The sequence below is a fragment of the Ammodytes marinus genome (assembly GCF_949987685.1).
Source record: "Ammodytes marinus genome assembly, chromosome: 5".
Taxonomy (NCBI): Eukaryota; Metazoa; Chordata; class Actinopteri; order Uranoscopiformes; family Ammodytidae; genus Ammodytes; species Ammodytes marinus.
Window position 1 is genome coordinate 33,594,856 of NC_137234.1, and position 72,089 is coordinate 33,666,944.

Here is a 72,089-nt window from a genome sequence, read left to right on the forward strand (position 1 = left end):
CAGATGAGCTAAACATCTCAAATAAGAAACCTATAGCCTATTTCAGTTTGTAAAGCATATTTAACACACAATATGTTGTGTAATAAAAGCCCAAATAATTCCCTGCATAGTTAGCTAGTCAACTCAGAGTGGAGGGAGGAACTCAGAGTTTGTAAACCAGGCCCCCAGGAATGTGCCTTCTCCCAACATACGTATTACGTAATTCTTTGCGCGGGCTGGATGGGTCCCTCAAATCACAACGGTGTCAGAAGGAGATATCACCGCGTCTCAAATAGAGCGCGGGACAACAGAGGGAATAGAAATGTGTGTCCACAAAAAATGTCTAGATAGCAATCAAAGGCTCATAATTATCATTAGACCATGTACTAATAAAATGAAAGTTTTCTCGTTTCAAAACGCCACCTCAAGCGTTTAATAGCCGTTTTATTATCCGTTGTATTAGCCGTTTTTAGCAGTTAGGGGGGTGGGCAGCTGAAAGGAGCCGTAGTGAAACAAATGTTTCGGCCCAGCCTCCGGGCTCAGCGCTCCGTATAACATTGCTAGTAGGCTAAACATTTCTGTTAACATCTCATGTCGGAGGTTATTCTTTTTACTTAACAGGAATGATGTTGATGGTTGATTTAAGAACATTGCTCATAGCAGCACACGCCGTCAAACAGCGCTACCCCACTAGCTTAGCCTTTAGCTTACATTAACTAATCATTGTTGCCCAGATGGCAGAAAGAATCTTCGTTTGGAACTTGTTAACCCTTATATCACTTTACAAAAACGGGAGTGTAATTTGAAGATCACACATAGAGAATCATCAGGGGGTTAGTAACTTATACTTCCATGGTCTGTAAACAATGCGATGTTACAATGCTAACGAGAGAATATTTCAACATCCGTCGACGTCACAGTGACGTCATGGAACGCACACTGCGCATGCTCCATTACGACCCATGAAAGCAGTATGGACACTTCCTTGTGGCTGATCTGCGCCAATGAGCAGCTTTCAGAGGAATGAATGGGCGGCCATCTTCCAACGGTTTTCAGTCCGCTGTCCATTTCTTTTTAGGTTGTAAACCCTGCTTCCTCAAACAGGAAGAGTACAAGCTCATCATTTTGGGGGAAAAGCACCATGAAACTAAATTAATAGTAAACTAAACTTACCATTGATTTTCTTTTTTTTAATCGTTTGACAGTTTGACAGTCCTAATTATAACATAGAAGGACATATCTTTAAAAAATAAATGATAAAAGACAACTTTTCTAAGATGAGTGTCCTTCAATCCAACAAGTATATTCTTCGCTAGTAGTAGGTCCTCCCTTTTTGGACAAATGTGTGACCTTAGTCCTATCTAACCTTGTGTCTTTGTTTGATTGGGAGTGCTACTATTTAAAATCCCCCCACAGTTTCTCAACAGGATTGACTGTTGACATACTTGGCCACTGCATCTGGCCAAGTATGTCAACAGTCATAAGTCCTTAAGAATGAAGAAGGGGGCCTTGGAAGTATGTTTAGGGTCATGTTAAAAAAGAGCTTAACAACCCAGGGTGTGAGAGGGGGTTGCAGCTTTGCTCTTTCTTTCTTTTTTCTTGTCTTTGTAGTGCAAAACTCCCACACCTTCAATAACAGTTTACAGTATACAACCCCCTTATAAGAACCTAGCCACCAACATACTTCCCTGAGGGGACCATGCTCTTCTCACTGTTCACCTCCCTATTGTGACGCCATGTTGGATGCCATCTGATCCAAAAGATTTGGTCTCATCAGACCAGAGAATGGATCACCAAATTGTAAATATGGGCCTATGTAAAGGGGAGAGTAATTTTTTGAGCTTTGGTTTCAGAAGTGGCTTGCTGCGTGGACATCAACCATATGCTCCACTTTTATGCAGGCTGCGTCTTACTGTGTTAGATTTCAGGATCTCTCCAGCATAGCCTTAAGTCTCTGCCAAGTTCTTTATTAATAAAGGGTGACGGTTGCTGAAGTGACTTTTTTCCTTTCCCTGTCCTCACAGTAGGAGAGATTGTTCCCAGTGTGTCCCTGGAGGAGCCCAGCCAAGCCGCCATGTCGGTGACTGTCCATGAGAATCGTAAATCCCGCACCAGCACGGGCTCCATGAACATCTCGCTGTTCCACAAGCCTTCACACCCCGACTCTGTCCTCACTCACCTCAATACAATGAGGAAACAGTGCATGTTCACTGATGTCACTCTGTGGGCCGGGGACCGCTCCTTCCAATGCCACAGGTAAACAACACATGCTGACAGTGTGTGCATTTTAACTGGTTAACACTCCAACAGACACATCCATCATCACACTACCAAAACACAAAGTAAAAACAACTTTCTTTCCAGGAGACCCATTTTTACTAGGGATGGGCATAATTGATCGATTAATCGATCATTGCTCGTTAAGAATATTGTCGAGCACGTGAAATTGTTATCGATCATATAGCCGTTGTGTTGCGCAGTGTGAGTCCGGCAGCACAGCAATGAGTTTCACTATGTGGCAGCACCATAGACTGTATGGGCAGCAATTAAACATCCTACCAGCAGGGGGACATACTTAACAAGTAGTAGGAGACAACAGAACAGTCTCAGGCAGCAGCCTGCCAGCTGCCGTAGATGTCAAAACAAACAGGAAGAAGTCAAGGCAAAGTTTGGCATCGGACCGGACAGCTTTAGAACCGAAAATAACTAAGTTCATTAAGCATTGTGAAACCTTGTATAAGTACAGCACTTAAACAAACCAAATTATGTACCACTTGTACATTGAAGCCTACATCCGACCCTGTTTAACGTGTGACGTTAGCGCCGCTAGTATTAGCGGCTAACTTTAGTGTCCATGCTTTCCTACTTCGCCTTCATCAGGGAACTCATTTGCACATTTTGTTTATTAGATGAAGTAACGTTAGGTCCTTTACCACTCAGAGAAACGTGCCGTGCCCTTATGCAGTCTTTGGCAGCATCTTAGGAGGCGCATATGTGTTTAAACTTTAAAGGTATCGTAGCATTGGCTCCTTGTTGGCTCATAGCCTCGGGCTTTAACCAGCGCCGCATTTTATTATTATTTTATTTTAAAAAGTTGCCTTGTCTTAATAGATTGTTGTTTGCCTGGAAGATCTTGGAATAAAGATGTAATTGAGTAAAAACCTCTTGTATACAGTCTATGGTAAAACGCTGTATTTTGGATGTTCTGTTGGCATTTTTTAATATGTAAAAAAAGATAATGATTGCTCGATAATTGCTCGTTAATTTTCCCGATGATCGATCAATGAAATTTCTTAAAATGCCCATCCCTAATTTTTACATTGTCTTTGTGCTTTCTTTATCTTTTCTTATGTTGTTTCTTAACCTATCCCCCTTCATTCTTGGAATGTGTTTTGCAGGGCAGTGTTGGCAGCATGCAGTCGTTATTTTGAGGCCATGTTCAGTGGAGGGCTAAGAGAAAGTCTGGACAGTGACGTCAATTTCAGAGACAATATACACCCAGAGGTAACACTACCGTGACAGTTATACCATATTGTTTTCCTATTGAACATTAAAGCTCCTGTACCCACAGACAAAGTGCTGGGACGTGTAATGGAATCAAAGATTTCTTTGTTTAAATTCCTTCAAATAGTTGTGTTTCCGACCATCTGTCTAAAGCCAACCAGAATTTGTTCATGCGTTTGTGATACGCTACAATCTGGAAAGCTAAAATCAGCTGATAATATCAGCCTTGCTGATGCATCAGTGGGGCTCTAGTAAGTCTGAACAAATGGCACCATTTCATTGGAAAATACTTTGACTTAATGCAGCATGTATACTCACCCACCACTTTATTAGGTACACCTGTGAAATTGCTTGTAAAAATAAATAACTAATCACATGGCAGAAACTCAATGGATTTAGGCATGTAGACGTGTCAAGACAACGTGCTGAAGTTCAAACCGAGCATCAGAAATGGGAAGAAAGGGGATTTTAAGGGCGCACTCACACAGGGACGCGGGAAGTGGGGGTGCTTAGGGTGCTGCAGCACCCCCCCTGGCGGCCCCTGGCTGTAACTGCAAGTGAGAAAGTTTTCTGAACAAATCAATACTTTTTTTTATTTTTATCATACAACATGATTTTTCATTAAATTATTGACATCCACCCTTTTTATGATATTTATGATATTATCATTACATTTTATTTAGAACATTGTCTGTGTAGGCTGACGTAGGCTACGCTATGACGCACAACGCAGAACAATGCTATGCGCGCGGCGGGAAAATTCGGAAAGTCAAGCTTGTTACAAGTGCAACATGTCGCAAAAAAGAAGCATTTCCGATTTTTTTGGCCCCAAGAAGGCAAAACTTGATAATCAAATTACCAGCCGGACAGCCGATTCCCTGTCAGCAGCCCGCTGTCTCCCCAGCACCCCTGAGGAGGAGAGTTCACATCCAGGGACGCTATTGGTGCATGACTGCGCCGGCAACACTGATGCTATTGCTAGCCCCCGCCCTCCGGTCGATCCTAATTTCATGTTTGCTTTGCCTAACGTGCAACAGCCGGCACCAGTCGCAACAACTAGTTACACTGTTGGTGAAGAGCCCTGTCAGCCAAAGGAGTTTCAGTTCCCAGCCAGGCGATCGGCAAGTGAGAACTTTAGCCGGTCATTTAAGGTTGGTTGGTTTGGCCAGTGGACGTGGCTACACTACGTGAGGGAAACTGACACTGCGTTATGCTTCGTGTGTTGCTCAGCCATTGAGAAAAAGCTTGTCAGGGCAGAAGGGATAAATGCTGGCAACTTCATTAAAGAGGCTTTAGCAATTGGCGGAAGGCAGGGGAAAAGTTTCGGGAGCATGACAAATCTCGTTTCCACATAGAAGCCGCAAGCAAGCTGGCGGCATTGTAAAGAACCCTAATCAATTCCCTAATGTCAAAAGCAGTTGCAAAGGAGCACATGACAGCGCAGACTGTTTTGGAGCTGGCCGTTCGATCGGTTAAATTTTTAGCCCGCGAGGGGCTACCGCTGCGAGGACAGGAGCACCGTGACGGGGTGTTTTGGCAGCTGATGCTCGAGAGAACCCACGACAAGCCCGCTGCACATGAGTGGCTGCTCCGGAGGAACAACTGGATGTCAGACAGCATCCAGAATGAGATTTTGGAACGGCTGGCTCATGCTGTCCAAAGGAAAATAGTGGCGGAGGCTTCAAGCTCTCCGTATTATGGACTGACAGCTGATGGCACAACCGACGTCACAGCCAAGGAGCAGTTTTCTTGCCATTTGGTCTACACCGACAAAAATCTCACCCAGCAGAGTAAATTTTTGGAGTTTTATAATGCGCCAGACACTACATCTGAAACCTTGTTTTCCTGCGTGAAGGATGTGTTTTTGCGCTTGAACCTACCGCTGGAGAGGCTGCAGGGTTACTGCTTTGATGGTGCCAACAACATGTCGGGCGGTTTTCTGGGGTGCAGGCCAGACTAAAGAAAGTTTGCCCTGGCTCATTGTTTGTACATTGCTGCAACCATTCCCTCGACCTGGCGCACCAAGAGGTCGCAAGAGAGGTCCCGATTGTAGCAGACACGCTCAGCTTTGTCCAAAGCCTCGCCAATGTGGTCAGGGAATCCACAAAGCGTAAAACGATTTTTGAATCGTTTTTTGGGGAAGATGATGCCAAATGCAATATCCTTGGATTGTGTCCAACACGGTGGTGTGTCCGAGCCAGCGCGATTGCCAGGGTGAGCCGTGGTTATGGTCCTCTCCTCCAGACGCTAGATGTCCTCCAGGAAGACCGCAGTGTCCGCGGTGAAACACGCAGTAAGATCTCTGGCCTTCTAAAGCAAGCAAAGAAAACTAAAACGGTGTTTGGCCTGCTCTGCAGCGAAGCTCTTTTTGGACCTTGTGAGGCTGTTGCTAAAGTGCTCCAAGGAGAAAAGGCAACCGCGGCTGGAGCACTGGAGTGCGTCAGGATCCTGAAAGGGCGCGTGCATGCCCTCCGCGAGGAAAAGGCGGTGGATGAAATGATAAAGAAAACTAAGGCAACAGCAGCTGCACACAATCTAAAAATGCCCGACCCTAGCCGGGTAAGCAAGACACCATCCCGCTTCCGCAGCACAACAGAGGCTACAGAAGACGTCGTGCCAACGAAAGGAGAGGCGTCATGGAGAAGAGAGTTTTTTGAAGCTCTTGACCTCGTGAAGGCCGAAATAGAGCGCCGGTTTGACCAAAGCGGCATGTCAATTGCCTCACGCAGGGAAGAAACGCTGCTTGCTGCTGCAAAGGGGTCAGTTGACGACACAGAGGCAGGCCTGAGCTCTCTCCAACTGCCTGCAAATATAGATGTGCCTGGTCTTCACATGCAATTGAGGATGCTGGGGGACCTCACAAAGCAGAAGGAGGACTTTGGGACAGTTCACGAACTTGGGATGTACTTTTCCGGCTTGCAAAGCCAAACAAGAGGACTTTTCAAGGACGTGGAAAATCTCCTCCAGCTGGTTCTTTGCATGCCCATCTCCGTGGCCTCATCAGAGCGATCGTTCTCTGCGCTCCGCCGCCTGAAAACCTGGCTTCGCAACACGGTCTCGCAGAGGAGACTTACACACCTGGCCTTACTGCACATGCACCAGGACATTCTGGACACACTGGACACTCGTGCTCTCATGAGGGAGTTTATTTCCACCACCCCTAAGCGCAAGACCACCTTCGGTGTTTTACCGTCAGCATAAGGTAAAACGTGATTTTGTTTTATGTTCCCTGCCGCCGTGCAGGCTCACTTTGGTCAGTGTCATATTTGTGAGTATCTGTTATGTGTGCTTGCAAATTATATAGGCTACTGTTGAGTTATTTAGTGCGTGAAGGCTGACTCCGTGGGTTTGAGATGTTAAAGTTTAGCTGGTTAGCTTATACCTGTCAGCTCATTAGCATGATCACTCGGTCTATTGTTGACATTGTTATTGTTGTCTAATAGGCTATGTGCCGTGTTTGAGCGGCCAGTAGATAGCACATGCTGCCTTGTCATTAAGAGTGTTATAACTATTGTCTCATTGTTATTGTACTGTGAAACTCACGTATCGCTGATTGTCCCATAGTTAGTTATTTCTATAGCGAAATGGCAATCATTCTGTTTCATGTCATGCATGTTAATGTTGCTTTGGAAAATGTGTAACTGTTCGTTAAGTAGTCATAGGCTACAGTTTATTTACTCGCATGTTTGTTGCATCCTAAACACATTTAAAAAAGACAGTCTGTTTTACTTGGTGGACATCAATAAAGCCGTTTGATTAGAAATAAACCTGCATTCCGTATGTGATCTGTCCATAGCTGAATATGGTACTATGCTGATTTTACATAAGCATGTTGGTGCTAAAAAAAAACTCTGGATGAAAATTCAGTCTTTATTTTTCTGTCACTTTCCTTTGTAAACCTTTACAATTTAACCTCCTGAATCCTTGAACGCTGTGTATAATCCCGGACCGCAACATCTTGTCGGCTTGTATAGTGTGACAAATTCAGCACAGTATCAGCCGAGTTGACTCTAATTTCCACATTGTTTACTTGCTAACGTTTGTGAATAACAGTGGCTAGTTGGCAGAGTTGTTTTTTTTACACACCAGTAGTGAGTTAATCAGAGCGGAGCCCTGAATGTGACGTCACCCGTCATCTCGTCTCCATAAACAATGGATGTTGCGCAGCATTTATTATGACGTCAATATATAGACTCTCTCTCAGCACCCCCCACTCGGACTGACTTCCCGCGTCCCTGCACTCACACTAGGCCATCTGTTCCGTGCCCGAGCACATTTGCCCCCTAAAGTCTAGATCGTTTGGCTAGTGTGAGCATGCGATCCGTACTCCAGCACTGAACACTTCCTCGGCCACAGCATGCTTGGGAGAGGTGTGCCCGCATGGGAACGGTACAGATGCAAATGAGATGACACGCGCACAAGCAAGCGCACAGGTGGCGTTCCTGACGTGAATTTATTAAGGATGCCTAGTTGGTTAAGCCTCCGCTGCCTTCGTCGGCATCAGATTTGCCCATCACTTGGACTTGAACATAAAATGTGTGAGAATTAACGTGTGTGTAGACCTAGATAAAGGTGAGAGCAGCATGAAGAAAAGCAAAAAGGTTTTCTTGACCGCTGCCTTAAAGGTGAAGCAAGCGGTTTATATATGTTAATATAAGTGTTAAATCGCTCTTTATTCATAGAGTGATCACTTATATAGTGTGCGCGTTTCATAAAGCCGATTTCCCAGTCAGCTGCTCAATATAGAATCATATAGCCTACAAGTAGCCTACGCTCCAAATCCCAACCGCGTGACGTAGGGAAGGCGCTAACTGAATATTTTTTCTTTTTCGGGCCATTCTCTGTAAACCCTAGAGATGGTTGTGAGTGAAAATCCCAGTAGATCAGCAGTTTTGGAAATACTCAGACCAGCCGGTCATGCACGTTCAACATTGCCATGTTCAAAGTCACTTAAAACCCCTTTCTTCCCCATTCTGTTGCTCGGTTCTAACTTCAAGACGTTGTCCTGTCCAGGTCTACATGCCTAAATGCATTGAGTTGCTGCTATGTGATTGGCTGATAAGTTATATGTGTCAACAAGAAATGTAACCGCTGTACCTAATAAAGTGGCCGGTGAGTATAATGTCTTGTCTTTGATTTTGGATCAAAGGTTCAGTAAGCGGAATGGTCAGTTTAGCTAACTTCCTGTCAGTGACTGCAGTTAGCAGTCCCCTCCCTCGTCCCTACGTCACCACATTAATGCACTGGGGTCTTCAAGCAGCGAGTTATCTAGCATCATCTCAGATCCAAAAGTGTGATAAAATGTGATAAAAACCATGAAAACAGACATTGGGAAGGAATTTTACCTGCTCCGCCATTGCAGGCGCATATCCATTATACCCGCTCAACCATCTGTCGCTCTGCACGTGCACCGACAGTGAGACGGGTGCCGGTTCATAGTGTTCTCTCTGATTGGTTATTAGTAGTGGGGTCCCAGAAAAGTTTATTTGCCGATTACATGCAGAGCGAGTGACTGAGAGATCGGCTTTATGGAACGCGCACACTATATAAGTGATCACTGTATAAATAAAGAGCGATTTAACACTTATATTAACATAAATAAATCGCTTACTTCACCTTTTAAGACATGGTCAGATAACTCCTCATGAACAGTTGTTCACACACACCTTGGTTAACTCCTTTTCTCCACTCTTCCAGGTATTGGAGCTTCTGCTAGACTTTGCCTATTCTTCTCGAGTCATCATAAACGAGGAGAATGCCGAGTCGTTGTTAGAGGCGGCCGACATGTTGCAGTTCCATGACATCCGGGACGCAGCCGCAGAGTTCTTAGAGAAAAACCTTCACTCCTCCAACTGCCTGGGGATGATGCTACTGTCAGACGCTCACCAGTGCAAACGGCTCTACGAGCTGTCGTGGAGGATGTGTCTGTTACACTATGAAACGGTAAAGAGGATTTCTGAAAATGATGTCAAAGCATAACTGATGTCAGAATTGGAATCCCTGTGGTTGGCTTTCCTAAAAGAGAGTATTCACTCACGAGTCTAGGTGCTCAAATGACGCTGGCCACCGTCTTGGATTTTGCCGTCTAGCAACTTTTTCTGGGGAGTCAAATCAATCATTAAAACATGTTAAACAGAAAAGCACTCATCATATAGCTGCCTGTGATGCTGTTTACAGTGCTGATAAATGTGTGGTGTGATGTGTCCTGCAAACTCGTCGCTTTTCGGCGAAAATCGCCGTTTAGAATCAAAATATATGACCCACGTGAATCGTATAGATCCGAAGAGTTTTTGTTTTTGGGAGGGGGGGGGGGGGGGGGTAGCGGCAGCTGCCAGAGAAGTCAGCCTGCGCTTCCCAGACTGGACTGTGTGGGCGAGTTACCGTAGTGTGAGACAAGGGAATATCGTTATCTTGGCAATAAAACATCTTTGGTAGACGTCATGAGTATTGTCCAATCAGCGTTAAGATCGGGCACAGTAAAGCATCACTGCTGCCGCTGTGTGTTCAGACTTTAGAATTGGCTAAAAGTCTCGATCAAAGCCCTTTTGATAATAAAAAAATAGAGGCTTTGATTAAACACTGGCAATGCTTCAGAGGTTAATGTAACAGCCTACTGAAACAGAAACTATACGGAGGGACGCAGCTCACTGTATTTAGTCGCGCTGCCAGTTTGCCGACATGGCTCTCTGTTAGACTCGAGACATAGAAAAAGATCGCGGAAGCCGTTCCCGTAGACAAAGTTAACGGGCAGGATATCCCCGACTGATTTCATCCATCAAACCACAGAGTTTTTTCTGAGCGGCGTCTCACTCGCTCACTGGGTCTCCCGGGTCCCGGTGATTTTCACCGTCACAGCGATCGACTCGCTGCTTTGCTGGGGCGAAGACTTTGTGTGAAGGTGATTTAACATCACGGTCGTAGACGAATGTTAGAACTTTATGCTGCATAGTTTGCACTGCACTGTTGACCCACACAGGACTCTTAAGTGAAGCTGACAGTTTAATGAGCGCACATTGCAGAAATGAAGTGTCTGCAGTGCGCTCACAATCAGAGCCGACCGACAGGCCCTCCCCCCCAATTTATTTTTATTTTTTAGTTTGTGTGTTTGATATTAACATCATATTATTATATCATACAAAAAAATGAATACAATGTTTTGATCTAGATAGCCTAGTTAATAGCCCAATAATTTAATCAGTTCATCTGGGAGGTAATCCAAGTTTAACTGATCACGTCACGTTCACGTCCAGTGTGTATTGAGTTTATTTAAAAACATTTGGAAATGGGGCTCAGATGCCCATGCACTGTATAATCTATTTCAGCCTCGTCTGTGGAAAAAAAGATAGCTGGACAACAGAGTTCTTCTGCTTCATTCCTCTCACTGCGTTTAAATGTATTCATTATATTACAGAGAAATATGTCCCATAAAAGAAAAAGAGCACCAAGCCCAACCCAGAGGACCCTGCATAATATTTTATTTTAAATGAACATTTTAATGGAAAATCCAAGAAGCTTCTAATTCATCCGACCCAGTGTCTCCAAATTATTTGTTCACACAAAATTCCTCAGATTTAGCCTCTTAATTTCCCTCTCAAAGTGCTCCAGATTCATGCATTTCACTTTAAAAAGTTTAAAAAAAATCTCCCGGGGGGGCGTACCCCCGGACCCCCCTAGGAGGGTCAGGATCTCAGCTGGCTATTATTTTCACCCAGCTGGACATTGGAGGCAATAGTGGATAACTCTGGTTGTGTGAATGATATTTAACAATAGCCAATCGTTTGGACAGCGAAAAACACCCGACCCCCCTAGAAGGGACGGGTGTTTGTCACCTTTTTCACTTCCTATGAGTTTGCAGGTCTGGGTCAGGGCTGGCCCAAGCCTTCATGGGGCCCTAAGCAGAATTTGATTAGGGGGCCCTCTCCAATGTAAGCGCTTCCCAAATGATTGACTATTGTTAAATGTCATTCACACAGCCAGTGTTTTCCGCTAGTGCCTCCTATGTCCAGCTGTGGTGAAAATAGTAGCCATCTGAGATCCCGACCCTCCTAGGGGGATCCGGGAGTATGCCCCCCCAGGAGATTTTTTATTTTTTTTTCATTTTTAAAGTGAAATGCATGAATCTGGTGCACTTTGAGATGGAAATTAAGAGGCTAAATCTGAGGAATTTTGTGTGAACAAATAATTTGGAGATACTGGTTCGGATTAATTAGAAGCTATTGGAGAAAGACACATGGATTTTCCATAAAAATATTAATATAAAATATAATATTATGCAGGGTCCTCTGGGTTGGGCTTGGTGTAATATAATGAATGCATTTAAATGCATTGAGAGGAACGAAGCAGAAGAACTCTGTTGTCCAGCTATCTTTTTTTTCCACAGATGAGGCTGAAATAGGCTATAGACTATACACAGTGCATGGGCAACTGAGCGCAAACTACAGTAAGCTGAACGATTAGATGAAAGACAGCTTTATTTTTTTAGCTAGTTAACTGCTGAGCTTCTCTGGACCGACAGAACAAATAAAAATATCACGTGTTCACGTTTAACAGGTTGAAAAGGTGTAGCCTACTAATTTGACAATGTTGGGTTTATTACTTATGTTTTATTTCACTTACTTGCATTACAACCAGCGTACTTCACGTCAACTCTGGTCTTAACGTTATTAGCTTATTTCACCGAAACGCTCGTCCGCCTTGAGTGATGCACCGTGAATGCATGCTTGTGTTTGTGTATTTGTGCACCGCTGACAGAAACACAAACTGTGCATGGATGTGAATGTGACGTGATCAGTTAAAGCAGCTACGAGTAACTTTTAAATAACGGCCTCATTTTTCCTCTGATAATCATTAAAGAGGACCTATTATACTACTTTTCTGGTCTTAATTTCTTGTTTTACACTGCTATAGAGCAACCTGACACGAATCACATCACAAAAAACTATGTAGATTTTCGGGAAGCTCTTTCTCTTATTTTGGCGATCCAGCACGTCCTGTCAACACTTGAGTGTGTGTGCTTCGGCAATCTCCGCTCCCTCCGCCTGTGCATCGGCCATCTCCGCTCCCCTCCCCCCTCCTGCAAACCCCACTCCGTTGTGATTGGTTACCTTCCTTCCGGAACACTTTCAGTGGCGGGAAGCGCGAGCATGGACCTATAAGGGCGCGAGGCAGACGCGAACAGGGAAGTGACAGCATTACCATACATGGAAACATCCGCGTGGTGACTTCACAAAGTTACATGCGACGTCACAAAGTTACGGAAGGGTAGACCGCTTTGAACACGTGACTTCTCGACTGGCTAGAATAGTGTTTAGTGCTCTGCACAGACACCCCAGACGGTCAGCAGGGAATACGTCGAAATGCATGTAAATCATTATTTGATAATTTAGTATGGTTAAGCATGACTATGAATCATCATAACAACGTTTATAGGTCATAAAAGTCAAAAAGCATCATAGGTCCGCTTTAATGACCTTTAACAGCAAACAAGACCATCAGTGCAAAGAAAGCCGTTTTTATATAGTTTTTATTATTGCATTTGGTCTGGTCGCATACCCAGTCCGATTTTCGGCTTGCGCATTCAGGCTCTATGGTCACATATTCGTATTGGTCGTAGATTTCAGTGTAGCGCAGCAACGCAATTTGAGTAGCCTATCCCTCCAGGTGAGGGAAGGGGAGCGGGAGCCTTGTTTTAAACAGTTATTTGTCGTCATAATGACTGGGCTGAACCATCAAAGAAAAAAAGAAAATGCATTAGCTGATGCAGTGTCACTAACCACTCTCACAGAGCCGAAAAGTGCCCTCACACTTTCAACACACGGACATGCACTATATTGCGTCCTAATCCTTTGACACTTGCACGGCCGGCACGCGCTAGAAAACAGCTTTACGACAGCTGGCGTCGTAAAAATACTACCGCTTTTGTCCAAAGGGGCCGCCAACCGCCAAAGTTACTCGTAGGCACTTTATTACCTCCCAGATGAAGATGAATTATTAAGCTTATTACCTATCCAGACCAAAACATTGTATTCCTTTTTTTGATTACTTGCATTTGCATAATATGATGTTAATATCAAATACACAAACTAAAAAAAATAAATAATAATTTTTTTTTTTTACTTTTTTTTTTGGTTTTACAAGTTTTTTTCACATACGGACAAAAAACAAAATAAGTAAACACATACAATACTTACAACACCCCCAACCCTTCCCCCCTCCCTCACATAAACAGACAAGAAAGACAAAAAATAAAAATTGAAATAAATAAATAAGACAGAATGATTAAGAAAATAAGCTATAAATACAAAAAATAAAAAAACAAAACTGGGGCAAATTTAACATGTTCATTGTGATAGTCTCTTCACTGCGGGACCCAGGAGGGGCACCCGACAGGGCAAGTGGCACCAAGGGGGTAGACATTTTAAACCCTGATGTGCTGCAGCACTGGGCTCCATATGGCGAGGAATTTTTGAGAGTTGCCGGTAGGGCTGCAACTAACGATTATTTTAATAATTGATTAATCGGTCGATAATTTTTTTTGATTAATCGATGAATCGGATAAAAAAAAAAACATTTGTAAATGCCGCATCTTTATTCAAAAACTGAACATTACTTCAAATTCACAGTGCAGACTGAAGTGTCAAAACACCAGGTTATTGCTCCAACGTCCCGGAACTATTAAAAGTAATATTAAATGATAAATTAAAAATAAACTTAACTGGGATAACACAAAAAAAACATACAATGTATGATAAACATTTATACAGTATATAAGGGATGTCCATGGTAAACCAGTCAACCGATAAGATTTTTAACCGGTAAATACTAACGGTTTAAAAAATTAAATCATCTTAATTTCTCTCAGACGACAGGAGATCGTTAATATTTTGTATTGATATTGATACCATTTTCGAGACTCCTTAACGATCCAGGTCTTTATTGATATCACTATTGATACTTTTCTATTATTTTGTTGAAACAGAACTTGTATTATTGCTTTAATTGCTGATATGATCATAGCTCAAGATAGGACATTAAACAGGTCATAATTCCATCTTTACTATCTATTTTATATTGCTGGGAAAACAAGTTTTCGCCAAAATCTCAAATTTATTTTATTTATCAATCATATTACTGAGCCGGCCTGAACACATCACATTTGACATGTTTGCTACTTTTTTTTAAGCTAGCTAGCTCTATATCATTCCGATTTTAACATGGATTTAAAAACTGGATTACTATTTTTAGCTGACGGGACTTTCTACACTGTTCGGTTGTGTGATTACTGCCGCTGCTTTGAATGACTGTTGATGCGCCGATGCCGACTCTCCGAGCCTGTCTGCACACCGTCTGCAGCAGCAGCTGACAGTTTTTTTTGGACTAGACGGATACTGAGTTGAAGGAGTTTGAGTTTGAGTTTTAACCCAAAGACAGCAAAGGTACAACACTTTTATATAGGCCTATAGTCCAGTGTTAGATATGACCAAAATACAAGCTGTGGCCGCTCACACTATAGCTTTCTCGCACCGCTTCACGTGTGGAAGGCTCGCTGTGGGCGTGCATGAACCTGTCGGCGACTGGATGTAAACAGTGCCGCGCCTACGAGTGACGTATTAATCGCGCGACTCAACGAATCGATGACCAAATTTGTTGCCAACGCTTTTAGTAATCGATATTTATCGATTTTAATCGATTCGTTGTTGCAGCCCTAGTTGCCGGACAGTTCATATCTCAGCCTCTCTACATGTAAGATGCCCATTAGTTCCCTCAGCCAAGTGTCAAACTGAGGGGCTAAGTCAGATTTCCACAGTTTCAAAATACATCTTTTAGCAATTACCATGCCATAGACCATGATTGTGCGAGCATTATGGTCCAGCTTTTCCAAGGCTGCGGAATGTCCAAACAGAGCGGTTTCATGATCCGGAGTTAAATAAACATTTAAAACATTAGAATACCATTGAAATACAAGACACCAAAAGTTGTAAAGATTTGGACATTCCCAAAAGTGGTGAGCAAGTGTACCCTCGGCGATCTTACACCTGTTACATAGAGGTGAAAGATTTGGGAAAATGTTATGTAGTTTAACCTTAGAGTAGTGCAATCTAAGTGTGACCTTAAATTTAATTAACTGAAGCCTCGAGTTTATAGAGCAGGATTTTATGCTTTTTAGCGCTCCCTCCCAGACATCGTCAGCTATTCCAATGTTTAAGTCTTTTTCCCATGCTTGCTTTATTTTTAAAGTAGATTTGTCCTGCCGGTCTAAAAATATTCCCACAAAAGAGGAAATCAGGTTTTTAGCTTCTGGTGAGCCCAGTAACATTTTGGACAATGAATCATCTGCGGGCAGGGATTCAAAGGATGGTATATTCTGTCTGACATAATTCCTCAACTGTAGATACCTGAAGAATTGAGCTTTCGACAGTGAAAACTTTGATACTAGCTGATCAAATGAAGCAAAGTGACCATTTATATAAAGGTCCTCAACTGTTACTATTCCCTTCCGATTCCAATCTCTGAATGCTGAATCTGTGAACAATGGGGGGGAAGGCATGATTATGCCAGATTGGGGCATGTATGGTCATGCTCGGTAGTTCACAGGCCTTCCTAATTTGGTTCCAAATTCTCTGACCGTTGGACAGGCTAAAGTGGTCTCCTCTAAAGGAGGCAGGCGGTCTGGGAGAAGAGAAAAGGAGGGCAGTAAGAGAAGTTTTTGGGGCCAAGCTTTTTTCAATTGCCAACCAGGGGGGCAGATCAGGTCTAATGCCTTTTTCATATGTAAATTGCCAATACACCATCACTCTAGCATTGGCAGCCCAGTAATAATGTAAAAACATGGTAACCCCAGTCCACCATGCTCCCTGAGTTTCTGAAGATGGGCTTTTGAGATCCTATGTGCTTTATATCCCCAAATGAAAGGCATTATAATAGAATCAATTGACTTAAAGTAAGATTTAGGAATATAATTTGGCACATTCTGTCAGGTTTCCAGGAAAGACAGACAAGAACCCAATTGCACGACACAGGAAACAGTTCAGATTCAAAAACAGATTTAATGAAAAGTGGATGACAAACCAGGTAGTAACACAGCGTGGCAAACAAGTCCAGTTGGGGCAGGCAAAAAGGAAAGTCCAAGGTCAAAAACGGGAACAGGCAGGCAGGATCAGAATGATATGGAATAAACTCAGAACGCTGGAAAGCTGGGTGAAGGCACTAAGCACAATCTGGCACTGACTGATGGAACTGAACTGAAATATTATATATACTGGGGCTGATTAACTGATGAGGAGCAGGTGAGTGTGGGGCAGGCCAGGTGAATGTAATTAACCGGGAGTGCAGAGCAGGAGGGAGTGGCCGGATCTGAAGTGACATGAGTAGAAAGTAAACAGGAAAACAGACATGAAAACAAACTAAATACTGGCTGAACACATTCTGAAATAGATACAGAAATCTCGGCAGGGAGACCATCTTTACTGCGTTCACACGGCCAATGAGGGAGATCGGTAATGTTCTCCATTTCTCTATGTTCTCCTTTAGTTTGTTCAATCTTTCCGTAAAATTTAACTTAAAAAGTGTCTTTGGGTTTTTAGATAATTTAATGCTCAGGTACTTTATACTGACTAGATTTGTTTTAAACTGCGTATTGGCTAGGAATGTTGGGTCCAGATCTGCTGTTAAAGACAAGAGTTCACTTTTTTGCCAGTTTATGGTGTAACCCGAGACGTCGCCAAAATAATTAATTAGCTGGAGTAGGTGGGGAATGGAATTCTCGGGGTTGGCTACAAAGAGGGCGATGTCATCTGCGTACAGAGAAATCTTATGGTCCATCCCACCTAGTGATATTGGCTTTAAAAGTGTGTGCCCTCTTATGCTAATAGCCAGGGGCTCGATGGCCAACGCAAAGAGGAGCGGCGAGAGGGGGCAACCCTGGCGCGTGTCCCTCTGAAGGGCAAAGGTTGTGGATCTTTCCTGGTTTGTTAGAAAGGAGGCGGTAGGATGGGCATACTGTATATTAAACACACCCAGGAAATAAAAGGGGCCCCAAGACCGAACTCCTCCAGCACCTTGCGCAAGTACCCCCACTCAACCTGGGGCCGGTTTCCCAAAGCCTTCGTAGAGCCTTCTTAACGCTACGTCATTCGTAACCCCTACGTAGAGTTCCTACTTAACATTTCGCCTGTTTCCCGAAACGTTCTTTGCTACGAATCTCTTTCGTACGTCCTACGTTGGTAAGGTTGGTCTGGAGCGCCTGCAGAGCCTTCTTAGCTCTACCGTAGGGATGTTTCAGCTCTCATTTGTGTCATTTAACTAATACATCTGACTGTATTTCATATCAAACGGACACAGCGATGACTGTATTAAATAACAAACTGTTAAAAACGATAACTGTATATAGCGTACATATCACATTTAAAGTAAGCTATATATTTTAGCAGAATACCATTCACTCTGATTCACAAAGTGTTCAAACTATAAGTAGCCTACATAGTCATCTAACTGACTTGACAATCAGCATTAACTGATTGGATGCGATGTCCGTCAATATGAAAATAGGCTACTTTATACGTGATACACTACAGCCTACAGTCGGATCGTTTTTATCAGTTTGATATTTAATACAGTCATCGCTGTGTCCCTTTGATATGAAATACAGTCAGATGTATAAGTTTAATGACAAGTGAAGTCCCTGCGATCGCTGTGGCATCGCCAGAGATAGGCTTGGCTACTACAGACCCCCACATTTCCTTCCGTAAGCACCATGCGTAAAACGGACACGAGTGACATCCCTGTTGCGCATGGAACTGCCACAAGTCATTCATGAAGAAAATAATTGATGGAAACAATCTTAATCTCCTCCGCTGTTTCTATATTTTTCTATAGCCTAGGCTACCTTTTTTAAATCAGTAGGCCTATAGGCTATGGTAATACGTTCGACCAAGGTTAACACTAGAACCATCGCACTGCGGAGCTGTCAGCTGAGCCGGCTCAGCTGACAGCTCCGCAGTGTGCGTCGGATTCTCCGCCTCAAAACATGTAAACGTGTGAAAAAATTAATGAATAATCAATTAAAGCTTACCTTAAAATAAGTGTGCCATGTTACTGTTTATTGTATTTAGGATTTTAGCTCATTTGGACGCTGTTTGGGCCGTCTGTTTTTATTGATATAGGGCCTAGGCCATTGGCGATATTATATCTACTTTCAGTTTCCTTACTGACCCACCACGAAACGTGATTATTGTTCTTAAAGATACTTAGATTATAAAGCAAGAGGTGTTAAATAAATGTTTCGGCTTAGAAGGATTTCTAGTAATCTTTTATTCGCAAAGACTTGTCATGCAGCTTCGCATGAAATAAGCAGGAAATGGAAAATCGAACTCTGAGCAATCGATTTCAGCAGTGTACGTACGACGTATGGAGTGTTTCTCCTAAGAGACCGTTCGGGAACCACGACTACAGAGGTAAACAACTTTGGTAAGTCATAACGTAGGAGTCTTCGTAGCTCGCTAAGAGATGACGTTATCGGGAAACCGGCCCCTGATCGAAAGCCTTTTCCGCGTCCAGACACAAAACAGCTTGTTTGGAAGAGCTGTCGAATTTGTTATACATAATATTTAGGACTCTCCTAACATTAAAAAATTAAAACCTATTGGCGATGAACCCGGTCTGATCTGTGTGGATTCTATAAATTTGTTTAGTCTATTTGCCAAATTTTTTGTAAATTTTTTTAAATCCAAGTTAAGCATAGAAATTGGTCGATATGAGGATGGATTAGTTTCATCCCTGTCTTGTTTTAACTAGAGAGAAATGTTTGCGTTATAGAATGTTGGTGGGAGCCTATTCGCTTCGGTTGAGTGGGAGAACATTCTATGCAAGATCGGGGTTACTTGGTCAGCAAACTTCTTATAAAATTCAACTACAAAGCCATTTGGCCCAGGGCTCTTGCCGTTATACAGTGATTTGATAGCGTACGTGATTTCTGCAGGGGACAGTTCAGAGTTTAAGGCCTTGCAGGAGGCGCTGTCTAGTTTTGGTATGTCTAGCTTTTTTAACCATGCGTCGATATCACCATTAGCTTTGGATTTATAAAGCTCCTGGTAATACTCCTTAAAGCGTTTATTTCTCATTTATTTCAGTTTCGGGTCAGTTAAAGCCACACCTCTGCTAGATTTTATTGTATGTATGATCTGCTGGCGTGTTGCCCTCTGAGCTGGCAGGCCAGCAAAGTTTGTGGTTTATCCCCTAATTCAAAATAATGTTGCTTAAGTCTGAGAAGCTGATCACTCACTTGACTCGTTAAAATAGTGTTATACTCGTATTTAAGACTAAGAATATTTTGCAGAGTTTGGGGGTCGGGGGGCCCTAAGCAACCACTTAGTTCGCTTGTGCCTCGGGCTGGCCCTGTGTGTGGTGTTGCTTCGTCATGTGTCCACTGTCCTACCACAGGCCTAACACAATACCTAAAAGTCTGTCATCTCAAACCCCAAATAACTCCCTAAACTCTACCATTTTGCTTCAAGCCTTCTGGCCGCGATTTTCTAATGGCATTTTTTTCATAGCTTATTCAATATCAAATTGATAAGGCTGAAAGCCCTACTAACTTATACATGATCTTTTCCAGGCTTATAATGTCCTAAAAAGCACACTTTGCAACATTTTAATGAAAAAAAATAATCATAGTCACACATAAATAGTCCTTCTCTATGATCACTTCTGCCCCACTAGAATAGGTGGTAGTGTGTTTATCTGCACAGCCCCCCCCCCCCCAGGCTGTGTTTTAATTAGGTAACATTTGTTGGTGGAAGTGCTTTGTGAACAGAATATTCAGACTAAGACAATCCCCAGTATGCCTGTATTTTAACAGAAAGGTTAAGAGTGATAAAAGTTTAATGGGTGCAGAGATGAAGCATCCAGCAACTATGAGAAGCTCTTCGGGCAGACATGCTGGAAGAGAACATTCAAACCAAACTTGGCGCTTGTGTCGATATGAAAGCATGTGGATCTGTAATAAATTAAATTTCAACAATAATGTTAACAGCACAAGCAAAAAGTAACCCTGTTTAAAGATATTTTTTGGCATCTTTATGCTTTATTGATCGTGTAAAGACAGAGTTGACATGGGGCAGAGAGGGGAGTGATATGCAGAGAACGACCGCGGGCTGGAATCAAACCCGGGTCCGCTGCTGGCCGAGGCCCATGGGGGGGACGCCCTACCAACTGATCTAAGGGCGCCCCCAAAGTAACCCTGTTTAACAGTAGATTCAATTATTCATTTCTTTAGACACTATCTTATAAACCATGTGGGAACATAACACTGTGCAGGAGAGATGTCTTTATGTTACTGTACTAGACTGTTATATGCTCAGTTCCAAGATGAATAAAGTAGGTCTGTGGATGGCCCTCCTCTGCATCACTAAAGTGATGCAGAGGAGGGCCATCCAGCTGAAAGAGAGAAACATGTGATATTTCACTAGAAGATCCATGTAAGATGTGTTTAATTGCAGTGTGTGTCTGTCCTTTTAGGTGAGAGAATCAGAGGATTTCTACGGTCTGTCAAAAGACAAACTGCTGGAGCTGATTCTTAGCGATGAGCTGGAGATAGAAGATGAACAGGTTAGATCCCCTCTGTCCCACTTGTCAATTGCTTTACTCTTTTTTTTTTCATTCTGTATTTCCTTTTCTTTATAAAATTGCTAATTCTAAGGAGATTCCTGACTGCAGATTCAAGGGAATCACTCATTTTTGTGCCCTAATTTTGTCCCTAATAATCTTGAAACAGTTGCCATTTTCTGTAATTCCAAATGCATGTAGACGCAGTATATGTTTAGTGATAAACAACAGTAAACCAAACCAGCTAAAGGATTATTTGTTTGAATATTTGATATGTGATTGTTATGTTGACCGGTAGGTTGTGTTTGACTCTGTGATGCGGTGGGTTCGATTTGACTTGGAGTGTCGGCGCCACCATTTACCAGAGCTGCTGAGGGGCATCAGGCTGGCCCTGCTGCCCTCTGAATGTCTGCTGGAGGCTGTAGCCTGTGAAGAGCTGGTGATGGCTGACAAGAGGAGCAGGTAGGCTGTGACCTTTATTCATCCATGTAAAGCTCTGCTTCATTTTGAGTCTATACAGTTAGCACGATGTCAGCCCTAAACTGCTGCAACATGCTTATTATCCAAAATTCTGGGGATGGGGTGATTTGTGCCAAAGGGCCTGGGTGAGTTATAAGTAAGTAAGTAAGTAAGTAAAATGTATTTATAAAAGCACATTTATGACAGTTTGCACTGTCCAAAGTGCTGTACATAGTGCATTCAGTAGGTAAACAATGAAGGTAAAATAACAATAACCAAAATAAAAGACGTAAAGCCCATACATCCACATAAACACAGATAGTAGTGCAGAGGTAAGATAGTTAATGGGGAGGAAACACCAGGGTGTACATATGGGTTTTGAGCCTTGATTTAAAGGCAGAAATGTAGGGGAATCACATTTGTCAGGTGGCAGTTGGTTCCACAAGCACGGAGCAACTAGTGCAAAGTACATTTCTGAGAGTTGTGCAAGTGGCATGGCTGTATACGCTGGTCACCAAAAGAAAGTGATTGTCTACAGTAGCTCAGAAGAGAGTGACATCTCCATTCCACTTAACGACACCACTGATGAGAGTTCAGATGGCCAGAAAGATGATGTTGGTGACTTTGTCATTGTGAGCTTTGCAGGTAAAACCATTAGATCTGCTAGGCCTTGTTTAAGAAAATTGTCCTTCAATCTTTGTCAACTATTTACTTTAAATAAACCTTAAATAAGTAATTGTCTAATGGATTTGTCTTGCATTACAGTTTATGAGATATATAGCAATGGCACAATTCACCCCATGGTATTCTCTCCAACCGCACAACTTACACCACACCGGGGGCAAATTGTGCATCAAGACAACTTTTTTTCCGAAAGCTATATTTCTTCAACAGTTTATTCCAGATCCAAAGTTTTTATTGCCAGGGATGCACAACACCCTGAAATATATGTACATATTTGAGTTTGAGACTTTACTGTCAAGGCCTTACTTTAAAGTCACTTTGAGTGAAAAGTTGCACAACTTAGGCCAGTCTCCCCTACAATGATTTTTTAAATTTAAGAAGCATTTTATTAAAATAACATTTATAATAAAATGTAACATTTAGTAATAATTCACCTGACCAGATTTGAACACAAAGAACAAAATAAGCAACATGAATAAATAAGTAACCAAAGATATAACATTTCTCTGTAACAAAATAATATTTAAAAATAAAAAATATCGAACTGTGATGTAAACATAAGTGAAGTTAAAAAACAAATAAACATTTTATTAGGGCTGGCCCGAATTATTTGAATATCCGAGTATTCGTTTGTTAAATTAGTATTCGGAGCTCAATTCAGTATTCGGGATATTCTTTTTTTTTTTTTTCAAAAAACTTTTTTTCAATTTTTTTTTTGCAAAGGTAGGTCAAACTGCAGTATATTTTGTCAGCAAATAATATTTGGATATACAAGTTATAAAACAATTGTAAAATACAAATTAGACGTTCATTTAAAATATATTATCGAATTATTTGAACTTTGACCTAGTTGGCCGGTGCCCTTTCAAAATGCAACCGGTGATATCAGCTGTAGTAGGCTACGTGATGTTACCAGAGTGAGGCAAACTAAAAGCGGCACCAAGAGCAGGAGGGAGAGAGAGATGGAGGAAGAATAGATTGTGTTCCTAATAACTCTATAGGCTACCACAACATTAGCGTGATTTCGGAAGGAAATGTATTGCTTGACGTAATGCTAACGTTAGCTTAGCTCAGCTGTTTGTTTACATTCAGCCATGCTATTCAGGCATCATCAACCGTGACTTGCTTGCATCATGGGAATAGGCAGTCAATAATGGATATAATAATTATGGACACAAAAGACTATCAATATTGGATCTTTGTATGGATTTATAAATCGCCGAAAAGATGCACGTTCCTGGATGAATTGATAAACTCCTGTATGGGTTACGATTGCGCAGAGGACAGCTGATTTGGAACGGAAAAACACCTGTTTGCCTCCATGGGGAAAAAGTAAGGAACTCCGACTTTACTACCGTTCGAAAGTTATTAAAGCATCAACAAACTACGCAGCTTGCTGTCTCGGCTCACACACTCGGTTTCAGTGAGTACATTGGCATTATTAATGTTGGTTTGATGGTGTGTTTTTCTGGAACGAATATCCGAATATTCGCTCGGAAAAACCAACGAATACTCGAAGCCTGAAAAATGGTATTCGGGCCAGCCCTACATTTTACAGCTACAGCTTCCTTCACCAAACCTTTATCCAAGACTTAAGCCCAAAAATTTTTTTTTTAAATGCCATTCTGCATTCTCACACCGCGGTGCGGGATCGGGGCTCTGTGTATCGCGATGCTCGGTTCGATACACATATCGTTAGAGCCCTAATATGAATCACAGTATTTTTTGACCCACACATGCATTAGTGGCTGTGTGTGGTAGTTGTTGTGTTGGGCCTTAGTTTAGTGCTATTGAAAGCAGTGAAATAACAGTGATGCATTCCACAAAAGCTGATTTTATGCTGTGATTGACTGGCGTCTACTAAAAGAGCAGCTGTCCAAGAAGTGGCACACTGTCAATTTACTTGCCAGGGACAACGTCTGTGTCGGTCCTCTTCTCCTCTCTTATATACTCTCTGTCTTCTTCTCTCTGTTTGTCAATACTGAGTTATGAATCTGAGGAAATGTCCCCCCTTGGCAACAGGTCTCCTTGATGAGAGACATAAGCAGTAAGGGTTGCCTATAAACAATAAAGGAATACCTCTTCACCTGTGGGTTCTAACTCTCCTCTTTCAGGTCAATAGTAGAAGAGGCAATGCAGTGTAAGAAGAGAATCCTTCAGAATGACGGAGTAGTGACTAGTCCCTGTGCTCGACCGCGTAAGGCTGGACACACACTGCTCATACTGGGAGGCCAGACCTTCATGTGTGACAAGATATACCAGGTGAACAAAGAGCCCTTTATACATGGATCAGCTGTTTTCATGTGTGAAAAGGAACTTCATGTGCGCTTAAAGTACATATTCATTCTCTCACAGTTTTGTATATTTAATTCTAACTACCATGTGTTATTAATCTCCCTTAAACAAGTGTCTACCACTGTTGTTGTTCAGTCTTATGGCAATGTGTATCATATGTTAGTAGAGAGGAACATCTGCACAGGTTGAGCAACACTAGCTCAAACCAGCACCTTGCTTCTCCCAGTTTAAGGGTGCTTTCACAACTAATAGTCCACACCAAGGTCTGAACCAAGACCTTTTTTTAAAATCCCCTGTATATTAGATCAGCTAAGGTTTGGTTTCACATTGCAATTTTGCAAGCTCACTAAAGAACTTTCAATGACATACCTACGTCTGTGTTTATCACCCACATGGGCTGCGTCCCCCTATACTAGACATTGATTGGTTTGTAGATGGGTGTGTGTCTGACATCTGCGTTTCTATTTGGTGTTATAGCCAGTTTGAATGAAGAAAAATGTATAAACAGATCATTTCCTGCAGCGCTGTATAGTTCAGGCAGCCGTCCACACAACGGACACCTCCCGCTTTGACTACAGTTGTATACTTTTTTGTAAGCTCCATAAATAATAAATGTATATATAACTGTATAACCATGAAAAGGTATCATATGAAGAGCTAGTAGATTGAACGTTGTGGAATTCTGCATAGAAGCGGTTGGTAAAATTCACTCTTGTACAATTTTAAGAAGACCAGCATACTTGAACACACACATCTGTAAATGATTTGTATTTACAGATAAATAAAGAAATGCACTAAAATAAATTTAAACCAAGCCTAACTTCCAACAAGAAGGATGTGACGTACACAGAAACACACACACAATGTTTAAATGGTTCTCTCTACATATGGTAACACATCTTCTTCACTTGAAGTACCAAGTGTTGTGTCTTTTTTGCCTCTAACTAACGTAGTGAGTATTAAACAATTGAATAATGGTTGCACTTTCAGGTTGACCATAAAGCCAAGGAGATCATTCCTAAGGCAGACCTGCCCAGCCCCAGGAAGGAGTTCAGTGCGTGTGCCATCGGCTGCAAGGTTTACGTGACGGGAGGAAGAGGATCAGAAAACGGAGTGTCTAAAGACGTCTGGATCTATGACACAGTCCATGAAGAGTGGTCTAAAGGAGCGCCCATGCTAATAGCCAGGTGAGCTACATGTATTACACAATGGGCCAGTTTCACAGACATGGATTAAGCCTAGTCCAGGACTAAATGAAGATTTGAATGGAGATTGTCCATTGAAAGTACAGGTCCTTCTCATATAATTAGCATATTGTGATAAAGTTCAATATTTTCTGTAATGTACTGATAAACATAACACTTTCATATATTTTAGATTCATTACACACAACTGAAGTAGTTCAAGCCTTTTATTGTTTTAATATTGATGATTTTGGCAAAAAATTAAAGAAAAACCAAAAATCCGTATCTCAAAAAATTAGCATATTTCATCCAACCAATAAAAGAAAAGTGTTTTTAATACAAAAAAGTCAACCTTCAAATAATTATGTTCAGTTATGCACTCAATACTTGGTCGGGAATCCTTTCGCAGAAATGACTGCTTCAATGCGGCGTGGCATGGAGGCAATCAGCCTGTGGCACTGCTGAGGTGTTATGGAGGCCCAGGATGCTTCGATAGCGGCCTTAAGCTCATCCACAGTGTTGGGTTTGGTGTCTCTCAACTTCCTCTTCACAATATCCCACAGATTCTCTATGGGGTTCAGGTCAGGAGAGTTGGCAGGCCAATTGAGCACAGTAATACCATGGTCAGTAAACCATTTACCAGTGGTTTTGGCACTGTGAGCAGGTGCCAGGTCTTGTTGAAAAATTAAATCTTCATCTCCATAAAGCTTTTCAGCAGATGGAAGCATGAAGTGCTCCAAAATCTCCTGATAGCTAGCTGCATTGACCCTGCCTTTGATAAAACACAGTGGACCAACACCAGCAGCTGACATGGCACCCCAGACCATCACTGACTGGGGGTACTTGACACTGGACTTCAGGCATTTTGGCATTTCCTTCTCCCCAGTCTTCCTCCAGACTCTGGCACCTTGATTTCCGAATGACATGCAAAATTTGCTTTCATCCGAAAAAAGTACTTTGGACCACTGAGCAACAGTCCAGTGCTGCTTCTCTGTAGCCCAGGTCAGGCGCTTCTGCCGCTGTTTCTGATTCAAAAGTGGCTTGACCTGGGGAATGCGGCACCTGTAGCCCATTTCCTGCACACGCCTGTGCACGGTGGCTCTGGATGTTTCTACTCCAGACTCAGTCCACTGCTTCCGCAGGTCCCCCAAGGTCTGGAATCGGCCCTTCTCCACAATCCTCCTCAGGGTCCGGTCACCTCTTCTGGTTGTGCAGCGTTTTCTGCCACACTTTTTCCTTCCCACAGACTTCCCACTGAGGTGCCTTGATACAGCACTCTGGGAACAGCCTATTCGCTCAGAAATTTCTTTCTGTGTCTTACCCTCTTGCTTGAGGGTGTCAATGATGGCCTTCTGGACAGCAGTCAGGTCGGCAGTCTTACCCATGATTGCGGTTTTGAGTAATGAACCAGGCTGGGAGTTTTTAAAAGCCTCAGGAATCTTTTGCAGGTGTTTAGAGTTAATTAGTTGATTCAGATGATTAGGTTAAGAGCTCGTTTAGAGTACCTTTTCATGATATGCTAATTTTTTGAGATAGGAATTTGGGGTTTTCATGAGCTGTATGCCAAAATCATCAGTATTAAAACAACAAAAGACCTGAAATATTTCAGTTGGTGTGCAATGAATCTAAAATATATGAAAGTTCAATTATTATCATTACATTATGGAAAATAATCAACTTTATCACAATATGCTAATTATATGAGAAGGACCTGTAGAATTTAGTCCAGAACTAGGCTTAATCCATGTCTGTGAAACTGGCCATATAAGATCTACTCTATGGTCTATAGATACACATCCATGTAGCTTGATACCCTTTTATGTAGCATACAATGTGTCTGTTTGATCACGCATGTCACAGTTCATGGCTGTGCTCAAAAGAACTCTTTCGGGTACAACTAAACTTCATGGCTGCAGTGAACCTTGAATGACCTCGCTTTTGCAGTGGATGAAGTTTACTAAAAATAATGACCTTTAACCATGTTGAACTTCTGCGAGTATCAGAGGTAGACACACACTATTCTGTAAGCCAGGGGTTTTCAATGTGTGAGAGAGTGAGCCCCCCCTCAGAGAACACATTTCAGCGTTTTTTTTTATTTTTTTTTTTTATAAAGATATTTTTTGGGCATTTTTATACTTTATTGATTTATCTGCAGAGAGACAGAGGTGAAATGAGGCAGAGAGGGGAGTGACATGCAGAGAACGACCGCGGGTGGGAATCGAACCCGGGTCTGCTGCTGGGCCCGGCCCGGGAGGGGGACGCCTTACCAACTGAGCTAAAGGCGCCCCCCCCCCCCCAACTTTTTTTAATGTGTGTTTTGATAGATCTTTTAATTATTTTACAAATTTAAACATATTTTTGAAACATTCTAAAAAAAAAATTGCGTTTTTAAACACATTTTTTAATACATTTTAACATCTTAATCCAGTGTTTTAATCCTGCTTCCTTTAAGCATGGATAGTAGTGACTGAGTGTGCAGCGGAGTGAGAAAGATAGGCAGACAAATTTGCCCAAATTATTGACTAGTTAAATGTCATGCCCCCCCGGGAGAATTTTTTTGAAATGCATGAATCTGGTGCACTTTGAGAGGAAAATTAAGAGGCTAAATATGAGGAATTTTGTGTGAACAAATAATTTGGAGACACTGGGTCTGATGAATTAGAAGCTATTGAAGAAAGACACATGGATTTTCCATAAAAATATTAATTTAAAATAAAAAAAATTATGCAGGGTCCTCTGGGTTGCAGGGTCCTCTGGGCTGACCTGTACGAGACCTATTTCTCTGTAATATAATGAATGCATTTAAATGCAGTGAGAGGAACGAAGCAGAAGAACTCTTGTCCAGCTATGCCGTGATCTTAATATAAAAAAAACAAACTCAAACTAAATAATTTTTTTTCTTTTCTTTTTTCACATATTCATCCGCGCCCCCCCCCCCCCCCTGCCATAACCCCGCAGTTTGAAAACCACTGCTGTAAGCAAGCCTGTAAATTGTCTAAAGTACACACACACACACATATAATGTGGGGGTATTTCTTCTCCAGATTTGGCCATGGTTCAGCTGAGTTGGAGAACTGTCTCTACGTTGTTGGAGGTCATACAGCCATAGCAGGAGTGTTTCCTGCCTCTCCGTCTGTCTCTCTCAAACAGGTCAGAATAAACATAGACTTGTTTATCAGCATTGTTTTAAAATGTACAACTCATCAGTGGCATTCAGCCTTTGACTTGATGGACCAAGATTTGTTTTGAATGTCCAATAATTATTCCAATATAGTGCATGTCCGTGTGTTGAAAGTGTGAGGGCTCGGACTCTTTTCGGCTCCGTGAGAGTGGTAAGTGACTCTGCATCAACTAATGCCAGTCAGTGCCACACACACCCGATTGCAATGAGTTGATGCAGGTTCACTAACCGCTCGCACGGAGCTGAAAGATTCCGTGTCCTCACAGAAAGCGAGAGACGGCAGTTAGTATGGATCACGATGAGTGATGTGTTTATGTTGTTGTAAATAATGACTATTTCAAATTAATAATTGTCATCTGATGATGATGAAGCAAAGTAAACTTTGTTTTAGTACCGCTCATTCATTTAGGAGTAAACACTGCAGTCTAGTTCACTCCCGTGAAATTGTGTACACGTTGCTTGGCAACGCCCTCCTCCCGCCGTCTATCACTCTCCCTTTTAACTTTTCGAATATGTGACCATAGAGCCTGCATGTGCAAACCGAAAATCGGACTGGGTGTGCGACCACACCAAATGCAGGAATAAAAACTATATAAAAATGGCTTTCTTTGCACTGATGGTCTCGTTTGCTGTTAAAGGTAATTTATGATCATCAGAGGAAAGATGAGGCTGTTTTAAAGATATTCAAAAGTTATTCGTAGTGGCTTTAAGTTTGATTATTAAATATAAAAAGTATTAAAGTGTATCATTTTTCTCAGGTGGAGCGGTATGACCCTCTCAGTAATAAATGGACTATGATGGCTCCTCTAAGAGACGGAGTCAGCAACGCAGCTGTGGTCAGTGCCAAACTCAAACTCTTTGTGTTTGGAGGGACCACCATACACAGAGACAAGGCCTCCAAGGTTGGTGGATTTCTATGTATTCATCTTCTTATAAATCCTCACAAGGCCACACCTGCTATGACTGAACCCACAATGTGTATTAAAAAAACTTTCTAATTAGAATGAATTATTCTGATTCACATTGTACAATGAGAACCAATTGTCATTTAATATTTTTACACCCCTTGTCAATGTGTAAATATAATGTAATCTACACTCAACAAAAAATATAAACGCAACACTTTTGTTTTTGCTCCCATTTTTCATGAGATGGACTTAAAGATCTAAAATTCATTCCAGATACACAATATTACCATTTCTCTCAAACATTGTTCACAAATCTGTCTAAATGTGTGATAGTGAGCACTTCTGCTTTGCTGAGATAATCCATCCCACCTCACAGGTGTGCCACATCAAGATGCTGATCTGACATCATGATTAGTGCACAGGTGTGCCTTAGACTGTCCACAATAAAAGGCCACCCTGAAATGTGCAGTTTTGTCTCACAGCAAAATGCCACAGATGCCACAAGCATTGAGGGAGTGTGCAATTGGCATGCTGACAGCAGGAATGTCAACCAGATCTGTTGCTCGTGCATTGAATGTTCATTTCTCCGCCATAAGCCGTCTCCAAAGGCGTTTCAGAATATGGCAGTACATCCAACCGGCCTCACAACCGCAGACCACGTGTAACCACACCAGCCCAGGACCTCCACATCCAGCAGGTTCACCTCCAAGATCGTCTGAGACCAGCCACTGAGACAGCTGCTGAAACAATTGGTTTGCATAACCAAACAATTTCTGCACAAACTGTCAGAAACCGTCTCAGGGAAGCTCAACTGCATGCTCGTCGTCCTCATCGGGGTCTTGACCTGACTCCAGCTTGTCGCCGTAACAGACTTGAGTGGGCAAATGCTCACATTCGATGGCGTCTGGCACGTTGGAGAGGTGTTCTCTTCACGGATGAATCTCGGTTTACATTGTTCAGGGCAGATGGCAGACAGCGTGTGTGGCGTCGTGTGGGTGAGCGCTTTGCTGATGTCAATGTTGTGGATCGAGTGGCCCATGGTGGTGGTGGGGTTATGGTATGGGCAGGCATCTGTTATGGACGAAGAACACAGGTGCATTTTATTGATGGCATTTTGAATGCACAGAGATACTGTGATGAGATCCTGAGGCCCATTGTTGTGCCATACATCCATGAACATCACCTCACGTTTCAGCAAGATAATGCACGGCCCCATGTTGCAAGGATCTGTACACAATTCTTGGAAGCTGAAAATGTCCCAGTTCTTGCATGGCCAGCATACTCACCGGACATGTCACCCATTGAGCATGTTTGGGATGTGCTTGACCGGCGTATACGACAGCGTGCACCACTTCCCACTAATATCCAGCAACTTCGCACAGCCATTGAAGAGGAGTGAATCAACATTCCACAGGCCACAATTGACAATCTGATAAACTCTATGCGAAGAAGATGTGTTGCACTGCATGAGGCAAATGGTGGTCACACCAGATACTGACTGGTTCTGAGTCCCCAGACCCCCAATAAAGCAAAAAAATGCACATTTCAGAGTGGCCTTTTATTGTGGACAGTCTAAGGCACACCTGTGCACTAATCATGATGTCAGATCAGCATCTTGATGTGGCACACCTGTGAGGTGGGATGGATTATCTCAGCAAAGCAGAAGTGCTCACTATCACATTTAGACAGATTTGTGAACAATGTTTGAGAGAAATGGTACAATTGTGTATCTGGAATGAATTTTAGATCTTTAAGTGTTGCGTTTATATTTTTGTTGAGTGTATATACAGACACGTTAAATTGTCTCTTTATTATCATATTCTACTGCATGGTTTTCATTAATCCTCTCGCAATAATATTTGTAAGGACCAGAATAACAGTCATTTACAGTAAGCATTGTAAATGTACTGCCAGCCATAGCACACAGCCTTACGTCCTTTGTTCTACAGGTCCAATGCTACGACCCGGTGGGTAACCGCTGGAACATTGCTGCTGAATGCCCACAGCCCTGGCGCTACACGGCAGCCGCGGTGCTAGGAAGCCAGATCTTCATCATGGGTGGAGACACTGAGTTCACGGCCGCCTCCGCCTATCGCTTTGACTGTGAGACGGAGCAGTGGACCAGGGTGGGAGACATGACGTCCAAACGCATGAGCTGTCACGCCGTGGCCTCGGGGAATAAGCTTTACGTGGTCGGAGGGTATTTTGGAACGCAGAGGTGTAAAACGTTGGACTGTTACGACCCCACGTCAGACAATTGGAACTCCATCACCACCGTGCCTTATTCACTTATCCCCACCGCCTTCGTCAGCACGTGGAAGCACCTACCTGCCTGAGTGGGAGAGACAACAGGAACCACTGTTGCCAGGTACATCGTAAAAGACTGACACTCACACTAGGCACAGTTGCCCCGTAGCGCGTCTATACAGGATTTCCCCCGCTGGCCTGTACTCACACTGCTCCTAAAGATCCGGCCCTAGGCACCACAGCTTCTTGCCATACGTCACCACGTCTATATATAATAGAATATATTTTTTTAAATATTGTTATGTGAGCTAGGGTTGGGTGTTGTTGCCCATAGCCACATCGTCCTACCGCCACCTTGTATGATCACAGTGAGCTACTGTAGGCCTACTAACGCAAATCATACAACACATTATTGTGTTACGTTACAATATTTATTCATCTCTATTCAACTGCTCCAACTTCAGTTTGACTTTGGTTTTCATCTCCATGTTAAACAGCTGATCCGACAGCAGCATAATTGCACATATGGCCGGTTTTCTAAAGGCGTTTCCAGATTAAACCTATTAATTTTTTTGTTGCCTTGCATAATTCAGTTGACAACATTCAGAAAGACCACAGCACAGTTCTTGTATAACTGCTTTTGAGACACCTCAGACTCCGATTATTAGCATTTTGATTATTAAGGTAAGTTAAGTTACTTCATTTGTCAATGGTTACATTGAAATTTGTCTTTTCGCATATCCCCTCTCAAGTTACCACACTTCGGAGGGGGTAAGAGCGTAGGGTCAGCCGCAGTACAGCGCCCCTGGAGCAGTTTTGGGGTTAAGTGTCTTGCTCAAGGACACAATGGTAGAGATGGTGGGCACCGTAGACGTAATACCAGCCTCTGCTAATTTTACAACTAACACCCTCCTGTCCGGTGCCGGGGATCGAACCAGCGACCTCATGGCTACTGCTCGGCCACCTTTCCTCTAGGCCATCCTACCACCCAATTCCACTTGTCTAATTGTCTGTTTGACCATGATTTTGTGACTGCACATCCAGAATGTATTGGTTAGTTTTATGATGGTATGCTAGCATGATACCTCAGTCTGCAAAACACAAGCACGTCTTTCATGTCCTATGAAAAATCTTTTAGTTTCTCAATTACTTTGAATAAGGCTTCATTTAAAAAAATATTGTCTTTAATTAGATTTTGAAAGAGCACCACAGGGTTGAAAGGCATTATATCCAGATTCAATCAAATATGTTCAGTACCATGCAAACCATCACAGTGTTGATCATTTATCATAAAGCAATCAAACTGTCGGGGAAGTCCTATTTTTATGACTGGGAAATTTGCTATTGCATCTTCCAATCCCTATGCATGTGTATTTTAAAGTACAAAAATGATGTGGACAGTGCCAGTGACATTTAACTTGTCATTTCTATATGTAGAAAACTGTTTGTGTTATTTTACATTATTTAACTTTAACTTTATTACTGACTCGAATCCAAAGCAACTTAGAATAAGTGCATTCAACCATGTGTATATACACCCCCCATCTTAACAATCATGCAACCACACCAACTTCATCAAATATGCAAAACTGCTTCAAATGCTACATAAGGAAACAATAGAGAGACCTTTATTTATTTCAGTGATTTTCATAGGCCAAGGAGGTGCAGTCTGAACCCAATTTTCAGTCTGATAGGGTTTAGAGTTTCTGCTGTCCTGCCAACAATGGGGAGCTTTTTACACCTTTGTGGAGCCAGGAAAGTGAACACTGTATGTGCTGGGGTTGCCAATACAAGTGACCCATAGATATTTTGGAAAGTAATTCTGTTAACTTGTCAAACAATCTACGCAATAATGAATAATTATATTATATTTAAACAACAATTACTAAGCGTTGTTCAGAGTTTCTGGTCTGTAACTTATAACTGAACAGCATATTCATTGACATTTTATAATTAGGAAAGAATACCTCTGTGTGCGTCATATTTGGTTAATCAAGTTACCAGAGGTCGCCCCTCAATTATTTTACTTCAAAGCTTTCGGTGTATTTTCAGCATCTGGTCATGTTCATGCACTAGCACAACGTTTCAACATCACTTTCCCCTCTGAATCTCATCTCCCTTCTCACTCCGCTACTGTTCATTTGTTATTATTTCAAGTCAAAGTAACTAAAAATATCTTCAGCTTATACATTTTTCCCTTCATTAATGTACTTTTGTACTCCACAACCAAGTGACATTACAGGTGCAGTTTTTTTTTTTTTTTTTTTTTTTTTTATATATATATATTTCCATAAATGGTACTGACTGGTTGTCAGTTGGATGACCAATCTCCCTTTTACTTAATCTCTCATTCCAGTATTTAAAACAAAATGTGTGTGTGTGTGTGGGGGGGGGGGGGGGGTAATTATCATAATTTATTTTTCTTAAGTAATTTTATGAGTTTTTTAATTGTATGTTCTAAAACGTTATCAAATCAGCCCCTCAATAGTTTGTGTTGAGACAGTTTTTTTAAATTCAGGAGTACATAATGTCCAGTCCATGCTTGGGTAAAGCAGCCTAGAAGCTTTCCTCCAGAGTTTGTTCTCCTTGTCCTCTTTAAGTGCAGCAAGACTTGCAGTGGGGACAGCAGCATAAATACCCTCCATCCTTTTTCCTGCATTGCCAGCCCTGCTTCCCTCTCCACCAGCCCCCACTCCTTCAAAAATTCATGTTGTGAAACTGGATTCCCCGAGCAGCTCTCAACCTGCAGCTCTCAAATCTCTCTTGTTTTTTTCATACTTCCAGCTGCTGTATTTGTCTCCTTCCCTGTGTAGTGTGTATACAGTACCAGGGACGGCTGGTATCAATGGTCTAGTGGGGCTAAGCCCTCCCTATCTTTTATAATAAACATGAGAACATTATTAAACTAGAAATCCCGCGGAGATTTGGAAAGTACGGGCCGCCCCCGCGCGAATCGGGGAAGGGAAAAAATCACGGCCGACCCCCGCGGTCCCAGAGGCTTTACCGTAGAGCGACGCGAGCCGCGCGCGTCCGACGAACGACGAGGCGATCGGAGTCGGGGGGAAAGGGGCGTGGCCCGGCAAACATCGCATCGTTGAATGGCGGTTTTCGCATTTGCGGCGCCCCCTGTGGGTTAACCTCGACGAGCTTAGAGGGACACGCCACCGCGTGTCTTCCGCACGTATCCCGCGAGTTTCACGACGATAGGACCTACGGGCAACGAGTTAGGGCCAATTTGTAATTAAGCCCCGCCCCTGCGTAAACGTTTTAGTCAATGGCGGCCATGTTTTCCAAGCTATCCTACTGATATTTTTCGGAGACGTGCATCACAGTCCCCCGGGGCTTCGTGAGACATTTGGTGTCGATAGAGTAAATCTGGAAAAAGTTTTGGTTAAAACCCTGTATTTCAGTTTATGCTAATTAGCCGAAAATATTTCCAGGTTGACTTTTATGGTCCAAGAGGCTTTTTTGTAGAGCACCCTATCATACAGCCGTGTGAGAAATTTCAAGTCAATCGGACTTACGGCGTGCGGGGCGCGGCCTCTCAAACTTTTTCAGTCGGGGCTTAATAACAGCGCCCCCTAGCGGAATTCGGAAAAACTGTATAATAGCACACCCCGCGGGGTAGGGGCGCACGTTCAGTGAAAATTTTGAATGTCTAAGTGAAACGGTGTGGGAGGAGAAGCAGCTAGAAAATTTGGCAGAGGAAAAATAGTGGATAGTAACACAAACACTAGAAATCCCACGGAGATTTGGAAAGTACGGGCCGCCCCCGCGCGAATCGGGGAAGGGAAAAAATCGCGGCCCACCCCCGCGGTCCCAGAGGCTTTACCGTAGAGCGACGCGAGCCGCGCGCGTCCGACGAACGACGAGTCGATCGGAGTCGGGGGGAAAGGGGCGTGGCCCGGCAAACATTGCGTCGTTGAATGACGGTTTTCGCATTCGCGGCGCCCCCTGCGGGTTAACCTCGACGAGCTTAGAGGGACACGCCACCGCACGTCTTCGGCACGTATCCTGCGAGTTTCACGACGATAGGACCTACGGGCAACGAGTTATGGCCAATTTGTAATTAAGCCCCGCCCCTGCGTAAACGTTTTAGTCAATGGCGGCCATGTTTTCCAAGCTATCCTACTGATATTTTTCGGAGACGTGCTTCACAGTCCCCCGGGCCTTCGTGAGAAATTTGGTGTCGATAGAGTAAAACTGGAAAAAGTTGTGGTTAAAACCCTGTTTTTCAGTGTATGCTAATTAGCCGAAAATATTTCCAGGTTGACTTTTATGGTCCAAGAGGCTTTTTTGTAGATCACCGTAACATACACCTGTGTGAGAAATTTCAAGTCAATCGGACTTACGGTGTGCGGGGCGTGGCCTCTCAAACTTTCTTCAGTCTGGGTTTAATTATAGCGCCCCCTAGCGGAAATTACAAAAAAATTCTGAGAGGCTATATTGTAGAGCACCATGAGCTGTACATGTGCAATCAATTTCAAGTCAATCGGAGTCGGGTGACTTTTGTGGCGCCCCCTATGGGTTAATCGCGATAAGCTTCAAGGGACATGCTACTACATGACTTCTGCACATACCCAGCAAGTTTCATGATGATAGGACCTATGGTTAAGGAGTTATGGCCAATTTGTGGATAGGCCCCGCCCCTGTGGCGCCCCCTACGGGTTAATCGCGATAAGCTTCGAGGGACATGCTACCACATGACTTCTGCACTCACCCAGCAAGTTTGATGATGATAGAACCTATTGTTAAGGAGTTATAGCCAATTTGTGGATAGGCCCCGCCCCTGTGGCGCCCCCTATGGTTAAATCGCGATAAACTTAGAATGACATACTACTACATGACTTCTGCACATACCCAGCAAGTTTGATGATGATAGGACCTACGGTTAAGGAGTTATGGCCATCGTGTTATTAAGCCCCGCCCATTGGTGGCGCCCCCTATGGGTTGATCTCGAAAAGCTTCGATGGACATGCAACCACATGACTTCTGCACATACCCAGCAAGTTTGATGATGATAGGACCTACGGTTAAGGAGTTATGGCCAACGTGTTATGAAGCCCCGCCCATTTGTGGCGCCCCCTTTGGGTTAATCTCGATATGCTTAGATGGACATGCTACCACATGACTTCTGCACATACCCAGCAAGTTTCATGATGATAGGACCTATGGTTAAGGAGTTATGGCCAACGTGTTATTATGCCCCGCCCCTGCATAAACGTTTTGGTCAATGGCGGCCATGTTTTTCAAGTTGTCCTACTAATCTTTTACGGGTATGTTTATTGTAGTCCCCCGGGAATTCACAAGAAATTTGGTGTCGATACAGTCAAATGTCAGAAAGTTCTGGATAACACGCTGTTTTTCACTTTATGCTAATTAGCGGGAAATATTCCCTGAAGAATTTTTATGGTCCAAGAGGCTTTTTTGTAGAGCACCCTAACATACACCTGTGTGAGAAATTTCAAGTCAATCGGAGTTACGGCGTGCGGGGCGTGGCCTCTCAAAGTTTTTTCAGTCGGGACTTCATAACAGCGCCCCCTAGCGGAAATTCAAAAAACTGTATAATAGCACACCCCGTGGGGTGGGGACGCACGTTGTGTGAAATTTTTGCATGTCTGCGTGAAACGGTGTGGGAGGAGAAGCAGCTAGAAATTTGGGGGAGAATAAGAAGTCAGAAGAAGAATAAGTATGGTGGAGAGTAATAATTACGGCTCCCCAGTTACACTGGGGACCCGTACTTAACTAGAAATCCCGCGGAGATTTGGAAAGTACGGGCCGCCCCCGCGCGAATCGGGGAAGGAAAGAAATCACGGCCTGGACATGCAACCACATGACTTCTGCACATACCCAGCAAGTTTGATGATGATAGGACCTACGGTTAAGGAGTTATGGCCAACGTGTTATTAAGCCCCGCCCATTTGTGGCGCCCCCTTTGGGTTAATCTCGATATGCTTTGATGGACATGCTACCACATGACTTCCGCACATACCCAGCAAGTTTCATGATGATAGGACCTATGGTTAAGGAGTTATGGCCAACGTGTTATTAAGCCCCGCCCCTGCGTAAACTTTTTGGTCAATGGCGGCCATGTTTTTCAAGTTGTCCTACTAATCTTTTACGGGTATGTTTATTGTAGTCCCCCGGGGCTTCACGAGAAATTTGGTGTTGATACAGTCAAATGTCAGAAAGTTGTGGATAACACGCTGTTTTTCACTTTATGCTAATTAGCGGGAAATATTCCCTGAAGAATTTTTATGGTCCCAGAGGCTTTTTCGTAGAGCACCCTAACATACACCTGTGTGAGAAATTTCAAGTCAATCGGAGTTACGGCGTGCGGGGCGTGGCCTCTCAAAGTTCTTTCAGTCGGGACTTCATTACAGCGCCCCCTAGCGGAAATGGGAAAAACTGTATAATAGCACACCCCGGGGGGTGGGGACGCACGTTGTGTGAAATTTTTGCGTTTCTACGTGCAACGGTGTGGGAGGAGAAGCAGCTAGAAAATGTGAGGAAGAATAAAAAGAAGTAAGAAGTAAGAAGTAAGAAGTAAGAATAAGTATGGTGGAGAGTAATAATTACGGGTCCCCTGTAAACAGTGGACCCGTACTTAACTAGAAATCCCGCGGAGATTTGGAAAGTACGGGCCGCCCCCGCGCGAATCGGGGAAGGGAAAAAATCGCGGCCGACCCCCGCGGTCCCAGAGGCTTTACCGTAGAGCGACGCGGGCCGCGCGCGTCCGACAAACGACGAGTCGGTCGGAGTCGGGGGGAAAGGGGCGTGGCCCGGCAAACATTGCGTCGGCGAATGACGGTTTTCGCATTCGTGGCGCCCCCTGTGGGTTAACCTCGACGAGCTTAGAGGGACACGCCACCGCACGTCTTCTGCACGTATCCTGCGAGTTTCACGACGATAGGACCTACGGCCAATGAGATATGGCCAATTTGTAATTAAGCCCCGCCCCATGCGTAAACGTTTTAGTCAATGGCGGCCATGTTTTCCAAGCTATCCTACTGATATTTTTCGGAGACGTGCGTCACAGTCCCCCGGGGCTTCGTGAGACATTTGGGGTCGATAGAGAAAATCTGGAAAAAGTTGTGGTTAAAACCCTGTATTTCAGTTTATGCTAATTAGCCGAAAATATTTCCAGGTTGACTTTTATGGTCCAAGAGGCTTTTTTGTAGAGCACCCTATCATACAGCTGTGTGAGAAATTTCAAGTCAATCGGACTTACGGCGTGCGGGGCGCGGCCTCTCAAACTTTCTTCAGTCTGGGTTTAATTATAGCGCCCCCTAGCGGAAAATACAAAAAAATTCTGAGAGGCTATATTGTAGAGCACCATGAGCTGTACATGTGTAATCAATTTCAAATCAATCGGACTCGGGTGACTTTTGTGGCGCCCCCTATGGGTTAATCGCGATAAGCTTCGAGGGACATGCTACCACATGACTTCTGCACATACCCAGCAAGTTTGATGATGATAGGACCTATGGTTAAGTAGTTATGGCCAATTTGTGGATAGGCTCCGCCCCTGTGGCGCCCCCTATGGGTTAATCTCGATAAGCTTCGATGGACATGCTACCACATGACTTCTGCACATACCCAGCAAGTTTCATGATGATAGGACCTATGGTTAAGGAGTTATGGCCAACGTGTTATTAAGCCCCGCCCATTTGTGGCGCCCCCTATGGGTTGATCTCGATAAGCTTCGATGGACATGCAACCACATGACTTCTGCACATACCCAGCAAGTTTGATGATGATAGGACCTACGGTTAAGGAGTTATGGCCAACGTGTTATTAAGCCCCGCCCCTGCGTAAACTTTTTGGTCAATGGCGGCCATGTTTTTCAAGTTGTCCAACTAATCTTTTACGGGTATGTTTATTGTAGTCCCCCGGGGCTTCACGAGACATTTGGTGTCGATACAGTCAAATTGCAGAAAGTTGTGGATAACACGCTGTTTTTCAGTTTATGCTAATTAGCGGGAAATATTCCCAGAAGAATTTTTATGGTCCCAGAGGCTTTTTTGTAGAGCACCCTAACATACACCTGTGTGAGAAATTTCAAGTCAATCGGAGTTACGGCGTGCGGGGCGTGGCCTCTCAAAGTTCGTTCAGTCGGGACTTCATTACAGCGCCCCCTAGCGGAAATTCAAAAAACTGTATAATAGCACACCCCGCGGGGTGGGGACGCACGTTGTGCGAAATTTTTGCATGTCTGCGTGTAACGGTGTGGGAGGAGAAGCAGCTAGAAAATGTGAGGCAGAATAAGAAGAAGTAAGAAGTAAGAAGTCAGAAGAATAAGTATGGTGGAGAGTAATAATTACGGATCCCCAGTTACACTGGGGACCCGTACTTAACTAGAAATCCCGCGGAGATTTGGAAAGTACGGGCCGCCCCCGCGCGAATCGGGGAAGGGAAAAAATCGCGGCCGACCCCCGCGGTCCCAGAGGCTTTACCGTAGAGCGACGCGGGCCGCGCGCGTCCGACAAACGACGAGTCGATCGGAGTCGGGGGGAAAGGGGCGTGGCCCGGCAAACATCGCGTCGGCGAATGACGGTTTTCGCATTTGCGGCGCCCCCTGCGGGTTAACCTCGACGAGCTTAGAGGGACACGCTACCGCATGTCTTCCGCACGTATCCTGCGAGTTTCACGACGATAGGACCTACGGGCAACGAGTTATGGCCAATTTGTAATTAAGCCCCGCCCCTGCGTAAACGTTTTAGTCAATGGCGGCCATGTTTTCCAAGCTATCCTACTGATATTTTTCGCAGACGTGCGTCATAGTCCCCCGGGCCTTCGTGAGAAATTTGGTGTCGATAGAGTAAAACTGGAAAAATTTGTGGTTAAAACCCTGTTTTTCAGTGTATGCTAATTAGCCGAAAATATTTCCAGGTTGACTTTTATGGTCCAAGAGGCTTTTTTGTAGATCACCGTAACATACACCTGTGTGAGAAATTTCAAGTCAATCGGACTTACGGTGTGCGGGGCGTGGCCTCTCAAACTTTCTTCAGTCTGGGTTTAATTATAGCGCCCCCTAGCGGAAAATACAAAAAAATTCTGAGAGGCTATATTGTAGAGCACCATGAGCTGTACATGTGTAATCGATTTCAAGTCAATCGGAGTCGGGTGACTTTTGTGGCGCCCCCTATGGGTTAATCGCGATAAGCTTCGAGGGACACGCTACCACATGACTTCCGCACATACCCAGTAAGTTTCATGATGATAGGACCTACGGTTAAGGAGTTATGGCCAATTTGTGGATAGGCCCCGCCCCTGTGGCGCCCCCTATGGGTAAATCGCGATAAGCTTTGAAGGACATGCTACCACATGACTTCTGCACATACCCAGCAAGTTTCATGATGATAGGACCTATGGTTAAGGAGTTATGGCCAACGTGTTATTAAGCCCCGCCCATTTGTGGCGCCCCCTATGGGTTGATCTCGATAAGCTTCGAAGGACATGCAACCACATGACTTCTGCACATACCCAGCAAGTTTGATGATGATAGGACCTACGGTTAAGGAGTTATGGCCAACGTGTTATTAAGCCCCGCCCATTTGTGGCGCCCCCTTTGGGTTAATGTCGATATGCTTTAATGGACATGCTACCACATGACTTCTGCACATACCCAGCAAGTTTCATGATGATAGGACCTATGGTTAAGGAGTTATGGCCAACGTGTTATTATGCCCCGCCCCTGCGTAAACGTTTTGGTCAATGGCGGCCATGTTTTTCAAGTTGTCCTACTAATCTTTTACGGGTATGTTTATTGTAGTCCCCCGGGGCTTCACAAGAAATTTGGTGTTGATACAGTCAAATTGCAGAAAGTTGTGGATAACACGCTGTTTTTCACTTTATGCTAATTAGCGGGAAATATTCCCAGAAGACTTTTTATGGTCCCAGAGGCTTTTTTGTAGAGCACCCTAACATACACCTGTGTGAGAAATTTCAAGTCAATCGGAGTTATGGCGTGCTGGGCGTGGCCTCTCAAAGTTTTTTCAGTCGGGACTTCATTACAGCGCCCCCTAGCGGAAATTCAAAAAACTGTATAATAGCACACCCCGTGGGGTGGGGACGCACGTTGTGTGAAATTTTGGCATGTCTGCGTGTAACGGTGTGGGAGGAGAAGCAGCTAGAAAATGTGAGGAAGAATAAAAAGTAAGAAGAAGAAGAAGAAGAATAAGTATGGTGGAGAGTAATAATTACGGGCCCTCAATGCTTGAGTGCCCGTACTTAATTAATTAAATTATTAAAATATAATAACTACTAATTGGTTGATTTTGTACAAAACAAGCAGCAACCGCACCAAATAATCACAAAAACGCAGGATACATATCTGTCTGGGCTGACTTTTCTAAGCCCACACTTATCAGAATGAGCGTCCAACCGGTGTCGTCCAATCGTGATTGACAGGTATCATGACATACCCCCTCGATTTAGAGACCATTTGGGCTAAATGAATCTAGCCCAGACCATTGACTTTCTTCCAATCACAGTAGCCTACAGTGACTTTGAGCCCGCCTCCAACAGTGACACTAGCCTCGTTCGACTAGGAGCCGTCTTGCGCAGCGTCATAATTGCGCAGGTCTGCGCAAGACGGCGCCAAGCCGAACGAGGCTAGTGACTCTCACTGGTGACTGTCACTTTTGGAGGCGGGAGATATACTGAGTGTCAACAATGGCCAGTGGTAACCAGTAGGGATGGGAATCGAGACCCGGTTCCTCTTCAGAACCGGTGCCGAGTCAACCAATTCCCTGGAATCGCTAACATGCCTGCTTAACGATTCCGCTTATCGGTTCCGCTTGTTGCAAATGTGTCATGACTTGACACTCGCGCTGCTTTGTTTTGGTTCAGAACGCAGCAAACATGGCGTTGAGACAGAATCTCTCTAAATGTTGGTTGTTTTTCACTTGAAAAGACGACAATACGGCCACTTGCAACAATTGTAAAGTTTCCATTTTGTCAAATGACACGCGCACGAGCGCAAGCGAGCAGACGGCGATCCTGACGGTTAAACGTTTAAATGTCCGCTGCCTGTCTAGTCGACACCAGAATTGCCCATTGGACTTGTACATACAATGTGTGAGAATTAACGTGTGTGTAGGCATATGTGTGGGCTAATAAAAGAGGGAGAGAGATAAAAAGGTGAGAGCAGCATAAAACAAAGCAAAAAGGTTTTCTTGACCGCTGCCTTAAGCCCCGCAGTGTTTACTCACGTTCGTCAGCTGGTTTGTTTCTTTTTCCTTCCGTCAGCTGTTCTGCTGCCTTTACGCACGGCGGGTCGAGACGAACCCAAAACAAGAAACAGCGGAACTCGGCGGTGATAAGGAAACAATAGTCTACACTTAAGTTTAACAATAAACTTCATAAAGACACACTTAAAATAACGATCTCTGCCCATACAAAAAGCACTGACTTGGACAACTTGATGGAGCGATCGATGTGCAAAAACCATCCGGCACATGTGTCTGATGACGGGCCGTTATATTAATAATGAACAGCGGGCGGGCTTATAAAAAAGGAAGAGAGATAAAAAGGCGAGAGCTTTTTTCTTTTTCGTCCCGTCAGCTGTTTTAATGCACCCTTTACGCACGGTGGTTGAGACTTCTATCTCTGCCCATACAAAAAAAAAGACTTGGATTACTTGAGGAGCGACCGATGTGCAAATGTGTCTGATGACGGGCCGTTATATTAATAATAAACAGCGCGCTTCACATTAGAACAGCATGTACATTAAATATCTCGTATCCTTCCTGAGAGGGCATACATGATATTTTCTCTGCAAACAAATGGTTAATTTGCCAAAGTTGATGTTTGGTCTTATCTTTACAGAAGACTTCTTTGTATTTTTTATGTCAGTTGAATTTTGTTTCAAGTTGAATGCAAATGAGCACAGTTCATATTCCAAAAGGCACAAGCTCTTCCTTGACTGTTTTCAGTCTGTGTTTTTAGTTTTTAGGGAACATAATGGCATTTGGGCTTAAAAGGCAAACCTTTTTTTTTTGTCCGGAGCTCCGGACCAACTAATGTGAAAATTGACAATTTCCTAATCCTAAAGTACTCTTGATCATTTTTGCACACACTAGACACACTTCTGATCTGATATTTAAGCAGGTTAATACAAATAAACACATTTGTATTTATTTTCTCACACAATGAGAATCGATAAGAGAATCGATAAGGAATCGGATCGATAAGCAGAATCGGAATCAGAATCGTTAAATTCTTAACAATTCCCATCATTGGCGTAACTTTGATGTTCATATTGGTGGGGACACATTTTGGCGAAACGTCACACAATTTGGCGAAACGCCCTCGCCCCAGACCCAGCATCCAACCGCTCACTAGTTTATTAACCAAACCAGTTTTATCATGTATCTACGTATGTACAGTTTAGTCAAGAGTTGAGCAGCTATCAATTGTTTTGCACTAAAGAACTTATTATATTCATACATCCTTGGCTGCTTATGTTTCACAGACACTACTTTTTCGTTGAAACTTCAATTGTTTACATTATATTATTCTTTCAAGACCTGAGTATTATGCCACTGTTACGGGCCGACCATCCCAGGCTCTTTAATCGGCCAATAACCATTGAATAAACCAGACAAAGAAACCAAGGTTAACGCTTAAACCATAATATAATGTTTATTAAATCAATCCCTAAAACGTACGTGCTTGGAGGGCTGTGAAAGTAAAAGCAAACGTGGAGGAAGCCTGGAGCAGCCGCAGTTGGACCACTTGGGCCCAGGACTTCCCCCCCTCAACCTATGCCCCTACCCCTGCGTGCGTGCGTGCGTGCGTGCGTGCGTGCGTGCGTGCGGGTGGGTGTGTGGAGAGAAACGTTTTGCATCCGAACATGTTTGTATTGGTGCTGTATCTCTGGACTGTACCTCGGATGTGTTTTTGTTGTTGCTGCAGCATGAACTATGGATGTTTATAGGCCCTAGGCTTAATGAATTTGTTAGCCCCCCCACCCAATATCACCACCAGCCGCTACTGTACAGTACTAATTGTGGACGTGAATGTTACACAATAAGAAAAGTATCCTCTCCTATCTGCACTTTGTCCTGGTTTCTCCTGACCTTGCCTACAGTTAGCTGTGTTGTAAATACTTGCTGTTGGATCATAGTGGAGCACTCAGCAGTACTAGCCAGGCTCAGTGCAGACCCATGGGAGACAGGGCTAATTGACAATTGACTACTCAGTGTTAGCCTACTTTGTTTTTATGGCTATCATTTATTCATCATCAAAACAGGACATGAGGCAACGACTTAATAATACATTAAAAATGTTTTGCTCACGTTGCTATTTTAATATCAATTTATTTCCAACCCCTATAATGAGAATGACATGCACACATTCCCCTCAATGGAGACAAAGGGCTCTAAAAGGCTACTTTCCTATGAACTATTGTCCTGATGGCACGTTACGTGGTAGGGGAAAACCAGTGAAGATGGTAAACATCCAAATATTATGAACTTAGTTTTCTTTAAGTTTAGAGACAACTTATTAATTTCAAACCATCGTAAACATAATTTAATATACTGTAAACTAGGGCTGGGCAATTAATTGAATTTCGATTTTGGCTTCCCTCGATCATGAAAACAAGATACTCGTAATAAAATGATCATTGTGCCGCACTCCGTGTCTTGTGTGGAAAAATCCAGCAAACCCTTCTGTCTCCACCTGTGCACTCTGCTCCACCCCGCCCCGCCCCCGCTTTTCATTGGCGGTGGGTGTTTGGAAAAACGTGTAGAAGATGGCAGAAAGGCAGCCTTTAGGTTTATTCAGCATAAAGTTAAAACACTCCTCCAAGACTGATGTTAAATCGAAACACAAAAGCCTTGCGCGAGTGAAGCAGCGATTCACCCAAGGAAATGCGGGGTGAAACTCTGTGACGGTGGGTAACTGTGTCATTCACAGTGAGACCTCGCCGGTGTGAGCTGCCGCGCAGAAAAGCTCTGTGGTTTTATGGCCATAAATGATAATTGGGGATATCCTGTCTTCTAGCGTTGTTGAGGTGAAAAGCTTCCACAATTTGATGGCATTTCTTGGGCCTGTATACACAGAGCCATGTCGGCAAACTTAGTGCGCGAGAAAAAATTACAGTGCGCTTCCCCCGTCCGTTAGTTTCAGTCTACAGCCGAAAAAAATACAATCACCACCTAAGCATGGACATCGTTTGAACTTTTTTTTTCAGCAACTCAACCTGCACTGCAAAAATAAGAAAACAAGGCAATAAGTCGATCTTTTTGTAGATTCATGCCTCCTCTTTTCAACCTGCAAATCAATGAGTGGCACAATCACATCCCTAGTCAAATATTAATTTTACTCATTGATTTGAAGTTTCTACTGTTTCTTTATTTATTTAGGGTTGCTTTTTAGTTGTAGATTATGTTTGAGGAGAACATTTGGGAGTTTAATTTATGCAATGTCGAAAGAGTTGGCAAAATAAATATAAAAAAAACTGCAAAAGCTACATTCTGTATTCGGCCTTCGGCCAACTGTTTAATTATTTTCTGTTTTGGCCAAGAATTTTCATTTGGATGCACCCTACAACTAATAATCGTTTTTAATAATCGCAAATACACTTAGCACTTTTCAATGCTGAGCTCTTTATGTTCATGCATGACGGCAGATTAGCCGCTGCTCATGTCTATTCCAGTATGCATACACTCGAAGTGTGTTAGTGTTTTCAGTGTTCTTGTCTCCATGCATGTGTGTTGGTGTGCACACCCATTCATGTGTGTCTGTCTTTATAGTGATTTAAGAGTTGAATGAGAGCTGGATAAGAACATGTCAAGATTATATATGAGTGAGAGCGAGAAGCTTCTAAATACATTATAGGGCAGTGGAAGTCTTAGCTTTATAAACACACTATAGGGCAGTGGAAGTCTTAGCTTTATAAACACACTATAGGGGAGTGCAGTGTTTCCCGCAGGATTTTTTTCAGCAGCGGTGGCGTGGTCCCCGAACGTCCTATGGAGGGTCCGGGGGCATTTGAATGCATTGATCTAGTGCACTTTGAGAGGAGAATATGCACTAATTACTATTCAGATAGATGGGATTATTGGTGTTGCAACTTTTCCTTTTGTGTCTTTACTTACATATTTTGACATTTTTGTATATAAATCAATATTTAAACACAAAATGCCACAACGCAGAAAATGATTTGCACAATTTATTTACAGTTCTTGCTTAATGCTTAAACCAGACCTGCAAACTCATAAGAGGTGAAAAAGATGACAAACACCCGACCCCTCTAGAGACGACTCGGTAAATCAGGGGGGGGTTTTCCTTTATTTGATTTTTTGGGGACATGGAACTAGACAGGGACGTTGGGTGCTATAAATGGGAAGAGGTTCAGTAATGTCCAACACAGAAGTAGGCCTACTGGTTATTATGAGCAATTGATAAGCAGGACCTAAGACTTTAATTTAAAATAATGTGATAAAAATTACAAAGTATCCTTATACAAATAAAACAAAACTATTCATGAATTTCAAGGGTGTAGGTTGTGATTAAACCTTGGTTTGGGACACATTTTAATGTGGGGGTCTGGGGGTGTCCCCCCATACATTTTTGAGCATTCAACACTTCATTTCCTGCATTCTGGTGAATTTGTATGCACCAAATATATGTAAAGTGGACAACATGTAGGTTCCTGGTGACAAAAATAGAATACAATACAATGCAGTAATATCATGCATTCTGTATTGCTTTCAAATATAAAGAGTTTTTGTACATTGGAATCCTCCCTGCTTAAGGAGCTCAGCTGGGATCTTGTCATTTCCAGGAGACTTGTTGTTCCTGAGGGAAAAATATTGACACACACACACACACACACACACACACACACACGGGGTGGGTGTCCGTTTACGCGGGAGACGAGACAGCTAGCAAACAAAATTGAGACACACGGAGGAAGATTGAGAGATACTGTTTTGAACCTATATTGTTGCACCCACTAAATCAATAATGCACAGACACTGCGGAGAATAAAGTAAGATGTCTTCCTACCTTCATGCTTATTTGCCCAAAGCATCCATCCCATAGAGCCCTCGGCCCCGCCCTTTCCTCTGCTTCTCTCTTTACTTTTCTCCCTTTCACCCGTGCGGGCTGTGTATGCAAGCTACAGGTTCAGCTCGGTGCAGCTGCGCACCACTTTTGCACCGGGTCAAAGGGCATTATAGAAGTGCGATTAATCTGCGTTAATTTTTTTAATCGCGTTAATTTTTCTGTGATTAATTAATCGAAATTAACGCGTTAATTTGACAGCCCTAGTTCAAACTCTCATAATTTAAGAACCATGCAATGTAATTTAAGGTCCCATTGCAAAATGCACTCTTACAATGTTCTCTAACATAAATATGGGTCCACGGTGTGTCTACAGACTGTTAAAGTATATATTTTTAAAACTCTCTCCTTTTCTCACCCTCCCCCTTTCTGAAAACCTCCCCAATGTACTCCGTTCCGAATTTATCTCGCTATGTCATCATAGCGAGAGAAGCCACCTCCCACCACATTAATAACCAAGAACTTCCATCGTGCAATAGTCTAAGGTCAAATCTGACTTCCCTCCACATCTGAAAATAAACCTTATGGCATGTACTAACCATCATGCTTTTCTCAAAAAGTGCACAATTGTTATTAATATGTGAGCTTATCTTCTGTACTATAACTTTGTCTCTTAATATAGTTTAGATCTGGGTAGCTACAGTCAGGTCTTCACTTTGAGCACATCTTGGTCGTTTTGTTTAAAATCCATTGTGGTGGTGTACAGAGCCAAAAAGTATGAAAATTGTGTCATGGTCATAATATTTTATGGACCACACTGTAGCTAATAGCGATCTTCATCAGTCCTGCTAATTCCCCTGCACAGTTCCTGCTTTACAATGACCAGTTGCCGCGTTTCAAACAAACAGTATGCAGTGAGAGTGTATCTTTTTTTCCCCCTTTTTTAATTTGTGATCATTTTATTTATTTATTTCAAAATTGGCAACATCATCATCATCATCAGTAAAGGATGCACACTATGTTTACATAATCATAATAAGACAATAATTATAATATATAATAATATAATTGAATAGTTACGGGGTCTATTCTTTAAAAAAATATATATATATTTCAAGCTTTTGGAAGCCCGTCCTCATCTGTCCCCCTTGTCTCCTTGCTGTCTCTCTCAGGTGTTGGATGTCCGTTGAGATAGAAATGGAGACTGGAGCAGCTCAACACAGGACAAATCCTTACACACACACCACATAGCCCCTCCCTGACTCTGGATCAGTTCCTGGGGAGTGTGTACATGACAAGACAACAGCACAGCTCCCGGGTCCTGGCACAGAGACACAATGACTCTCCATCCCATTGCTTCCTAAATAATGTGATACTGCTCGAACAGACACAGATGGATGGATGGATACTTTTGTGTGTGTGTGTGTGTTATTTTCTTTTTCTCAGGCCATGTCTCCCTAATGTCCAATTAGTCATGTGATGCACTACTCAACCATTCCAGTGTGAAGACACAAGTTGTATTTGCTGCCAAGTTCATTTACATTAATACAATGGTTTCCATCAACACACAAATGAAAGCAGGACATGTGTTCCCTGTGAAAATATTTCAGGTTGCACTGAAATAGCACACTGACTATATGAAGTAGTATTAAATCACACAACCAACACAATGTTAATGAATGTATTGAGTTAAGAGGTTTTAGTGTTTTTAAACTTCCAAGAGTGAATTTAACCACAGCCCCTTGCTTATCTACAAAAAATGATCTATTACTGGTGTTAGTTGAGGATTTGAAATCAGTTACTTTAAGAGGTGCTACAAGGAACTTTCAGCATTTGTTAATTCTTGCACCCCCTTTGGACAAAAGCGGTAGTGGTTTTACTATGCCAGGGTGAGGGATCCATGACAAAGGTATTAAGAAAAACTATATCAAAATAGCATTCTTTGCACTGATGGTCTCGTTTGCTGTTACAAGTCATTTATGATCATCAGAGGAAAAATGTTACTGTTTCAGAAATGTTTGAAAAGTTCATCGTAGCACCTTTAAACAGATCGCTGCTGTATTGTTTACTGATGAAGTCAAAATCATTCATTTGTTCACTGCTCATTCTTTATAGCAGATTATGGGCTGTATTCATTCTCTCTGACTTTCAGACAACACTACAAAACAGGCAGAGCACTACATTGTGAGCATTAAGCAGTCATTAACTAGGGATGTGCGCTATCAGTCCATTACTTGACTAAACGGTTCAGCTCCTGTTAGACGGCTTATCTTTTTAATACAATTTTGATTTAAAAAAGCACAAATATTCCTGTACAAATTCGTCATTTTAACACGTTTTTTCTGAAATGAATTAATTTGTAGAATATCCATGGTGACCATAATACCCTACTTTTTTGAAACTTTTCTAGCATTGCAAATGGCTTTTACTGTCCTCAAATTCTTCTCTAACAAAATTTGAAATGTGCTCAGTTTTGGTTGTTTTCTGAGCTTATCCTTAATTTCAGACTGGTCGACTTGTCTGTTTGAACAGTGAAATGAGTCGTCGTCCACATCCCTAATGTTAACCTTTCAGTGATCCAGAGCCATTTGAACATTTGAAAAGCACAAACTCATCACCAGGAATATGGATGCATATTCAATACTGCTGAAAGTCATGCAAGTCATAAGTCAAGGGATGCAGTAAATAGAGGACCTCCAGTTTATATAAACATAAAACTCAGTTAATACTCATAAAACAGTTAATACTGGAGGCACAAATGCGTTGATTCAACTGTTAAAATAATACATGCTAGTCTGCGGCAGCAGTTGGTTCTTATGATCCATGGTGACTGCATCCATGCTTCATTCAGTGATGAAATATGTGTGATTGTGAGTTTTTGGTTTGACATAATGTATGGCCACATATACAGTAAGAGATGCAGTAACACATCTGCGCTGGTGCCTGGTGGAGCCTTCGTAGCCATAGGCCCAAAAACATTTGAAACGTATGTCGGTAACACTTTACAAGGGTACATAACATCACTGTTAGTTAATACGTAGTTGATGCTTAACAAACATTAACTAAGCATTAATGACCGTTTAGTTAATGCTTGGTTAATGCTTTACTAAGAATGAACGCACAGTTAATGGTTATCAAAGTATTAACTAACCGTTAATAACATCGTATTAGGTTAGTTAATGCTCAATAAGCATTAATTAACTGTTAATAGGATTAACTAAGCATTTACTTACAGTTCATTAATGTACCCTTATTTTGAAGTGTTACTCTTATGCCTTTCCTCAGTGTTAGGAGACCTTTGCTGAGCCTTTAAATGACCATTTCAATTATTCACACAACGTAAAAAGTGTTTCAACGGAACATAGTCAGGAGCATGATCTTTGGATGGAATTGAAATGCACACATGGCATGGTTCAACATCTTTAGTTGCATATACACTCTGTATTTCCAGTACAATGTGATGGTGTTGAAGGAACATGGAAGTGAAATAGAGAGTCTTGGCAATGGGCTGCTGGTGTCACATCACACATGGGAAAGTATTTCATTTCAGACAACATGCCGTTTAAAAAAAAAAATGTTATCTAGTATTTTTCAAAGTTTGAAATGTACTTGAAATCTGAACACCTTACTGGAAAATAGTGAAAGCACAGAACAGCCTTCGTACAGTGTCGTGCTGAAACCATCACCGCCAGTGCTGTTTGAAGAACAAGCTCCTATTCTTGAAACCTCTCGATTGGATAACTGGATTTTGAAGCAGAATTTAAACCCTAACGTGAATTATATGCATTGTTTTTTTTAAATGTAACACCTATGCACTTTTGATATGTATCAATGCATGGGTTGGCAGTTGGAGTGTAATGATGGTCTGCATGCTGGAGATGACACCAGCGCTGTCCAGTTATGAGAAATAGCACAAAAATGGATAAACAAGGTTTATGCAGACATGGCTGATATCTGGTACTGTACAGTATTAGCTGGTGTTCAATGTATTTTGTACTTGGACACCAAAAGCTGCCAAAAAGCTGAAGAGACTCGGATTGGTTGAGCGTAGAATTTTCTTGAGATTAATTTGCCTTGAGTTTTCTCCATTTCTGGAGATTGAATTCAGCCACTGCACATACGATAGTTGAAGAAAAAGTTCCATAATACTAAGAAGAAGTGAGAAGGAATGTGATTTTGACAATTTTTTTAAATGATTTGGGAGAAAACTATAGGAACTTCTTTGAGGAAGAAATGTTATATACTGTATGTTTTTACTGGTGAAAATAAACAGTGACTCCCTTTTTCAACTCTGTGTGGCTTTTGAATGTGAAGTGTGGGATGAAGATTAGATATGTCCTACTCAGTGGTGTAGTCTACGTGATACGCAGGTATACGCAGTATACCCACTAAGAAAGCTCCAGCATTTCCGTATGCCCACTAAGAAATGCGAAATGACACGTAACAATTTCGATAGTGACAGAACTCAACTGTCATACTTTTATTCGTAAATTCACCAGTGGAAGTCGCAACTGATTTATAATAGATAAGCGGGACCAGGCATTACCCCACGGCCCGTTTCATTGCGGACTGTTGGGTAAAAGAAAGGGCGATGTCCAACCCGAAAATACTGGCAGCGCAACATTCAGCTCAGTAGTCCCCTCGGGAGCACAAACCAAAAGCGCGAAGGGACTTATTGTCTCCCAGTGAGGAAAAAGTAATATTCTCAGTTTGCATAACCCGTTTGAAATTCATATTAACCTTTGGGAGCACTTAAAGATCGGATCATAAGTGCAGTTTATGTCATAGAAGAGATACGATAAAAATAAACACAACGGTCAATTATCATAGGCTTAGGTGGCTTTTTTATTTTAATTATTATTTTTTTAATTTATTTAAGTTTGTGTGTTTGATATTAACATCATATTATGCAAATGTAATTTATCATACAAAAACAATTGGAATACAATGTTTTGGTCTAGATAGTTAATAGCCTAATAATTGAATCAGTTCACCTGGGAGGTAATCCAAGGTTAACTGGTTAACGTTCACGTCCATGCACAATGGCCCTCATTTATCAATCTTGCGTAGACCAGAAAAATGGGTGTACGTACATTTCCACGCAAATCTCGGCATTTATCAATATGGACGTGAGCGTAGGGTACGCTCAAATCCAACGCCAGCTCTCAGCTCGTGTACGCAAATTTGAAAACAGCTTGGACTCGCAGTGCAGGCTGTGCCGGGTAGCCGATGACTTTGTTGGACAATTATTAGAATATAATACAAATGCAGTGCAAATAAGACCGAAATAAAGATATTAATCACTTAAAAATGAGCAGCTTATGGTGTGCAACTGAGTAGGAGAGCTGATTCAATAGTGCGCACACCGGCCACTTAGCATGGGACTGCGTAAGGGCAGTTGTCTCCGTCTTGGAGCAGCTGGGGGGACACTGAGGCACGGGGGCTGCATTCATTCAAAATGTTAGCCTAAGTATTAAATATGTAGTAGACATACACACTGCTCTTTATGATACAAAAAAATACACGGCACAACATTCAGCTTAACATTTTATTTATTTGACGCACTTTGTAGATGTTAGTTCCTCTTTTAATGTGTCATTAATGCTAAAGCGAGCGATTTATTTCCACCCTTAACCGGCACGTTGTTCCTATCTGCTGGTGGAGCAGGACGGTGGGCGCTCTCGCAGCTGATCGCTTCCGGGTCGGCTTGTGCAGCTGACGGCCGGGCTGACCACTCGTGCCAAGCGCATGCTGTCATACAGTAAAACGCTAAATGTGTTATTTTTAGTTTTTAAAACCCTTTTGAATAGTGCTATCTAAAAGGGCCAATACATTCTAATCATTCAAATCTCTGCAGACCTGTATTTATTTTATGGGGACCATTATCGGACAGTTGGTGCGTCTTTTTTTCCTCCACCACTTATATTATGCCCGCAGCCCCGCACCCCCAGTTGGTTGCATTTCAGAACAGCAACACGCTTTTTTTAGTGGCGATTTTGAGTCAACACCAACGCTGTTGACCGCAGCAGTTATTTCCTTCCTAACTGCTGCCTTCTGTCGTTCTTTGATGCTGCTTGTAATGCTCCGAAATGAAACTCTTTTTTTTCTACTTTCGCTGTTATTCTGTCCATTTCTACTTCAGGGAAGTGCCGTATTGCGCATATCCATGTCGTAAAACCTCTGGGCGAGGCCTCTAAACTGAGAGGCACCTATTTGCAGACCCATGGGCCGTGTCTGAACTGCCATACTAACGTCCTACTCATACTCATTTTGACTTCAATTTGAGTATGTGACGGTTGGGTATGCGAGTTTGGGTATGTGAGAAATTCCCGGATGAGTACTAACTTCCGGGAAGATTTTGGGTATGAATCGATTGTATACTTTTCCTACTCAACCGCCCCATAATGCACTGGGTCAATTCTACCCGCCCAGGAAAATGAAATATTTTCGAGCAAGTTGCTAGGCAACAACATTGTTTGGGGTTCCGCGATCTGACAACTGTACGTGCAGTCATTCATAAACTCTTACAATAGATAAGAGATGAAGATAAATACCTAACAACATTAGAGTTACTAAGTGAAATGAGTGAAGTGAGTCTGATAGTGGAGAGAGATTAGAACAGATCGCTGTTCCACACACCGCGGCTCGTCCAGCTCAACTCACAGACAGCTGAGTGCTGATGAGCCGGACAGAGAGCGTCGGAGGGATCCTCCGCCTCAAAACATCATTATTATAAAACAAGAGGTCTAAAACACAGATGATGAACACAGGACTGTAAAAATCTAGTTCAATATCTAACCTGTAGAGGGCGGTTATAAGCTTAACAGTGTCTAAACTGCCTGAATCTTATAAGAAGAAGAAGAAATTCTTCATTGCTTGAGTATACTTCAACTGAGAACGTTTAGACGCAGCTCGCATACACAATCGATCTTTGAGTAGAGAGTATGCATGAGTATGTAGGATGTAGGACGCTAGTATGGCAGTTCAGACACGGCCATGGGGAAAGTGGAGCTCCACCGGAAGCCACGCCCCGAACTCATTTCATTGGTCAGAATTGTAACCTACTCTGAATTTGTTTTCTTCTTTTTGTTTTACTGCCGGAGTTCACCTAGCGGTGAATAATAATACACAGTTTCCACCGGTTATGGTGCTAGTACACAGTAAAATACGTCAGTTTGTTAAGGGTCCCAAGTGGCCAGGACGGTGGTACAAAGGAGATGTTGAGGTAGAAGATGAATGAAGCAACAAAGCTTTGTGTACATCTTCCAAAATCCGTCTCTTTAATTCACAATCATAACAAGTAGGTCAATCACATACAAATATAAACTCTTATAAATAAAACACAAAAAGTGCCACCACATTAAAATAAACAGCTAATTTTGAAAAGTGGGGTGAAAGACATTAACGTCTGACACATTAGGTGACAGTTTCCATTGTAGATCCTGATTAATTTATTACCAGATCCCTTGTCCTCTAGTGATCACAGTTTTAATTATTATATACTTTCTATATTCATATTAGGCTATTGATCATCACGCAAGTGAACAGTAACGATTGCGTGCAGCCGCAGAATTACATTTCAACCTGACATAAATAGCCCATGTTCAGTGGCACAGACGTTAAAAAAACTCCTGTTAATAAATAAATAAATAATGAGATACATACAATACAATAGGTTTATTAATCTGAATGTAGAGCATGTTCACGATGTGTAAGTGGCCGCATATGAACTACACGAGGGCTGAGAACTACGCTACTGATCAGATAAATGATCGGTCAAACGTAAAATCATCAGGAAATGATAAAAACATCCCGATGGAGATTTCTATGGAGTGATTTTGCTTTAAACTGTACAGGGACGCGTTGTGGCAGACAGTTACTCTTTCTTCAGTCGGAGCTGCAGCGTGAAGTGAAAACCATAGGTGAAAAAGAGTAGGTTACAATTCTGACCAATGAAATGAGTTTGGGGCGTGGCTTCCAGTGGAGCTCCACTTTCCCCATGGGTCTGCAAATAGGTACTCTTGTCTAAACTGAGAAAATATAGGGGCGTGATACGCTAGTTTTCATCCGCCGCATTTATCAATAATGGCCTGGCGTACGCTGAGATTGGCGAGATACGCCTGTTTGATAAATCCCACGCGATACCTGGTGTAGGGAGGTATTTGCGCCAGAATCTGCACCAGTTTCCACGCAAAATTGATAAATGAGGGCCAATGTGTATTGAGTTTATTTAAAAAAAAATGGAGATGGTGCTGCCCTCAGTTTCCCATGCACTGTGTATAGTCTATAGCCTATTTCAGCCTCGTCTGTGCGGAAATAAAGATAGCTGGACAACAGAGTTCTTCTGCTTAGTTCCTCTCACTGCATTTAAATGCATTCACTATATTACAGAGAAATATGTCCCGTAAAAGAAAAAGAGCACCAATCCCATCCCAGAGGACCCTGCATAATATTTTATTTTACAGTAATATTTTTATGGAAAATCCATGTGTCTTTCTTCAATAGCTTCTAATTCATCTGACCCAGTGTCTCCAAGTTATTTGTTTACACAATTCCTCAGATTTAGCCTCTTAATTTTCCTCTCAAAGTGCACCAGATTCATGCATTTCACTTTAAAAAGGTAAAAAAAAAATCTCCCGGGGGACCATACACCCGAACCCCCCTAGGAGGGTTGGGATCTAGAACAGACTTACTGATTTTTGTGTTTTTCTATTGTAGAGTCACCAGAAGGCGGGAAACAATGTATTTTAATATAAAAAAAAATCTGGGGGAGACTAATTTAATTTGGGAATATAAATCCTAAATCCTGTGTTTCTAAAAGCAGGCTAAGGTGTAAAAGGTGTGCACGCCTTTGCTGCACCTAAAAATTGTAAACTAACCACGGTATAAGCCATATGTTAAATGTGTAAATTATATGCTGCATATTCAAGAAGAGGCTAGGAGGGAATCATCACAGTATACCCACTACAAAGAACTAGACTACACCACTGGTCCTACTACTTAACTAACTAACATTGATGTACTTCGCTTTTAAGCCTGAGGAACTTGTTGAACAAATGAAATCTAAGGCAAGCGTGGAAGAGAATCTGAAACTCAAGCTTTGGTGGGAGTAGGAAAATGTTTTTAATTTTTTTGTTAAAACTGCACAGATTATTATGTTTGAATAAATATGCAAATTTGGCAATATCTGAATCATTTTGTTTACATTTGCATCTCTTTATCAACCAGAAATCAAGATGTTGGACAAAGCCAGAGTTAGAAACTTTATTTTTAACAACATATAAGAGTGCAAAGTTTTTTCCTTTTATAAATACAAACATATTATGTACCTACGGTTCTTAAAAGGCCTTTTCGACATGTTTTGAAGAAGAAACTTTCTCATAAAATCAGGCAGTTAAAAACATATGAACAAATCCTTCTTTAATAACCTCCACAATAGTGAATGATTATAGTGAAAGATCATAAGAATGATTATGGAAAGTTTAGTTGATTTTATGCTTTAGAAGTTTAGATTATTGGTTCAAGATTATTATTGAAAAAAACTAATGTTGAGATAATGTCTGCTAAATATGGTTGTGTAGGAGAAATATACAGACACCTAAATGTTAATTTCGGACCTTTTGATTTATACTAGTATGAAAGAAGACATGGTATGGGAGCAAAATAGCCAAAAATCTAAAAATGTACCAGTGCTTGAAGAATGACGTTTTTGCCTGCAGTGTCTCATCTTAATAAAGCCAAACACTTCACAATTAAAGATCAGGAAAAAAATGAAGTTACCCGTGGGAGCATGGGGATGACCTCATTGAGTTTTAATTTTTATTGGCATTGTTATGCTTTATTGATAGTGTAGAGACAGAGTTGAAATGGGGCAGAGAGGGGAGTGACATGCAGAGAACGACCGCGGGCTGGAATCGAACCCGGATCCGCTGCTGGCAGAGGCCCATGGGGGGGGGACGCCCTACCAACTGAGGTAAGGGCGCCCCCGACCTCATTGAGCTTTTTAACGAGATGAGATACAGCTAACTTTCTGTCACTCACTTATGTTTATGTTCCTATTGTTCAGACATGGCAGTGCATTTATAGAAAGAGCACCATTCACCAGTGTGTGTGTGCGTGTGTGTGTGTCGGTGTGTGATTATAAATGTGACAGTATTCTTGGTTTGAACAGTGAGCGGAAATTAGTTTTTCCAGACTGACCCGCCCTAATCATTTGCACATGTATGTTTGGGGTTTCACACTGTATATAACAAGAATTCTGATAGATCTTACCAAGCAGAGTCAGTTCAGGGAGTTGGAGCAGGCTCACAGACATCAGGTCAATTCTGCTGAACTTGTGGCCGATGTCGCTGTGGGGTTGAGGTCAAGTTCTTCCACAGCTGAGAGGGACAAGCCAAAGCTGCGTTCCAAATCTCATACTCTTTAATTTTTGTATTCTTCATACTACAGCGGATCATAAAGAGAATCTAGTTAGCATGCAGTATGCTACAATTGGGACATACTTTTACTTATTTATTTCATCATAAAACTACGCCTTGATCTTGACTCTTGCTTTTATATCCGTCACATCCTGGCTTGTTTTCATTACGAAGGCCCCGTCGAAGTGACATCACTTTCGGTGCGCACTGGATTGTGGGCCAGAATCGTCCGAATAGCAAGCTGATTTCAACGCTGAAAAAATCTCAGCCAGGTATTTAATAAGCATGCTAAATCTGACTGCAAGAATTGATACATTCTTAATCTTTTTCCAAGATACTAAATAGCAGAACGTATGAAGATTGGGAAGCATAGTATTTCTTCGTGGAGCTGATGTTGCAACAGGAGAGCGAAAGATTTTTACTGATACAACAATATCGAAAGAACTTCTCGGTCTAAAACATCCTTTTGTCCTGGTCTGGCACACTTTACACTTCTGCTTTCTAACATGGTGTACTTGTGGAGTAGCTTGAATGAATGGGGCATCACAGTTAACCGGAACTACAAAATATCTGCTCATTTGCAAACATTTTTAATTTGCCTCTTTGACATAATACAAAATAATTGTAATAATTATATGATGCAAAGAAGAAAATAGGCCATATGCTTTTATTCTTTGTATTTGTATGAATTTAAATTATACAACTTAAAAAGTATGGTACAGTATGTTAAGAAAATCCTTAGAGCAAGATACTGTATAGCCTATACAGCTTGTTTGACATGCCATCTTTTGCTTTATTATTACTTTTTTGCACCAATTTTAAAGTTGGGGAATTATTTAATATTATTCAAATACATTTTGCCTAAATAAAGGCCCCAAATAAGTATTTTGTAATTTACTTTCTCTAAATGCTTTAATGGGTAGATCTTGCATTTCACCAGGGCATAGGTCAAGGGTCTAAAGAAGGTTGGTGAACAGTGGTATAGGACTATGTGTCTATGTGACATCCATTCATTTCTTAATTTACTGAAAGACTTAGCTTGTAACAACAACCTACCATTAACTCTAGTCAAGTCTACATTAATATTACATCTAGTCCAATACCATATGGGATAGCTTCAGACTTCATAGTATGTTGGAAGCATTTTAAATGTGAATAAACACACACACACACACACACACACACACACACACACACACACACACACACACCATACCTTTTTTAAAGGACAGAGACTACTATGTATCAATAGGCAATGTCACATCTGAGCGGACACATATTGAATGCGGGGTCCCCCAAGGTTCCATTCTTGGGCCTCTTCTGTTTAACATCTACATGCTCCCACTAGCTCAGATTATGAACAAGAACAAATTATGTTACCATAATTATGCAGACGACACACACATTTACATAACCATATCACCAGGAGACTACAGTCCGATTCAAGCACTAAGTAAGTGCATTGAACAAATCAATGACTGGATGTGCCAAAACGTTCTTCAATTAAACAACGACAAAACTGAAGTCATTGTCTTTGGTAACAGGGATGAACAATTAAAAGTCAGCGCACAGCTTAAATCTGTTATGTTAGAAAGCACACACCAAGCTAGAAATCTTGGAGTAGTCATAGATTCAAACTTGAATTTCAAAAAACACATTAAATCAATTACTAAGTCAGCCTACTACCACCTTAAAAATATATCAAGAATTAAAGGGCTACTGTCTCAGCAGGACTTAGAAAAACTTGTCCATGCATTTATTTTTTGTAGACTTGACTACTGTAATAGTGTCTTTGCAGGCCTTCCTAAAAAATCAATCAGACAGCTTCAGCTAATTCAAAACGCTGCTGCTCGAGTCCTCACTAGGACCAAAAAAGTGGATCACATTACCCCAGTTCTGAGGTCTTAATACTGGCTTCCTGTCACTCTAAGAATTGATTTTAAAATATTGATGTTGGTCTATAAAGCCCTAAATGGTTTAGGCCCCAAATACATCGCTGACCTGCTGATCCCATACAAACCAGTCAGAGCTCTCAGATCGTCTGACACTGGGCTACTGACAGTCCCCAGAGTAAGGACTAGACAGGGAGAGTCAGCCTTCAGTTTTAATGCACCCAAGCTCTGGAATAAACTTCCAGGGGACTTGAGGTCTGCTTCAACACTCGGCTCTTTTAAATCAGGTCTGAAGACTTTACTGTTTCCGTTTTAACCTGTAATTTAAAATTTTTATTTATTTTTATTATTTTTAAATGTTTTAATTATTTTATGTTTTATTAAGTACGGGCCCTCAATGTATTGAGGGCCCGTAATTATTACTCTCCGCCATACTTATTCTTCTTACTTCTGCCGCAAATTTGGAGCTGCTACTCCTCCCACACCGTTTCACTTAGAAACGCAAAAATTTCACAGAACGTCCGTCCCTACCCCGAATGGTGTGCTATTATACAGTTTTTGAATTTAGGGGGCGCTGTTATTAAGCCCCGACTGAATAAAGTTTGAGAGCCCACGCCCCTCACACCGTAACTCCGATTGACTTGAAATTTCTCACACAGGTGTATGTTAGGGTGCTCTACAAAAAAGCCTCTGGGAGCATATAAGTCCGCCAATGAATATTTCCCGCTAATTAGCATAAACTGAAAAACAGGGTGTTATCCCCTTTACAACATTAGGCTCCACCCCTTTACCACAATAGGCTCCTCCCCTTTACCACATTATGCTCCTCCCCTTTACCATGTTAGACCCCTCCCCTTTACAGCATTAGGCTCCTCCCCTTTACCACATTAGGCTCCTCCCCTTTACCATGTTAGGCTCCTCCCCTTTACATCATTAGGCTCCTCCCCTTTACTGCGTTAGACTCCTCCGCTTTACCGCGTTAGGCTCCTCCCCTTTACCACATTAGGCTCCTCCCCTTTACAAAGTTATGCCCCTCCCCTTTACCACAATAGGCCCCTCCCCTTCGCCACATTAGGCCCCTCCCCTTTACCATGTTAGGCTCCTCCCCTTTACCACAATAGGCTCCTCCCCTTTACCCCGTTAGACTCCTCCCCTTTACAAAGTTATGCCCCTCCCCTTTACCACAATAGGCCCCTCCCCTTTACCACATTAGGCCCCTCCCCTTTACCATGTTAGGCTCCTCCCCTTTACCACGATGGGCTCCTCCCCTTTACCCCGTTAGGCTCCTCCCCTTTACAGCATTAGGCTCCTCCCCTTTACTGCGTTAGGCTCCTCCCCTTCACCGCGTTAGGCTCCCCCCTTTGCCACGTTAGACTCCTCCCCTTTACCGTGTTAGGCTCCTCCCATTTACCCTGTTAGACTCCTCCCCTTTACCGCATTATGCTCCTCCCCTTTACCACAATAGGCTCATCCCCTTTACCCCATTAGGCTCCTCCCTTTACCATGTTAGGCTCCTCCCTTTTACCCCATTAGGCTCCTCCCTTTACCATGTTAGGCTCCTCCCCTTTACCGCGATAGGCTCCTCCCCTTTACCCCGTTAGACTCCTCCCCTTTACCACATTAGGCTCCCCCTTTACCACAATAGGCCCCTCCCCTTTACCACGTTAGGCCCCTCCCCTTTACCACATTAGGCTCCTCCCCTTTACCAAGTTATGCTCCTCCCCTTTACCGTGTTAGGCTCCTCCCCTTTACCACGTTAGACTCCTCCCCTTTACATCATTAGGCCCCTCCCCTTTGTCCAGTTAGTCTCCTCCCCTTTACCCCGTTAGACTCCTCCCCTTTACAGCATTAGGCTCCTCCCCTTACCATGTTAGGAGTAAGTAAGCTTTATTTATATAGCGCCCTTCACAGACCAGGGTCACAAGGCGCTTCACAATACACATTTTTTTTTATATACATACACTCAAACACCGATGGCAGTAGCTGCCAAGCAAGGCGCTGTCTGAACCATCGGGAGCAATTTGGGGTTCAGTGTCTTGCCCAGGGACACTTCGACATGTGGGTAGGCGGGGAATCGAACCTCCGACCCTGCACTCCAGAGGCAGACTCCCTACCCACTTCGCCACTGCCGCCCCAAAAAGGGCTAACTGTCTCAGCAGGACTTAGAAAAACTTGTCCATGCATTTATTTTTTGTAGACTTGACTACTGTAATAGTGTCTTTGCAGGCCTTCCTAAAAAATCAATCAGACAGCTTCAGCTAATTCAAAACGCTGCTGCTCGAGTCCTCACTAGGACCAAAAAAGTGGATCACATTACCCCAGTTCTGAGGTCTTAACACTGGCTTCCTGTCACTCTAAGAATTAGATGCTCTGGGAGCATATAAGTCCGCCAGGGAATATTTCCCGGTAATTATCATAAACTGAAAAACAGGGTGTTATCTCCTTTACAGCATTAGGCTCCACCCCTTTACCACAATGTAAACACACAGAGACGGCTCGGTGCAACTCATAGAGACAGTGAGCGAACAGTGCTGGCTGCGGCAGCTACGCAGTGGGACACAGTGTAACCAACTGATTAATTTATTGACAAGGAAAAACACCACACAATAAACAGTGCTGTGCTCACATTTTCGCCAAAACACAAGACTCTTGCCGAGGTGACTACACATGGCGGAAATGATTCTTTCGGCCAATCAAATGACGGCAGTGTGTAGCTCCGCATTTTCGGCACCCTTTCAGGCGGCTAGTACCAGGCCCCCAGGATGCTGCCTTCTCCGAGCAGCCAGCATGGACATGTGGCCAACCCATTGGTATTGCATGGTAAGGGGTGGAGCTTATTTTCATGCGGCCCGTAGGCAGATGTCCCTGTCCACACAGTACAAGCGGCGAACAAGATTGTGTCTCTGCACATTTTTTCTGGATATCAATCATAGGCTCATACTTATCTTTAGACCATATACTATTAAAATGTAAGTTTTCTCATTTCAAAAACGCCACCTCAAGCGTTTTATTAGCCCAACGGCTTTTAACGGCTTTCAGTTTGTTTTCGCCAGGCTAGATGCTACAGAACGAGACACCCGCCTCTAGTCCGCTACGCTTGCCGCCCTCTTTCTTGATAGGTCCATAATGCCGCTACGTCCATGCTACGTCATGCTTTGGGCCGTATGGAATTTCCGGATTATGCTTCCTTGTTGCTTCTCTGCGCCTATGAGCAGCTTTCATAGGAATGAATGGGCGCCATGTTTCAATACGGTGTCCATTTCTTTATATGTCCATGGCTAATACCCCTACGGAGGAGTACTGAGATTTGGAGCGGCTCAGAGCGGTTAGGTGCGCTTAAACCGTACCCTACCCAACTTTTGGCAAATAAAAAGCCAAACTACCCGGACCGAACCGCTCCGATCCGACCCGCTCTACTCGGTAGAAACGAGGCATTAGTGCTCTTCCCGAAACGTGAAGGGTGAGGTCGCACTCCTGCGACCTCATTTTATTATTTTTATAATTTTTATTATTTTTAAACCATGCGTCTTGACTGCTGAGGCCGCTGTTCACCGGCACAGCCCGGCGTGGTTTTAGCATAGCATCTGGGCCCGACCACCACAAAACCAACCTCATACTGTAGGCTACACAGTCACAGATAAAGGACACTTTGAGTTGTAGCCTGCTACTACACCGTCAACATTTAGGATGGCTGTGTGTGTAGATTGTAAGTCTCAGTACTCACGCTTAATGGAGGATATTCGCCGCCTGAAATCCGAACTTAGGGGCAAGGACCAGCTGATCGCAGGGTTTGCCTCTGTAGCATCATTACAATCAAAACAACTCTCGATCATGCAACGTTCCGGTCTTGGGGCCCCGGCTGACCCATTGTGGTCCTCCTCCGTGTCACAATTGGTTTCAGACTCTGCAGCTACACTTCCCTGGCTGACTTCCGTGAACGCGGTCCGCCCGGATGATCCAGAGGTTGAGGTGGACCTTGGCGGCCGCCTCGCTGGGCATGGGCCGGACACAGGGGAGCCAGGCACTGCCACCACCGATCCCACCAACATAACAACACCGCCGCCGACCGAGGCCAACAAGGGAAACGTGTCCACGGCGCCGGCACACAGCTCCACACCGAAGTCGCTCCAGTATCCATGGTCCCTGGTGGTGAGCCGCTGGCCAGTGAGCGAGTTTCCTCCCAGCCTCCCGTGGCTCTTTCAAACCACTTCGAGTTGCTGACGCCGTATATCGCCATGGATCACCTTGATGACGTCCCCGCATCCAGAGTCAACGGACCCAACTCCTGTGACCAGCGCTGCACGGGCGGCTCGCAGCTCCGGCGCTGGGAAGAACAACCGCAGCTCCGGTGCTAGGAAGAACAACCGCAGGACGACGATGCTGCAGGAGGCTGTAACCCGACGATCATGGGGTCTTCCTCGGCCTGGATCTCTTCAATCAAGGTCAACAGCGGAGGTCTCCAAGCCCGGGCCGTCGCCTGCCCCACAGACGGAGGTAAGTGAGCGACCGCCTCCTTGCCCGGGCAGCTCACACACAACCTCACCATCTCCTCCTCCTCTTTTCCCCCCCACTACATTGATTATCGGGGATTCCATAACCAGGCACATTCGTTTTTTTAACGCAATCACACGCTGCTTTCCTGGTGCCACAGTCCCCGTCATTGTGGATAGGCTTTTAGAATTACTGCCCTCTCTCCCGTCATCCATCACAAACATCGTGATTCATGTAGGGCGAAACAACACTTCCCGCCGGGAGTCTGAGGAAACTAAAAGGGATTTTAAACTCCTTTTCACTGTCCTAAAACCCCGCTTTGAGTCCATTTTTATTTCCGGCCCCATTTCCTCTTCTCGCGGCACTGAATCATTCAGCAGGATCTTTCAGCTAAATGCATGGCTTCAGTCCAGCTGTAGATCACATGACATGTTTTTTATCGACAATTTTGATTTGTTCTGGAACCAGACAGAACTATTTAAAAGGGATGGGATTCACCCAACCCACCATGGAAGCCACATTCTGGCATGCAATATCCAGCATGTAGTGCAATCCTCCACACGTGCGTGACTGTTTACTCGGCACACACCCACTCCACAGATCGGCCACACCTCTCTTCCTCTGCACTCATCTCAGGTTACCATTCGAGTCTCCAGCACCCCCTACTGTCCACCTCCGGCATCACCATGTACACTATTGGTTACTTCACCTCCCCATATTGTTGCTGTTTGTGTGACTAACCCCACAAAACGTTCAAGAAACACTTGTCACTTTAATACAGCAAATTTCTCAAACCTGGTATCCATTCCCCTTCAGCCACAGTCTGCTGTAGTATATAGGGCTGACAATGCTTTGCATTCAAACACACTAAGTTTGGCCTTGTTAAACATCAGATCTTTGTCAGGTAAATCATTTTTAATTAATGATTTTATTTCCAAGCACAATCTTGATTTTATGTTTTTAACTGAAACTTGGTTGGACCAAGATAACAGCTCAGCTGTTCTTATCGAGTCAACCCCCCCAAACTTCACTTTCATGAGTGAGGCCAGAGTTCATAGGAAAGATGGTGGAGTTGCTATTTTATTTAATGAATCTCTACAATGCAAAAAGATGTCTTATGGAAATTTTGTTTCATTTGAATATGTGGCTCTCAAGTTAAATTCAGCCTCTCGAGTCATTTTTATTAATATCTACAGGCCACCAAAATACTGTGCAAGCTTTTTTGATGACTTTGCTGAACTGCTGTCTGTAATCTGCATTGAGTTTGACTGTGTATTAATCGTTGGTGATTTTAATATACATGTTGACAAACCTGAGGACAGAAGTACTAAAGAACTGTGCTATGTCCTGGAAAACTTTGGACTTTCCCAGCATGTGAACCGGCCTACACATAACAAAGGTCACACCCTGGACTTAATCATTTCCAAAGGCCTGGACATTGCAAAGGTTTCTGTAACTGATGTGGGTCTCTCCGACCATTCATGTTTGTTTTTTGAAAGTACAGTCACTATACACAAAGGCAACCAAACAAAAGTAATCAAGAAGCGGTGTATTACTGAAAACACCAGTGAGGAATTTGTTCAAGCATTTTCTCAGACTCCACTCATCCCCTGTATCTCAGTTAATGTGTTTGTGGATAACTTCAACTCAAAAATTACAAATATTATTGATGCCATTGCACCCACTAAGGTGAAGGCCGTCTCTGGTAAAAAAAAGATCTCCCTGGAGAAATGCCCCGCAGGTCAGAATAGAAAAAAGAGAGTGCCGTAAAGCAGAACGCAGGTGGCGAAAATCAAATCTCAATGTTCATTATGACATCTTCAAAGGAAAACTTCGCACTTTTAACTCAGAACTGAGAAATGCAAGGCAGTCTTTTTTCTCTGACATTATCACCAAAAACAGCAACAATGCACGTGCCCTGTTTTCTACTGTTGACAGGCTCACAAACCCTCCTGTGTCAGTAGCATCTGAACTTCTCTCCACGAGGGCCTGCAATGAATTTGCCTCCTTCTTTACTGACAAAATTCATAAAATTAGATAAGCTGTCATCACATCAATACCGGTTTCAAGATATGTTTTATCCCTGTGCCCACTTAAAATCAATCCAAATGCCATGACAGAATTTTGTCTGATTAACCAGAAAAACCTGGAGGACATTATACAACACCTGAACTCCTCCTCCAGTTACCTTGACATTCTACCCACAGGTTTCTTTAAAACTGTTTTTAGCTGTATGGCCTCAGATGTCCAAGAAATTGTCAACATGTCCCTTCGGACAGGTGTATTCCCACAGGCCCTGAAAACAGCAGTCATCAAGCCACTCCTAAAAAAGAACAACCTAGAAACATCAGTCATGAACAATTATAGGCCCATATCTAACCTGCCATTTCTAAGCAAGATCATTGAAAAAGCTGTCTATCAGCAGCTAAATAACTACATGGCAATGAACAACTGCTTTGATGTTTTCCAGTCAGGATTTCGTCAACACCACAGCACTGAGACCGCTCTGGTTAAGGTCCTCAATGACATCCACTTAAACACAGACAGTGGCAAAAGCTCTGTATTAGTTTTATTGGATCTCAGTGCCGCTTTTGACACAGTTGACCACAGCATATTACTAGATCGACTAGCAAACTGGGTTGGACTTTCTGGAACTGTACTAAACTGGTTTGAATCATACTTAAAGGACAGAGACTACTATGTATCAATAGGCAATGTCACATCTGAGCGGACACATATTGAATGCGGGGTCCCCCAAGGTTCCATTCTTGGGCCTCTTCTGTTTAACATCTACATGCTCCCACTAGCTCAGATTATGAACAAGAACAAATTATGTTACCATAATTATGCAGACGACACACAAATTTACATAACCATATCACCAGGAGACTACAGTCCGATTCAAGCACTGGGTAAGTGCATTGAACAAATCAATGACTGGATGTGCCAAAACTTTCTTCAATTAAACAACGACAAAACTGAAGTCATTGTCCTTGGTAACAGGGATGAACAATTAAAAGTCAGCGCACAGCTTAAATCTGTTATGTTAGAAAGCACACACCAAGCTAGAAATCTTGGAGTAGTCATAGATTCAAACTTGAATTTCAAAAAACACATTAAATCAATTACTAAGTCAGCCTACTACCACCTTAAAAATATATCAAGAATTAAAGGGCTACTGTCTCATTAGGACTTAGAAAAACTTGTCCATGCATTTATTTTTTGTAGACTTGACTACTGTAATAGTGTCTTTGCAGGCCTTCCTAAAAAATCAATCAGACAGCTTCAGCTAATTCAAAACGCTGCTGCTCGAGTCCTCACTAGGACCAAAAAAGTGGATCACATTACCCCAGTTCTGAGGTCTTAATACTGGCTTCCTGTCACTCTAAGAATTGATTTTAAAATATTGATGTTGGTCTATAAAGCCCTAAATGGTTTAGGCCCCAAATACATCGCTGACCTGCTGATCCCATACAAACCAGTCAGAGCTCTCAGATCGTCTGACACTGGGCTACTGACAGTCCCCAGAGTAAGGACTAGACAGGGAGAGTCAGCCTTCAGTTTTAATGCACCCAAGCTCTGGAATAAACTTCCAGGGGACTTGAGGTCTGCTTCAACACTCGGCTCTTTTAAATCAGGTCTGAAGACTTTACTGTTTCCGTTTTAACCTGTAATTTAAAATTTTTATTTATTTTTATTATTTTTAAATGTTTTAATTATTTTATGTTTTATTAAGTACGGGCCCTCAATGTATTGAGGGCCCGTAATTATTACTCTCCGCCATACTTATTCTTCTTACTTCTGCCGCAAATTTGGAGCTGCTACTCCTCCCACACCGTTTCACTTAGAAACGCAAAAATTTCACAGAACGTCCGTCCCTACCCCGAATGGTGTGCTATTATACAGTTTTTTGAATTTAGGGGGCGCTGTTATTAAGCCCCGACTGAATAAAGTTTGAGAGCCCACGCCCCTCACACCGTAACTCCGATTGACTTGAAATTTCTCACACAGGTGTATGTTAGGGTGCTCTACAAAAAAGCCTCTGGGAGCATATAAGTCCGCCAGGGAATATTTCCCGCTAAATAGCATAAACTGAAAAACAGGGTGTTATCCCCTTTACAACATTAGGCTCCACCCCTTTACCACAATAGGCCCCTCCCCTTTACCACATTATGCTCCTCCCCTTTACCATGTTAGACTCCTCCCCTTTACAGCATTAGGCTCCTCCCCTTTACCACATTAGGCTCCTCCCCTTTACCATGTTAGACTCCTCCCATTTACATCATTAGGCTCCTCCCCTTTACTGCGTTAGACTCCTCCTCTTTACCGCGTTAGGCTCCTCCCCTTTACCACAATAGGCTCCTCCCCTTTACAAAGTTATGCCCCTCCCCTTTACCACAATAGGCCCCTCCCCTTTACCATATTAGGCCCCTCTCCTTTACCATGTTAGGCTCCTCCCCTTTACCACGATAGGCTCCTCCCCTTTACCCCGTTAGACTCCTCCCCTTTACCACAATAGGCCCCTCCCCTTTACCACATTAGGCCCCTCCCCTTTACCACGTTAGGCTCCTCCCCTTTACCACGATAGGCTCCTCCCCTTTACAACATTAGACTCCTCCCCTTTACCGTGTTAGGCTCCTCCCATTTACCCTGTTAGACTCCTCCCCTTTACCACATTAGGCTCCTCCCCTTTACCACAATAGGCTCCTCCCCTTTACCCCATTAGGCTCCTCCCCTTTACCACGTTAGGCTCCTCCCCTTTACCCCATTAGGCTCCTCCCCTTACCATGTTAGGCTCCTCCCCTTAGGCTCCTCCCCTTTACCGCGACAGGCTCCTCCCCTTTACCCCGTTAGACTCCTCCCCTTTACCACATTAGGCTCCCCCCTTTACCACAATAGGCCCCTCCCCTTTACCACGTTAGGCTCCTCCCCTTTACCGCGTTAGGATCCTCCCCTTTACCACATTAGGCTCCTCCCCTTTACCAAGTTATGCTCCTCCCCTTTACCGTGTTAGGCTCCTCCCCTTTACCACGTTAGACTCCTCCCCTTTACATCATTAGGCCCCTCCCCTTTGCCCAGTTAGTCTCCTCCCCTTTACCCCGTTAGACTCCTCCCCTTTACAGCATTAGGCTCCTCCCCTTACCATGTTAGGAGTAAGTAAGCTTTATTTATATAGCGCCCTTCACAGACCAGGGTCACAAGGCGCTTCACAATACACATTTTTTTTTATATACATACACTCAAACACCGATGGCAGTAGCTGCCAAGCAAGGCGCTGTCTGAACCATCGGGAGCAATTTGGGGTTCAGTGTCTTGCCCAGGGACACTTCGACATGTGGGTAGGCGGGGAATCGAACCTCCGACCCTGCACTCCAGAGGCAGACTCCCTACCCACTTCGCCACTGCCGCCCCAAAAAGGGCTAACTGTCTCAGCAGGACTTAGAAAAACTTGTCCATGCATTTATTTTTTGTAGACTTGACTACTGTAATAGTGTCTTTGCAGGCCTTCCTAAAAAATCAATCAGACAGCTTCAGCTAATTCAAAACGCTGCTGCTCGAGTCCTCACTAGGACCAAAAAAGTGGATCACATTACCCCAGTTCTGAGGTCTTAACACTGGCTTCCTGTCACTCTAAGAATTAGATGCTCTGGGAGCATATAAGTCCGCCAGGGAATATTTCCCGCTAATTATCATAAACTGAAAAACAGGGTGTTATCCCCTTTACAGCATTAGGCTCCACCCCTTTACCACAATGTAAACACACAGAGACGGCTCGGTGCAACTCATAGAGACAGTGAGCGAACAGTGCTGGCTGCGGCAGCTACGCAGTGGGACACAGTGTAACCAACTGATTAATTTATTGACAAGGAAAAACACCACACAATAAACAGTGCTGTGCTCACATTTTCGCCAAAACACAAGACTCTTGCCGAGGTGACTACACATGGCGGAAATGATTCTTTCGGCCAATCAAATGACGGCAGTGTGTAGCTCCGCATTTTCGGCACCCTTTCAGGCGGCTAGTACCAGGCCCCCAGGATGCTGCCTTCTCCGAGCAGCCAGCATGGACATGTGGCCAACCCATTGGTATTGCATGGTAAGGGGTGGAGCTTATTTTCATGCGGCCCGTAGGCAGATGTCCCTGTCCACACAGTACAAGCGGCGAACAAGATTGTGTCTCTGCACATTTTTTCTGGATATCAATCATAGGCTCATACTTATCTTTAGACCATATACTATTAAAATGTAAGTTTTCTCATTTCAAAAACGCCACCTCAAGCGTTTTATTAGCCCAACGGCTTTTAACGGCTTTCAGTTTGTTTTCGCCAGGCTAGATGCTACAGAACGAGACACCCGCCTCCAGTCCGCTACGCTTGCCGCCCTCTTTCTTGATAGGTCCATAATGCCGCTACGTCCATGCTACGTCATGCTTTGGGCCGTATGGAATTTCCGGATTATGCTTCCTTGTTGCTTCTCTGCGCCTATGAGCAGCTTTCATAGGAATGAATGGGCGCCATGTTTCAATACGGTGTCCATTTCTTTATATGTCCATGGCTAATACCCCTACGGAGGAGTACTGAGATTTGGAGCGGCTCAGAGCGGTTAGGTGCGCTTAAACCGTACCCTACCCAACTTTTGGCAAATAAAAAGCCAAACTACCCGGACCGAACCGCTCCGATCCGACCCGCTCTACTCGGTAGAAACGAGGCATTAGTGCTCTTCCCGAAACGTGAAGGGTGAGGTCGCACTCCTGCGACCTCATTTTATTATTTTTATAATTTTTATTATTTTTAAACCATGCGTCTTGACTGCTGAGGCCGCTGTTCACCGGCACAGCCCGGCGTGGTTTTAGCATAGCATCTGGGCCCGACCACCACAAAACCAACCTCATACTGTAGGCTACACAGTCACAGATAAAGGACACTTTGAGTTGTAGCCTGCTACTACACCGTCAACATTTAGGATGGCTGTGTGTGTAGATTGTAAGTCTCAGTACTCACGCTTAATGGAGGATATTCGCCGCCTGAAATCCGAACTTAGGGGCAAGGACCAGCTGATCGCAGGGTTTGCCTCTGTAGCATCATTACAATCAAAACAACTCTCGATCATGCAACGTTCCGGTCTTGGGGCCCCGGCTGACCCATTGTGGTCCTCCTCCGTGTCACAATTGGTTTCAGACTCTGCAGCTACACTTCCCTGGCTGACTTCCGTGAACGCGGTCCGCC

General features: G+C 43.1%; 1 protein-coding gene across 1 annotated transcript; it reads left to right on the forward strand.

The window, feature by feature from the left end:
- Positions 1–2,021: 2,021 nt before the first annotated feature.
- On the forward strand, positions 2,022–49,926 carry enc2 (ectodermal-neural cortex 2). The gene is made up of 11 exons (XM_080028075.1): positions 2,022–2,235; positions 3,378–3,483; positions 9,181–9,426; positions 20,998–21,087; positions 21,383–21,546; positions 24,342–24,489; positions 25,513–25,709; positions 28,751–28,856; positions 29,646–29,789; positions 31,745–32,163; positions 49,235–49,926. Exons 1-10 carry the CDS (start codon positions 2,054–2,056, stop codon positions 32,129–32,131), a joined length of 1,770 nt encoding a protein of 589 aa, XP_079884201.1. The 5' UTR covers positions 2,022–2,053; the 3' UTR covers positions 32,132–32,163; positions 49,235–49,926.
- Positions 49,927–72,089: the final 22,163 nt, after the last annotated feature.

Excerpts from the sequence above, each read along its gene's own strand:
- enc2 (XM_080028075.1), top strand. The coding sequence starts at position 2,054 with ATGTCGGTGACTGTCCATGAGAATCGTAAATCCCGCACCAGCACGGGC. Across the intron at positions 2,236-3,377 it reads CGCTCCTTCCAATGCCACAG|GGCAGTGTTGGCAGCATGCA; the intron begins GTAAACAACACA and ends TGTGTTTTGCAG. Across the intron at positions 21,547-24,341 it reads ATGGCTGACAAGAGGAGCAG|GTCAATAGTAGAAGAGGCAA; the intron begins GTAGGCTGTGAC and ends CTCCTCTTTCAG.